The sequence below is a fragment of the Macadamia integrifolia genome, chromosome 5 (assembly GCF_013358625.1).
Source record: "Macadamia integrifolia cultivar HAES 741 chromosome 5, SCU_Mint_v3, whole genome shotgun sequence".
Taxonomy (NCBI): Eukaryota; Viridiplantae; Streptophyta; class Magnoliopsida; order Proteales; family Proteaceae; genus Macadamia; species Macadamia integrifolia.
This window is the reverse complement of record NC_056561.1, coordinates 18,836,566-18,908,654: the sequence shown is the minus strand read 5'-3', so window position 1 is coordinate 18,908,654 and position 72,089 is coordinate 18,836,566. Positions and strand designations below refer to the sequence as shown.

Below are 72,089 nucleotides of genomic sequence, written 5' to 3'. Positions count from 1 at the left end.
GTTGGGCCTGGGTTGAAGTCTCAACCCAACCCAACCCAACCCAGCCCTGCATATTAAGTACATAATAAATAATTATAAATGGATACTCATACTAAAAGGTCTACAAAAAGTCTTTCATTTTTCACAATCTATCTACATATATATGAAAACCATGGTCTTTGGCATTTATAGTGCATCAAGATCAAGCAACCAAATAACTAATAGGTACTGAGCACAACCCAATTAGAGTCCATCAAGGTTGGGTTGGGTTGGGTTGGGCTAAGCCCCATAGGGTTGGGTCTGGGCTGAAATAACCCAACCCGATCTAAGCTGGGCTCGGCTAGGCTTAGGTTGAGTTAAGAGACCTTAAGGTTGGATTGAAGTTTTAAAAAATATAGCCTAACATGGCCCATTGACACTCCTACCAGCAGTTGATCGCTATGTCAAAAAGCAAGCCCTAATAGATCAAAGTTGAGATTGGGGAATATGAATTTTCAAAGTTAAAACTCAATTATTTATCTTCCCCCAAAATGTATTAACATCCCCTCCTATTTACTATGGTTCAATTATTTCTTATAAAAACATTTTTTTTCTTTTTCAAGTCATATGTTGAAGCATTGTTGCTTTGCATTTCTTTGCATTTGTTAGGATAGTTCTATTTCTTTCCGTGGTAATGTGCATGTTGGAAATTGGTACAAAGCTAGCTAGAGGCCTACGTAGATGTTGATATGTCTACAAAATTTTCAATGCCAGCTGGATTACAAGGTGGCAACAAAAATAATGGTCCCAAACTGAAATATAGAGGGGTTATGGAGAGGTTCAATTTCTTTGGTGACAATGAATCGATGTATGCTATTAGAGAAGAAGAGCAATGAAACCATAAATATGTAGAGGGATTGTAGATGAGTGGCTTTATATCAGATTCTAAAATGTCATTATTTGATCAAATTGCAACCTTTTATATGGTACCTAAGTTTTTTTTTTTCCTCAAAGAGATAATAAATTAAGGGGAAAAAAAATTGTCTCGTTATGTGGCCCCTAAACCTAGATGGACGTGTGAAATTATGGTTTCTTTCCTCCAAATTAAAAATCTCATTTCTTACACATTCTCATTGGTCATGCAAGAGAGCAATCTCTTGCCCCCGAAATTGTTGCCATCTTCTAAGTAGAGAGAGATTGAAATTCCTTTCATCTCATTGATCTCATAAATCTCATAAATCTTAAAATACATACATTGGCTCACATGCAAGGTCCTATATGTAGCCTTTTTTTATATAAAGAGCTCCTATACATCCGCAATTACTTAAAAATAACAAGTGACAAGGCTCGGCACGAGCTGGGCGCTCAGCCTCTGTCACTCTCTCCCTCCCTCTCGTAGCCTGAAAAATACATGTATTTAACTTCCACTCCATAACTCTGCCAACTTGGCCAACGCCACCTTGGACGACCCACCCTCAGCCATAGCAGCCTTTGCAGCATCTCTCATGGCCAAGGTTCGCTCTCTAAGTGCTTTCCCTTCCTCGGATCCCATCAACTCCTTAACCCGTTTTTCAACCATGTCAGCATTCACAAACCCACCTTCCGACTCGTCCATTGACAAAGACAGCTTCATCTCCTCCACAAGAAATATCCGATTCAACCGTTGCTCTGCATAGAGGGGCCAACTCACCATAGGTACCCCAGCACAAATTGCTTCCACTACCGAGTTCCAACCAGAGTGAGTCACAAATCCACCTACCGATTCTCGACTCAATACCTCCACCTGTGGGGCCCATAGTTTTACCACAAGTCCCCTGTCCTTGGTCCGATCCAAAAACCCTTCGGGCAGTAAAGCATCCAAATCCGGTTCAGGTGGTGCTAAATTGCGCCAACTTTTGTCTTCCATAGGTGGATTACGCACCACCCACAAGAACCTTTCCCCACTCTTCTCCAATCCTATAGCGATCTCCTTCAGCTGTGCTGCAGAGAACAACCCCAAGCTCCCGAAACACAAGAACACAACGCTTCGTTTCGGTTGAGAATCAAGCCATGTCAAGCAATCTACGGTGGCAGAAGCATCACCGCCGCCCCGATCCGTAATCAATGGTCCGATGCAGTAAATCGGCGGTGTTGGACGGTTAAGGACACAGAGTCCATCCGATAGAGCCTTCAGAGCTGTGGGCTCTAATGCTTCAAAAGTGTTCACAATGATCCCTTTTGATTCCGGCATTCGCACACAGAAGTCTAAGAAACCTTCGTAGGCTTTATCGGCACGATCAAGCATGGGCTTGGGAACATCCAAGGGATGGACTGGTGGAATACCAGGGAAGTGAAGATTGCTGTCAAGGTCTTTGAAACTCTTAGTCGTGTTACTATGGATTGTTGGAATGTAGAGGAAGAAGGCGAGACAAGCGGCGCCGGAGGTAAAAAAGTAGTAAGTTGGGAGGTCAAGAGATGCACCGACGTCGAGAGCGGCGGTGCAGAAAAAGTCGATGATGAGGGCTCGAATATTGGAGGTCTGGGAGATGGTGAGGAGGACTTGGTGGACGTTGTGATTGTTGAGGGGGAGTCCCTCGAAGAGGAGAGCTTCGTGGTGAGGGGAGGAGATGGAATCGGGAGAGATTGGAACGGCGGGGAGGTTGTGGAAGTTGATGGATGGAGTTGTGGAGGAGACATGGTTGATGTAGGGTGTGGTGGAGCCTGTGTTGTATGGTCGGGGTGTATTGAGGATGGAGATGGAGAAGGATGGGTAGTCTTTGAGTATAAGCTTGCCTAGCTCCACCATGGATACCAGGTGACCGATCCCCGGAGAAGGATACAGAACAACGTTATCCTTCATCCTTCTTTTGTGTGTGTGTGTGTGCGCGCGCTTGAGAGAGAGAGAGAGAGAGAGAGAGAGAGAGAGAGAATCATGGAGGTGTTGGTGGGTAAGGTCTTATTCTTGTGGTGGTGTTGAGTAGTCACGATGGTGGAATGGAATTGAAGGTTGTTACGTCATTTTTGGGGTCCACAGTGGAAAATAGGACTGAATTCTTTTGCGGAGCGTCGGAGTGTTTGGCGCTTATCTAAGTACAGACCTTATGCGAAATCATCGTCGGTCATGAGTGCCGTGGTGCGACGAGATGAACGAGACAATATCAAGGCACGTGTCAATATCATCTCAGCCATCTAATATTCACTGCATTCAGACAATAATCACAATTAAGGTATTTCTAAATGTTAAATACGTGTTAAACGCCCACGCCACAAAAGATTTGTCCTGAACGATCATACGCTCATACCTCTCTTTCATGGGCAATTATTTATCTTTGGATGACTATAAAGACATGGGTTGAATTTTCCAGCTCTTGGTTCCACCAACTTTGTTTCTTTTGCATCGAACAAAAGGTATAACTTCAAACAATAATCTAAAGACCATTTCCGAATCCTATAATGAGGGGATGAGAGAGAGAAAGATTCCTTTCACCCACATCCATCATCTTTATTGTTAGTCTAAAGTAACTCATGGCACTGAAAGGTTGTTTAAAGCGACTTCGTATAGTAATGGGGAGACTCCAAACTTGCCTGTTATGGTCAAGATTTAAAAAATTGGTGAATAGGATCAGAGATCGGTCAAGAAATTGATCTCAATTCTTATCGTTTTGAATAGGTTATTCATATCATGATTCTTCTGAATTGATGGGTTTTCAAATTAAATTATCAATTCTAGGGTTTTTGAGACCATTTCTGATTGATTGCAATCCGATTTGAATAAGATACAAGGACCAATTCAGTCATTGATTCTTATTTTTTAAGACCCTGATCATGGCACTCTAAGGGTATTGTAATGTTGAGAATGTTCCTTCCGGATGATGTGGGGAAAAATTATAACCCTCGCTCCTAAGAATCTCTTCAGTGGAGTTGAGATCCCCTACACGTACGTTTCATGTGCCAACACATGTTCTGTTAAGTTTGTCTCGAATTCTTTACCCGTTTTGAAGATTGACCTGATCCGACATATTTTAGTGGCGACCCGAATGAGAAATTTTTTGAGATCTGTGATGGAAGTAGAGGGGTTGGGCCGATAGGCCCAAGCCTGGAGCCCATCACCAATCTCGTATGGGGGTGCGAAGGAGTAGCCCCTGCGGTATGGTTCGACCGAATCGACCGCGACCCGATGGGTCGACCCGCGATTTGGAATATATATAATGTACTGTTGATTGTTGAGAAAGTCATTGTATTTTGGGATTTTTCGAGTTAGGGTTTTAGTGCGAGTTTTTTCTCACCGCTGCTAGGGTGTAATTTCTCTTCTGCATAGTGAATCATCTTCTTCTTCGCCCGAGGATGTAGCACACCACCCTGGTGTGTGAACCTCCTTAAATCTCTGTGTCGTATGGATCTATTGTCTCTTTATTATTCGTGTTTCTTGGTGTTTAATCTTACAAACTGGTATCAGAGCTCTGGGTTACTTCGATCCATGGTTTCAACGAAATACGGTATTGATAGGTTCGATGGAAACATCAGTTTTAGTTTATGGTAGTTTCGAATGATGGTTGTTCTCACGCAGCAGGGTTTGAAGAAAACTCTATTTGGGAAGGCGAAGAAATCTACAACTATGTCCGATGATGATTGAAATGATTTGGATGATAAAGCCCTTTCAGCTATTCAGTTGTGTCTTTTGAATGATGTTCTACAGGAAGTTCTCTCAGAGAAAATGGCTGCAGAGTTATGGGTGAAGTTAGAGAACCTCTACCTCATCAAATCCCTCACTAATAGGTTGAGATTGAAAGTACTTCTATTAAATCCCACAAATCTGAGTTCAATTCTATTGTTGCTGATTTGAAAATGATAGATGTTAAAATAGATGATGAGATTTGGCCCTATTATTGTTATGTTCTCTACCTCCATCTTATAAGCATTTTAGGGATACCATGATTTATGGCAGAGAGACAATCTCTATTGAGAATGTCAAAACGAATTTGCAAAGTAAGCAGAAGATTGATGATGAGTTGACATCTACCAATAAATCTGATGGTGTTGGTTTGATAGCTAGAGGGAGAACGAATGAAAGGGGGTTCAGATGGTGATAAAAAGAAGGTTAGATCAAAATCTAAGCAGAAAAATTTAACCTGCAATTACTGTAAGAAAAAGGGACATATTAAATCTGAATGTTAAAAGCTTTTAAATAAGCAGAAGGCAGGCGGTGGTGCTCAAAATCAACAGAAAATAGATGATTCTACAGAAGCTAGTATTGCTAAAGATGAGAGTGAGTCTGACATGCTTTTGGTGACTGATGATAAAGTTAGATCACAGGATGAATGGATTCTTGACTCTGGTTGTTCCTACAATATGTGTCCCAATCGTGAATGGTTCTCCACATACAAATCAGTTCGAGGTAGAGTTGTGTTGATGAAAAATAATACTTCTTGTAAGACTATTGGAATAGGAACAATCAATATCAAGATGTATGATGGTATTGTCAGAACCTTATCTAATGCCAGGCATGTCCCTGATTTGAAGAAGAATCTCATCAGTTTAGGCACTCTCGATTCAAATGGGTGCAAATATACAGCTAAAGGTGGAGTCATGAAGATCAGCAAGGGTATTCTCTTATTGATGAAAAGAATCAAGGTTAACAGTTTGTATGTGTTGCAGGGTACTATAGTCACTGGGTCTGTTGCAGCAGCTTCATCATCTATGTCTAAATCAGATGCCACAAATTTATAGCACATGAGGTTAGGCCATATGAGTGAAAGAGAAATGGCATCATTAAGTAAAAGGGGCTTGTTGTGTGGTCAGAGTACAAGAGCAATGGAGTTCTGTGTGTATTGTGTGTTTGGGAAGCAGAAAAGAGTTAGTTTCAGTACTGCTATTCACAGGACCAAGGGAACTTTGGACTATATTTATTCAGACCTATGGGGGCCCTCCAGGGTTGCTTCAAAGGGGGTTGGTGCAATATACTTGCTTACTTTCATTGATGATTTCTCTAGGAAGGTTTGGGTCTATTTCTTGAAGCACAAAAATGAAGTATTTGTTACTTTCAAACAATAGAAGAATTTGCTTGAGAAACAGACCAAGAAACAAATTAAAAGGTTGAGAACCGATAATGGCCTAGAGTTTTGTGAATGTGACTTTAATGAGTTCTACAAAAATAAAGGTATTGCAAGACACCATACAGTTGTTAAAACACCCCAACAGAATAGAGTGACAGAGCGTATGAATAGAACCTTGTTAGAAGAGGCAAGATGTATGTTATCAAATGCAGGATTGGGTAAGGAGTTCTGGGCAGAAACAGTTAATACAACAACCTTGTTGGTGAATCGATCTTCTTGCACAGCTATTAAGTGCAAGACTCCAGAAGAAGTTTGGTCAGGTAAACCTGCAAACTACTCAAATTTAAAAGTATTTGGATGTACTACTTATGCACATGTAAATAAAATTGGAACCTAGGGCTAAGAAATGTATTTTTCTTGGGTATAGATCTGAAGTGAAAGGATACAGGTTGTGGTGTCCCGATCCAAAGTCTCCCAAATTTCTTATTAGCAGAGATATTATTTTTAATGAATCTGCTATGTTGCATCCTAGGAAAGAAGTTCCTATTCATTGTGATGAAGGTCAAGAAAAATCTAGAGAGAATGTGGAGTTTGAAATTGGTGGTTCATCTTCAAACAAAGCACAATCTACTTTAGTCCAGGTGTCTACTTTTACTGAAGGAGATGATGCTTAAGAGAATCAAGAAGAAGAACGGAACAACATTGCCAAGGATAGACCAAGGAGGAATATTAGACAACCACAAAAGTATGGGCATGCTGAATTTGTTGCTTATGCATTGTTTGTTGCAGATACAATTGAAAATAGTGAGCCTGCAACATATTCTGAAGTTGTTGCTTCAATTGATTCTATAAAATAGTTGATTGCCATGAATGAGGGATGGAATCTCTTCATAAAAATCAGACTTGGGAGCTTGTGAAGCCGAGAACAGGGAAGAAAATTATTGGTTGCAAATGGGTCTTCAAGAAGAAGGAATCTGCCCTCAGGTGTTGAAGATGCTAGGTACAAAACATGTTTGGTTGCAAAGGGCTACAGTCAGGTACAAGGAATTGATTTTAATAATGTTTTCTCACCTGTTGTTAAGCATAGTTCTATTCGTGTCCTACTTGCTTTAGTTGCTATGCATGATTTGGAGTTAGAGCAACTTGATGTGAAAACAGCATTCTTGCATGGTGAACTAGAAGAACAAATTTATATGCATCAACCTAAAGGATTTGCTATTGAAGGTAAAGAGGATCATGTATGCTTGTTAAAGAAGTCCCTATATGGTTTGAAACAGTCTCCTAGACAGTGGTATAAAAGGTTTGATTCAGTTATGGCTAGTTTTGGATACTCCATATGTCAATATGACTGTTATGTTTATTTCAGAAAGTTCTCTGATGGATCATTCATATATTTGTTGCTTTATGTTGATGATATGTTGATTGCAATAAAAGATAGGATGAGGTCAATAGGTTGAAGGAACAATTAAGTTCTGAATTTGAGATGAAAGATTTGGGGACAGCAAGGAAGATCCTTGGTATGGAGATCAAGAGGGATAGAAAAGCAGGGAAGCTGTGGCTATCTCAACAAAAGTACACTGAGAAGGTATTGAATCGTTTTAGCATGAAATATGTCAAACCTATAATTACTCCTCTTGCATCTCATTTTAGACTTTCAACTGCTCTGTCACCTAAGATAGATGAAGAGGTGGAATACATGTCACGTGTTCCATACTCTAGTGCAGTTGACTCCGTTATGTATGCTATGGTTTGCACTCGTCCTGACATTTCACAAGCTGTCAGTGTGGTGAACAGATATTTGTCATGTCCAGGTAAAGCTCATTGGGAAACAATGAAGTGGATACTTAGGTACTTGAAAGGGACCTCTGGTGTTTGTTTGGAGTTTGGGAGGAATGGTGATAGTTTAGCTGGTTATGTTGATTCAGATTATGCAGGTGATCTTGACAAGAGGAGGTCATTCATAGGCTATGTATTTATTCTTGGAGGAAGTACGGTTAGTTGGAAAGCTACTTTATAGGCTACAGTTGCATTATCTACTACTGAAGCAGAATATATGGCAGTGACTGAGGTAATTAAAGAAGCTATATGGCTTAGAGGTTTATTGGGAGAACTCAGCATAGATCATGGGGTGACTGTTGTCCATTGTGATAGCCAGAGTGCTATTCACTTGACTAAAGATCCAATGTATCATGAGAACACAAAGTACATTGATGTTCGGTATTTCATAAAAGAGATAATTGCTCAAGGTAATATTCAATTGTTGAAGATTGGTACTAAAGACAATCCAGCTAATATGTTGACTAAGCCTTTATGTGTTGGTAAGTTCGAGCATTGCTTGAACTTACTTGGTGTTTGTCGTGTTTGAGTTCAGCCCTTTGGAGGGCTATTGGAGAAGATGAAGATATTAGCTATTTGTTTATCTGTTGGAGGAGAATTCAAGCCAAGGTGGAGATTTGTTAAGTTTGTCTCGAATTCTTGATCTGTTTTGAAGATTGACCCAATCCGACATATTTTGGTGGCCACTCGAATGAAAATTTTTCTGAGATCTGTGATAGAAGCAGAGGGGTTGAGCCAATAGGCTCAAGCCCGGAGCCCATCATTGATCTCATATGGGGGTGCGGGGGTGTAGCCCCTGCGGTATTGTTCGACCAGATCGACTACGACCCGATGGGTCGACCCGCAATATGGAGTATATATAATGTACTATTACTTGTTGTGAAAGTTACAGTATTTTGGGGTTTTTTGAGCTAGGGTTTCAGGGTGAGTTTTTTCTCGCCGCTGGTAGGGTGTAATTTCTCTTCTACATAGTGAATCATCTTCTTCTTCGCCCAAGAACGTAGTACACCACCCTGGTGTGTGAACCTCGTTAAATCTCTGTGTCGTACGAATCTATTGTCTCTTTATTATTCATGTTTCTTAGTGTTTGATTTTACATGTTCCAATTATTTTCATTAATAAATATAATCATAATCATGTCGTGGACTCCATTTGTATACAAAATTAGGGAAAAAGAAGTTTTTCACAAGGTCAATATATTATTGTTCTCTGACATTTACTATCCGAATCATGTGGCCATGCGAGCTCACACTCACATAAAGGATATCATTCTCCACACCACCATTAGTATGGCATGAGAGATTCTCCTCGACATTGATGTTATGGAGAAGCTCTCCCGAAAAAAATTCAAATGAAAAAGTAAAAGGGAGAATTAACAATTGCTCCTTGACTCCACTTTTCTTTGAATAACCATAAACAATTACTTATTGTACGCCAAAGGTGTAGCTCAATTAGCAAGAAACAATTCTTCACAGTTAACGGGTCTTGAGATCAACTCTTCTCAAACCTATCTATCAAAGAGGAGGATAAAAAACATCTTCTTCCACTTTCTCCACCTAATTCTAGAATTAAAATGTACCAGCTTTTGTCCTCTGTGTTTGTGTGGGGATAAGTGTTGAAGACTTATTTTATGAAATGGACTGTCCTACACGGCCGGTTTACCACGTTGTCCCTATCGATGCAGGGACAGTCCCTTGATCTTTGTCCGTTCGAAGAACCCTTTGAGTAGCTAGGCATCCAAATCCAACTCACGCGGGGTTCCAGCTCAGCGTTAATGGAGTAAGTCAATGTAATCAACGGGGTTGGTAAGTCAATGGAAGGAATCCCTTGCCCCATATCGGTTCAAGTATCCCATATTGTGCAGAAGTGCTGCTCCTCGTTTGGGTTTCAGTCTAGAGATTATGATCAATAGCATAGAGTATCTTATTTTTATTACTAAAAAAGGAAAAAAATAAAAGCTAAATTATGCAAGAAATGAGAACTTATAATGACATCGAATTTTTTTCAAGGACTATATAAGTATTTTGGCAAATTATTTATATAGAATTTTACTATAAACTTGTAATGAAAATTGACTGCTAGAAGGGAGAGAAGGTTTGGATGCAATCATGTTTTTAGCATGGTAGGTTGAGAGAGAGAGAGAGAGAGAGAGAGAGAGAGACATTGTAGTGAAGGTTGACTCTGGGATTGGAGAGAATATTTGAATACAATCGTGTTTCTTAGCATGATACGTTTATAAAGAGAGAGAGAGAGAGAGAGAGAGAGGTGTTTTGGTTGCAAAGGATTAATGGAGACTGTAGATCTTTATTCAACAAAACAGAAAGAGAAAATGCCAACACATCCAGGGCTTTATATCTGTCATTATTCAATGTTTGGTACATTGAATCAATTAAAATAACCTAACTTCCATTGCTGAACCACATTTTAATTATCATTTGATTGTATCACTGGGTCACATTTTTCCAGCTACATGACAGATTTAGATGTGTAATGCATAACAAAAAGATTCATTTGATTTCATATCAACCAGACTGGGTCCTCTAAGTGGGTCAACATTCAAATTTGTTTGGTGCTACATCTATACATGGAAGATGAGATGATATTAAATTTTGTCAACATACCAGACTCTAGTGCCCTTCATTTACTTAACAAGTATTAGCTCAAATATTCCGTACAAAATTAGAGCTGATCAAATCATAGATTAAATATTAATTCAAAATTCAGAATTAAAGGATATTGCATTACTATGCATGAGTGCATGATTGGCTGAAAATGCAAGAGAAGATATTCATTGCAAATACATAATTGAATTCAACTCTGAAATTTGATATATGGCCAATCGAGACCATTCTTTATATGGCTAACATTTAAAATTGTCTTGACACCTTTTCACACAGTAGAAATAGGTGCCTACTAGGAGACCTTTATTTATCGTTTAGGTGAATCTTTACTCTAATTATAAAATCTTTGAATTGTATTTCCTGACTTGTTATAATCTTACTTTGAATAAGGGTTTTTAAAGACAAAGCATCCTACGGTTTTTTATGGATTAAAATAACATTATGTAACTATAGACACCTCATTTTGTCAACCTTAGAGGCTGCTCTAATGACGATGAATATCTCTCAAAGCCAAATGACTTTATATCTATGGAATTTTGAACTTTCTTATAGTTCCTAAATATGTCTACAAATTATCTTGCAAAATTATTAAAATTCCCAGAAATTATGATGGAAGTGATTATATATCTCAAATTTTTGCCGATATATTGGAATAACAAATTATTTTGTCATATCCAAACTTAATACAAAAACAATATTATTTGCCTTTCATTAGGAGGAGATTTCATTTCAATTGAGTGGGACCTACACTGGATATAGTTCATGTTGTCTAGTACTATTCCCAGCTTTCATGCCAAATAAAAATATGTGAAATATGAGAAAATGACCTTTGAATTACTCAATCCTGATATTCAATGAGCATCCAAATGTTCCAAGACCAATCTTAAATGGGCCTGACCATGTTCTATTTAAACTAACCCGATTTAGAAGTGAACTAGCTAAGGTGGCAAAATGTGACATTCATCATTCGTGGAAATGTTGCCATTGAAAAGACCCGAATCGCCAATGGAAACCTATCGATCATTATTGCTCACTGTCGAATAGGACCCTTATTATCATTGAAGGGGATAATCTGATTATTATCAATATTCTCAACAAAACCTGCTCATCCATCCCGTGGGGAGTACAAAACATAATCGTCGATTGTTAGCATCTCAATCCTCGATTTGAGCACATATCTTTCCAGTACACCCTGTGCGAAGGAAATTCTATTACAGATAATTGTGGAACTGTCTTTTTTAGATGTAATAGATAATTTTATTTTAATAAAAAACAAAGAAACAAAGAAACAAAGAAAGAATAGGACCCTTATTACGTCAAATTGAATCCATCGATCATGTCGACCCTGTCAAGTGTCAACTCCATATATCGACAGATGGAAAGTTTTGTTCAACATTGAAAAGCCTACTTATTGTTAAAGGCTGTTCTTCGACATTGACGTGGGAATTCCCTAAATTATGGACTAAAAAATTTTAGGATTTTGATGGCTATTACGAAATGGGGCTGAGGGCTTGAACCCATCTAGGTTCATTCCTTGGTCCCTAAGCCAATTACTAGTCGTGATTAAACATAATATCATCTTAATTTTGATTGGCCATTAATGTTGGGACTATTTTTTATTGTTGATAGAAAATCACTTGAGGGAGCAAGTTTAGTCCCGTAAGCCCAAATCTTTCTTTAACTTGAACATGGCTTGGGCTGAGATATCCTAACCCCAAGGAGGGTTAGAGCTAGGTCCGGGGTTAGCCTAAGTCAGGCCTTATTTCAAGCTATAGTGTAAAATTCGCAATCTTGCGCATCCACTAAATCCAACCATTCCTAGCAATTGAGATGATAAGTAAGAGCTCTCGATTTTAGACTTTGGTGGCTTGGATTGGTTGATACCTAAAACTGTGAATTCGTTCATTCTCCACCTTTGCATAACCATAGTCCATGGTATATTTAACAATAAAGAATCTCATGTGCTTTCAATGGTATAACCTTACACCCTCCTCCCCAACCCCCATTGGCCTACAACTTATAATGATCTTGCCCTTCAGCTTTCTCCCCTTTTTTTCATACAACCCATGCAACGGCACCCTCGCACTAAACCTATCCATGTTATCTCCACCACAGCCCTCTCCCTGTTGAACCCACTTCTTTACATAGAAAAATAAGCACCATGAATGGTGGGTGGCCATTACAAAAGAGTTCAACGCCCTCATCCTCAGTGGTACTTGGATTTTGGTTCCCCTCCCCATAATGATATGAATATGGTTGACTATAAGTGGGTGTACCATATCAAGAGGAAAGCATATGGCTCCTTAGAGTGCTATAAAGTGCATTTGGTCTCTAAAGATTTTCACCAGCAATAGGGTTTTGATTACACATATTCAGTCTCGTCGTTAAGCTTACAACCATTAGCACCATCCTCGCCCTTGCAGTTGTTCAGGGATGGCCCATCAAGAAATTGAACTTTCATAATACTTTCCTGGACGACTTTCTACATGAGGAGGTCTATATGTCTTTAGCCCCTGGATTACGGATATCAATCATCACAATCATGTGTGTCATTGGCATTGCTCCTTATATGGTCTCAAAACAAATTCCCCAGGCATGGTTCAATCGCCTGACCCAGTTCTTATTATAGTTTAGTTTTTGGGAATCCTAGACTTATCCCTCTCTTTTCATCTATAAAGTTGGTATGCATTTGATATATGTTCTAGTCAATGTTGATGATATATTGGTTATAATTAATAATCCGGATTAGGTCAAGACCCTTCTTCTTCACCTTGAGAATGAATTTTCTATCAAGGACATAGGCCTTCTAAGCTTCTTCCTTCCACCAACCCAAGGGTCTTCTCACATCATTGGTACATAGCTGATCTCCTTCACCGGGCTAGAATTATTGATCCTAAACTTGTTTGTATGCTTATGGCCACCACCCTAACGATATTTGCTTCAGGGGGTACACCTCTTCTCGACCTACCAAACATCACATTACCAATACATCGCTGATCTCCTTCATTGGGCTAGAATTGTTGATTGTAAACCTGCTCATACTCCTACGGCCAACACCCTAACAACAACTTCAAGGGGTGCAACTCTGCCCAATCCTACCGGGTATTGCTCCATTGCAGGGGCCCTTCAGTCTGTTATGCTTGCACGCCCTGACATCTTTTTTACGATCAACAAGGCTTGTCAGTTTATGCATGCGCCATCAGAAGATAATGGGACCACATTTTATGTTATTTAAAATACACTCAACACCATAGCCTCTCGCTTGAATTATCTGTAAATCTTACCTTGCAAGCTTATTCTGATGTTGATTTGTGAGTATCAGTGATGATCGTGAGTCTATTGGTGGGTATGCTTTTTTCCTTGTTCCTAACCTGATTTCTTGTAGTGTTCACAAAAAGAAGATCGTGGCTCAATCTTCCACTCAGTCAAAGTGTAAAACTTTGGCTAATGTTGCTTCCATGTTGATTTAGTTGGAGTCAATTTTTTAAGAGATTGATTGTTCTATTTTTCGTCCTTTCTTTGGTATGATCAAATTGGTGCCATCTATTTTTGTGAAATCCAATCTTCTATGCTCGTACCAAGCATGTGGAGATTAGCTTTCATTTTGTTTGAGATAGGGTGGTGAAAACAACATAGTGTGTAGTTTATCTTCATCACTAATAATCTCGTGGACGTTCTCACCAAACAACTATCGACATAATGGATCGAAATCATGCGTGACAAGTTGAAGCTTCACTGTATGAAACCTTCAACTTCAGGAGGTGTATTGACACGTATAAGGTTTTCCGTTCCAACTGAAACTTATTTGTGTTGATTTCATATTTAACTAGGATTCTATACCTGAGTCCTTGTATAACTCCACCTTTTCTTGTCATATTCACATGTAAATATGTAATTGTTTTCCTAAGATTGAATAACAAGAGATCTGTTATTCAATAGTTATGAAGACAAACCAATTTGAAAATGCTATAACGATTAAAGAAAAAAAATTCTTCACCCACCAATCCACCATGAAAAGTAGTTTGAAGAGATGGTTATAATTACGAATTAAGATAGTTGGAGAGGGACCAATGAGAGTTTTTTGTGTCTATATTCTACTTGGAGATCTCTCTCTCTCTCTCTCTCTCTCTCTCTCTCTCTCTCTCTCACACACACACACACACACACAAACACACACACACTGGTCCCTCTCTAGCACTCCTAAAGGATCCATATTTCATACTCCTCTTAAGTTCAAAGTTGACCGAGTGTCGAAAACACAAGAGCATGATATGACTTCACTATATTGAAATTTGGGTAATTATAGAAACAATAATTTTTTGGATTGAGTTTCTTTCACCAATCTTTGTTGTGGCCATTGATACTATCGAATTGCATTAAAGAGGCATAGTTTTAAATTCGTAAATTGGGGGGTGGAGTATAATTATGACACAAGACTCTAATCATGGGTCACGTCATTAGTGGAGGCGAAATTCTTCCCTATATAAAGGTGGGCAAAAAATTTAATCCATGACGTTTATTATATCCGGAATATAAATGATTGGTTTAGTTGTGAGATTTGACATATACAAGGGCAATTTATACCATATTCTTATTATTAAATGGTTAGATTTGTCAAACATATTCGATGATAAATGCATGTAAACATCCATGGGTGGACTAACAATAAGAACATTTACCTTAATTTTACTTATAACCACTAACTAAATAATTGATCTAGTGCTCCACATCGGTTTGTTTGCTAGTTTTTGTTGGATTATGGCTTAATTAATTATTTCGGATCGGTTAAATGGGTGAGAATCAAATTGCATAAATTGATTCGGTTCACTCTCAAGTTTAGGGATATGCTGGCCCAACCCAATGTGGTCTTGGGTTTTGAGTTTTGGGTGTAGGACAGTATTATAAATACTAAGTTTTGGGTCCCTACAACCATTATTCACTCTTTCCCACTTTATCACTGAAGTGAGAAAACCAAAGAAGTCTAAGGAGTTGTAGAAGATCCATAGCCAACAGAGAAAAACTGAAAGTGACAAACGTCGATCATCTTCAGCATATTAGGTGAAAGGTATTAACCAATCATCTGTATTTTCATACAATCATTCAAGTTTTAATTTGATACTGAGTTCTAGTCGTCTGTAAAAGAACCAATTAGGGTTAGTTATGAAACCCTAAAAAGATCTAACAATTGGTATCAGAGCCACCCATACATAGATAAAGTCGATGGATAGAATTTTTATGTTTTATTGATTGTTCAAACTATTAGGCGATTAAATTATTGAATGACTAATTTATTATTATCGATCATTATCGTTTTAGTTTGGTGTAATTTTGACTTAGTGAAAGTTTTTCTCTTATTTTTAATTAAAAAAGAAATTGATGTAAATAGTCATGCGATCTTGGTTGCAAGAATACCCACGAAAATAAAATCAAGTCTTTAAGAACATGAGAACGAGGCCCTCATGACTATGTTCAGACCACAATACCCTACCCAAGCAAAGAAATTAGCTTGGTAGCCCATTGTTCTGGTACCATTTTAGCATAGCTTGGCATGGTCGCAAGGCCATTTTGGCTCGGCTCAGTCGGTGCGAGGCTTTTCGTTTTCGTTGCCTGGCCATGGTTGGTGTTCGTTGGTCTTCACTAACGAGGAAGGTAGAGGAAACATAATTAAAAAAATCCTACAAAGTTGTTTGTAGGTCGGTGACAACTGTTCAGCTTTGAAGAAGAAGGAAATGGTCTAAGGCAACTAATGTGAGACAAGATGATAGATAATTTTGGTTGAATTTTCTCTCTTTTTATTTAAGTTAAATGGGTTGAGCCCATTTTTGTTAAATAAAAGTTTGTCTTTGGTTGTTATTACTTAACTTAGTGTTAATGGGCTTGGCCCACGTTTATTTAATTATAATGGGTTCAAGCCCATAGGCATAATTTAAAGTAGGCTGAATTAAACCAAAATAAATCGGGTTTGGCAAACCAGATCAGAACTGAACCAAGATGAATCAATTTGGATTGAGGCCACACATGATTGAACCAGTTCAAAGTCGAACCAAATTGGCCTTGTCGGGTCGACATGAAAAGCCAATCAAATGAGCCATATTTTTTTACCTGTTTGGGTTTTTCGATGGGTCGTCGGCGTTGACTGGGAAGTATTAAAAAAAAAAAAACTTGAGGCTTGTTTGGTTTTTGGTTCTTCTTTGGGTTTTTATTTAAACAACTTTAAATGTCATTTAAAGAGCCGTTTTAAGGTCAAATTGAAATCCATTTTTTATGTTGGATTCATTGTTTCGGGCCACATTTAATGATCTAATTTGTTATATGACATGTTTATTTGAAATTTTATGTTGTATTTATTTTTAATCATAGACTCAAGGGGCATTCATCAATTTTTTGAAAAATGTATATGTTAACTGTTACCATAAGATTAGAAAGGGTTTTAAATTGAGATATATTAAAATTGAATTAGGTGTAAGTTTTCGCACATTCTTAGCTGCATAGTAAATTTTCAGAGAACCATGAATGATAGGGTGGAATCCACCAAAGTGGGACATCTGGTTCTTCCATGGTTTTTCCTTAAAGTAGCAAAATTGGTGACATTTGCCCAAAGGTGATGTCACCCAAGTTAAAGAAAATGACAATAATCTAAAGATTTTTAAGTCCAAATGTAAGGGGATCTTGAAAGTTATTGCTCTTTTCACAGTAAATGTGGATTTGTAAGAGGACCAGTGCATTCTTCGTCCAAAAAGATAGGATTATAGTTTTGGTTGTGACTCTTATATGGTTATTATTGTCCTCGTAACATATTTAAATGTGTGTTTCTAAACATAATGATACACATTTTCAATGAGAAAGATATGAAAGAATTGAGTGGAACCCATCAAAGTGGTACATTCAACTCGATTATATCTTTTCCAACAGTAAATTGATATTTTCTTAACGGTTATATCATCAAGGTTGGAGGATAAATATCTACATTTTAGAAAGGAAATTAACTTAGGAGTTCTTTTACCCAAAGGTGATTGAATTCCAAAGTTAGTGTTCTTTTCTTAGTTAAAAGAAGGAAATAAGAACATCAATTAATTTCTGTCCCAAAGGATAGGGATACAGTTTTAGTTATACCTCTTATTTAAAACATATTGATGTTGTTACATGCTTTAATATTGTAGTTTATATTTTAAAATTTGGCATATATTGTGTTATTATTACTGTCCTAGCAGGATGGTCATCCTCTCATGTTATGTGTCTTCCATCCTAATTCTTACTAGTAACAACTATCAACAATGGGTGAAAGAATTAGAATTGCATTTAGGTCTTATTGACTTAGCCTTAACACTTAGGGAACATAAACCTGATCTTTTCACAAACACCAATACTACTGTTGAAAGGACCAAATTTAAGAAATGGACAAATGCAAACAGAAAGTGCATACTGGTTGTGAAAAAGGCAGTTCCTAAAATTATACGTGGGAACATAGAAATCAAAGACACTGCCAAAGAATTCTTGAATGTTATTAAAGTTAGGTTTGAACTTAACAAGAAAGTTGAGAAAATCACATTAATGATCAGACTAATGAATACAAGGTATGATGGAAATGAGAGTGTTAGGGAATACATTTTGGGTATAGCTAGTGATAGTGGTAAACTTAAAGATCTTAGAATACAGATCGATAAAAAATATGTTGTTCACATTGCACTGAATACCCTCCCAAGTCAGTATAAGGTTATCCAGACTATCTACATTGCACTGAAGGATGATTAGAGCTTAAATGAACTTATTTCCATTTACACTCAAGAGGAAGAAAAATTAAAACCAAACAAATTTGAGAGTTCAAATGCAACATTCTACAAGGGATCTTATGGTGGACCAAGTAGAAGGAACAATAAATTTTTCAACAAATGAAACTTCAAGCCATATGACAAGACTAAGGGCTCTCAAGAGTATGAGATATCTCAAAATGCCCAGGATGAAGAGAAGACAAATAACATAGAGTGTTTCTGGTGCGACAAGAAAGGACATGTTGAGAAGGACTACTTCATTTTCAAGAAATAGTTAGAAAAGAGAAAGAATTATGCGGCTGAAAAATAGGAGGATATTAAGAAAGGGTGAGGTGGACCAATCGTTAGCAATTGAAAGCGATTAGAAGTAAATGTCATTAAGTAGTTGGGACTTTTTTTTAATCCAAACATTTTATATTGAGTTGTTTGAATTGTTTGATTAGTGGGAGCTTTGTTTTTTGTTGATTACTTGTTTATGTTTTGAAACTTTAACCCACATATTTTGGGTCACAGTTTGATGAATTATGATTATGTTCTAGTATTTATATTATGCACAGTTATTCCATTTATTAATTGCTTTATAGTTGAATTTGAGAATGTTTGTCATAGTTCAAAAGGCAGTACTTATCAGAGTTCAAAGGTAATATTTGCCACAATTTATAGGTGAAAAGCTATAATTAGATATGAACCGCAGATCAAAGGCGATTTACCACAGCAAAAAGATTAATATTACCGTTAAAGACATGCATAGAATGACAACAGTGTTATTTGAGGATATGTCAATATTTTCATGTTAATATCTCATAGATTCTTGTTGAGAAATTTACTTATGTTTATAATGACAGAAAGTTGTATGACGTATATTGAGGTGTATCTTTTGTTGTTGTTTGATGAGAGTGATTTTTCAACTAAATCATAGTAAGAGCGGTTAATGTATAAGATTCTATGGTCACACCAATTTAAAAGACATCCTTATAATTAATGTAACCCAAGTGAGAGACTATTGGATTATGAGCTTAATTAATTATTCGGATTGATTAAATGGGTGATAATCAAATTACATAAACCGATTCAGTCCACTCTCAAGTTTAGGAACATGCTGGCCCAACCCATTGTAGTTTAGGATTTTGAGTGCAAGACAGTATTATAAATATTGGGATTTGGGTCCCTACAGTCATTATTCACTCTTCTCCACTTTACCACTGAAGTGAGAGAACTAAGGAGGTCTAAGGGGTTGTAGAAGATCCATAGCCAAGAGAGGAAAACTAGAGTGATCGGCATCGATCATCTTTAGCATACTAGGTGAAAGATACAAACCAATCATCTATATTTTCATACAATCATTCATGTTTTAATTTGATAGCGAGTTCTAATCATCTGTATGAGAACCCTAAAAAGATCTAACCGTTTTTTTCCAAGAGAAAAAACAAGAAGGTTATAAGAGAAGCAATATTGCTAGAGATGATGATGTGATAAAGTTTGGTGTCAAGATTCTATTGTCTACACACTTAAATAAAGGATTTATTTTTTATTATTAATTTTTGTGCTTACCCATGGAAGGGGCACATTTTATTCATTCTTCTTTTTTTTTTTAAATATTATTCATTCTCTATGCCAAAAAAAGAATGTATATACTCTTGTTATATAATATTTTCAATGTTATTCTCCCTTTGTTACAATTTCATATAACATCATACTGTATTAATTTTTGGAAAATTTACAGCGCCACCCCTTAAAGAATGCTACAATTAGAGAAACACCCCCTCTGTAATACCAAATTATACTCAGACCCCCTTATGTCTGTCACTGTTAAGTGAGGAGTTAAAATGATTGAATAAAACACATGTTTTTACCCAAATCCTCATCACCCCTACCTCCACTCACCTTCACTGTGGAGTTGAGGAAGCCTTTTAGCGCAGAGGCGAGCACAGATCGTGACAAGCTTCAACCCGTCGCACTTTCCGACATTGCGCCACCCAGTCTCTCTAAAAAAATGATTAGTGAAAACAATCCACCCAAGTAAATAAATTTGAATTTCAAGGGGAATCAACTACAAGACGCATTATAGACTTTAAGAGTATCGCGTAACAAGGGAGGTTGAAGGGAAAAAAAAAATACATAGTAGAGTGGAATAAAGGATGTGTTGAACAGTAGCAATCACATTCTTCACTGCATTAGTACGAACTCGATGTATGCCTTAAAACCTAAAATTTCAACCTCAACCCTAATAGCCTCGAAAGGAAACAACAAATCCAATAGCTTAAATAATTTTAGACTTGCCAAGATTTTGCAATTAACCTGATTCTAACGCATTAAATCCGATTTGCGAATCTTGTTAGGATAATGGACCAAATGAGATGAAAAAAAAAATTCTAAGATCAGGCACTCAAAAGAATAACAGTAGTAATGCAAGTTTTCAAATCCCTAATTAGATGATTAGTTTAGGTTTAGGGTTACGGACCTTTGGTGCTGAAGATCTTTGTGCCTTCGCTTCGCTGTTCTGCGAATCAATATCCAGAATCCCCAATAAAAAGCCTACTAGGATCGAAAACCAACTTTCCATTTAGAAAAGACCGAGTCGTGTTTGGTGCACTTACACTCCTCTCTCTTCAGCCTTGACACACCTAACCCTCCCCTTTCCTTTCCATTCAACCCATCGTCGCTCGTCTGCTCATTGTTGTTCATCGCCACTGCTCTTCACGGAGAGTGATCGCTGGTGGGGACGGGGACTTATTAGATGGGTATATGAGGTATTTCACCTTTTGCAAGGGCATTTTTGTATTTAAAAATATATATTGTAGCTAACATCAACATATAAAGCATATTCCGTAACAGCGACTGATGGCAGGGTGTATGAGTATAATTTAGTATTAAAGAGGGGATGTTTCTCTAATAGTGGCATTCTCTAGGGGGCGGCACTATAAAATACCCTTATTTTTTTTTAATGTAAATCCCTCGCAGCTAAACGTTGTTTACAAACTCAAATCGGAATAAGCTAATTTCAAACATGAATTGATAGCCACCGATTTTGATTATGCATGATTTTCATAACAAAAAATATGACTCGCCACTAATTATGCGCGATTCTCATAAGAAAAATACATCTATGGCTAATTAGAAAGAAAAGAGGCATGTCCGATTCTAGTGATAGCTGTCAATTCTGATTTCTACTAAGATATGAAAATGGAAGGCATTTCTCAAGTCTTATTAAATTGAATTGAACTTTTTTTTGGTAAATGGAGTGAACTCTAATTCTATTCAATTTATTTTCTGTATTCTTCAATTTTTTTTTACGATATACAATTTAATTTTCATGGTCATACAATATATGCAAGTGCGATAGTCATGGCATGCCTCTCTTCAGCATCAGGATCCTCTCCAGCGGCTGGGCTGCCAGAGGGCATCCAACTGTTGGGAAGACTTGGCAATGTGTTGTGATGCGTGCTTAGATCCTCCTAACTGCCGAATGCCTCTCTAGGTAGCCCTACTATTGGAGAGGATCTGAATCCCCTCTCTTCATGGGTTTGTAGAACATTGATTTTAATCGCACTTCATTAATCCTCTATTCAGTTTTTAGTGTAATAAAGTTAGTACTCCCCATGTCTCTCTAATAATTTTTTTGTAATATATTTTCCATTTAGATTCTAATTTATGATCCATTCTTTGGGGATTGGTTCTACAATCGGGCGATTCCAACTGATTCCTACCAGTTAAAATTCTATGGATTCCAATGGGTATTGAGTCCTTTTACCCAAAAAAGAAAAAAAGAAAAAAAAAAGGTATTGAATTCGAATCCCTGTGACTCAATTTCAAAGTTGATTCCACATTTTAAAACTTGCACCTACATCATTCTAAATTTCTAATGCTAACCGTGAAGATTGTCTATTTTGCACACAATTTCATTTTACTAGCCTCTCCCTTTTAGTTTTCAAACATTTCAAAAGGTAGTATTTAAACCGTGGGGGGGGGGGTCATCATGTATGGTCTTCATCATGAAATGTGAATTTTTATTTTATTTTATGTTTAGGAGAAAGTTCCCCTTGATCATGTCGTAAAGTTTAATGTATGATCTAAAGGCCGTGGATCCCACCTCCCCCTCCTTCCTCCCCGTTGAGTAGCCTTGAGGCGCATGGTGAATGGATCCCTATTCATTGTGGCCTAAGGTCTACTCAACAACAGGCCACCAAGTTTAATGTAGTTTTTTTTTTATATAGAAAAAACTGATAGAATTAATGCGCAATGGATAGAGAATATGTGACAAATATAATATTTGTTTTATGTTAAATTTTTCTTTCTTCTATAAACCAAAGCTTTTGTTTTTCATGAAATTTTATTTCATCCATAAAAGAAAGATTTTTTTGTCTTTCATGTAAAATTTTTATTTTTTTGGGTAGAAAGAATAACTAGAAATAGGGTAATGGTTATATAATATGTGATGGTTAATTTAGTTTAATATAAAAAAAATCATATTTTTAATTAAAAATGGGAAAAAGATCTTTACCATATCATGTATCCCTACACTCAAACATGGGGTGGCGAAAAAGACCACCTTACCCCCTATTTGGATGCATGTGCATTTTCCTCTCTTGTTCCTTCGTTGGTCTTGCCTTTATATGGTGGCCATGTGACCAAGGAGCGATCCCCATCCCCCTTACAAAAAAATGATGGTTCTTATCATTCTCCCATGAGAACATGATCAGATCTCTAAAATCATAGTCAAATCAAAACAAATGTTGTCAATTTATTCCGATCCAAGAGGTTTCACTAATAAGATTTTCAGCTCTTGAAAACATTATACTCCCTAGTGTCTAAATAAATTCTATTTAAATTCCATATTTACTCAAAAAAAGTTAGGTAAGTGTTTCTTATCCAGTAACAGATTAACGATCCTACACCTCAATATGTACGCCCTAGGAGGGACATGGTGATCATTTCACATCCCTGTATTAGTGGAGCTAAACATAGTGTGCTTCATCGAGTTTCTTCCCCCCTGGATCCTCTACAGGCCCGAGGTGGGCTGCCAATTTGGTGGCACAGGATGGATGAATGACACGTCGTGGTTTTTAGATCCAAGGGAAGGGAGCAATGAAGATGCATGTTTAGCTGAAGGTGAGAACAACATGGAATTGGGCTAACCCAAGGAAAAAAATTCCTCTTCCTCTTCCCTCTTCCCTCTTCCCTCTTCCCTCTTCATCTGTCTCCCACCGCCCCTGTGTATTCAATCATCTTCTCCTCTTTACAATATCTTGTTTTTATACATCATTGACTATAACTGTAGGTCTATGAAACTACAAACCTCATTCATCTGCTATGTTTGTTTGTCTTGAGAGCCCATTCTTCTGCTATGTTTATTTATCTCTGAAATAAAAGATGGTTTGCTTCACCACCTAGACTGAGAGAAGAAATTCAGATTCAAGTTTTGCAGGATTCGGAGCTACTGGATTTAAGGTTTTGAAGATTCTTGAAGATAATCAGACTGAAAGAAGAATTCAGATTTCTGTTTTATTGGATTCTTGGAGAAGAAGACCCTATTTTTTAGATTTAAGCTGGGGCTGGGCGGAAGCAGAGACGAAGAGCAAAGAGGGAAGAACGAAGAGAGAAGGAAGAGAAAGAGGGTTTTTATTTTTCTTTGGGATAGCCATGTGTTTCTCACCCAACTGAATTCCGCATCTTCATTACTCCACTCCTTTAGATTTAGATATCACCACGTGTCATTCATCCATCCCGTACCATCAAATTGATAGCACACCTCCTATCTTATGTACCTTTTTCCCCTATAAAAGGGCATTATGTTAATAAAAATGGATCATCGAATCCTTATGCGAAAATCTCCCCCTAAAATGGTATCAGAGCCTTGTGTCCCTTTCTTCTCCGGCTGAACTCCTCTTCTGGCCATCCCTCTTGTCTGAATTGAACCTGTTGTAGCTAAAGATACAGTCTAGACCACGCCCTTTTGCAAGTAATCCCTGCTTATGGTTCCTACTGGTAGAAAAAGACCCTTGAGTGTTGTGGGCTTTCAGGCGAAGGATGCCGTTTTGTGCCCTGTTTGGCTCGGGTTGCTTTGCAGTTAGGTACTATGATCAGAGGGGTTCTTGATCGGCCTCGACTAGCTGTGTCTTTACCTACTCCGGTTTCTTCAGCAAGTGGTGTTGGTTCATATCTGGATTTTTCCAAATTTACTTAACGTTAATGACTTCCCCTTCTTCTTCCTTGTTTTCTTCTCCACGACGTTCCTCTTCTTCCCGTTCTTCATCCTCTTCTTTAGATTACCTCTATGAACTATCTTATGGCCTAGATGATCAAATCATTCCTGCTACTCCTACTCCTCTTCTTAACCCTTATACCGTCTTTCCCAAAACACCTACCCAGTCCAAATGGATTGCTCTTCTTCGCCCAAAGAAGACTCCTCCCTTAAAAGAATTGGTCCAGGCCTCTCGCTTTGATCAACTCCAGGTCCCTGCTACTGATAAAGAGCAGCTTTTCACTCTTGAGATACCCTCAGATCTTATCCCTCAATGGATCCAACAAGGATATACTCATCTTCATCTAGGAGCTATCAAGTTTACTCTCTCTTTCCATAGACGAAAGGGCCTCCTAGTGGTCTCTAGGGTTGCACTGCTTGACAGTCAGTTTTTACGGTACCAACATGCTATGATTGCCACTGTTCAAACCACTTTGAACGCAGGAACAATGTTTTTAACGCTGTATCCCAACTTTAATATCCCTTTGTCTGACCATCTTCTTTCCACAACCTTAAAATTTCAGATCCATATTACTAGTGTCCCGCAAAATGCTATTACAAAGGCTGCGACTTTGCACTATCAGATGACTTATCGCTTGCAAAATCATGCATTTGATCATCTTACTGGACATTCTGAAGATGCGTTGTTCATTACCATGAACTCTAACCAAGTCCCTTGCTATACTTATGTTCCCAGACAAATTTCTGATGACGAACTCCTTCGTCTCCTTCCTTCTTCTTGGGTAACAGCATATGAACAACATGTTGCAGTTTCTCAACCTCAAGTTCCTTCTGAACCAGTTCAGTCTACCATTCCTGAGTACATTACTCATCCTTCTGGTGAGGTAGAAATCCATTTTCCTCCTCCTTGACCCTGACCTTCTCCTTTCCCAACCTCTTTTGGTATGATCCAAGAAAAAAGTCCTATCAAGTCTTTTGATTCTCAGGGTAATCCAATCTTCTACTTTCAAGATCCAGTTACTGGTCATAAATACTTTGACCTCTGTGACTGTGACGATTGTCTTCAAGATTCTGACGATGATTTTCCTCCCTCTTGTCGTTCTACTAGACGAAAGTCTACTCAGCACCAATTACAAGAACGATATGAGGCAGGTGATCCTTCTGTTGGACCCCTAAGCACTGAATAAAAATACCCTTTCTATGTCAAATATGGTACCCCCAAACCTTCTCCTAAGTCTTCCTTCTCTCCATGTAAACCTCCTCCAACACCTGATTTACCTCCTCCAGTTGTACCTCCCTGTTGTATGTATACTCCATGCTCTTCTTCTTCTTCTCCTCTTAAACCCTTTCCCGGACTTTATGATTCAGGCCCCGATGTTTATGGTATTTGCCAAGTTTAGAAAGTTAAACCCTCAGTTCACGCCACTGGACGTTCTGAACCTATTTCTCCTACTGAAGCAGCTTTGAATTGGCAAGCAGAAAATGCTACTGTCCAGAATCAGTACCTTGAGCAAATCTTGGCTCAAACACAACAAACTCATGGTACCCTGTCTCATCATGATCATCTTCTTCAGTCTCTCCGCAAAGACATTGATCAGGTCTATATTGAATTTGCTGGAATTACTTCTAGTGTTGCTGATACCACTACAGCTTTTGCCCTTATAGGCAAAAAAGAGAAGCACCTCAGGTACCTTGAAGCACAACTTTATCAAATACAACAACAACAACCTCGTGCTCCCTCTTTTGCCACATCTCATCGGCAACAACAACCACTTCCAGTGACAGTTCCAAGCTTCATCCCACAAGATACTTTTGTTATGTATGTCTCTCCGACGCCTCCTGTTGTCTCTTCTTTAATGACTTTTCCTACTGAAGAATTGAAAGAACTTCAATGATAACAACATGCTCTTCCTAAAAGAACACGAGCAGTCAGAGGACGTGCCCACAGTAGAGTACCCCCAGCATGGACATCCATTGCTGCACTTATGGATCTTAGTGACTATGAAGATGAATATGCAGATGCCCTACCAGCACAACCTCCCCCATTTACCCCTTATCCTATGCCAGTCTCATATCCTGCACCTCCACCTCTTGATCCTCACAGGCCACCTCCAGCTCCTCTATCATCTTCCCCTGTAACCCCTGTCGTTCCCACTCCTCCTAAGTCCATCCATGCCATCATTTCTCCCTCAGAAAACCCTCTATCTGAGTATCTTACAACCCTTACTATCTCAGATTCAATCCCCCTTTCTTCTTTCATGAATGAAATACCTCAACCTGCTGCACCTCATGTTTAAAAAATGGATGATGATCCTGAAATCCAGAATCCTGACACACCCAGATAACCTCCTGTCCCTCCTACATTTTTTACCCCATATCAAAACCAGGACCCAAAACAGTTTTTCACTCTGGATGATATCCCTGTTTCATAATGGGCGTCTCGCATTGTTGATTTTCATGTATGTATTAATGCTAAACTACTCCAAGAAGGAGCTTCATCTGTTACTGTCTTGTCAAAATTCGTTGCAAGACTCCAGGGAAAACTCAGGGAATGGTATTTAGCTCTTGGTCCTTACAGACAACTGCAGATTGTACAGCTTACTGAAAGCCAGTTTGTTACCACTCTCTATCAAAAGTTTCTTATCCTTGTTTCAACTAATCTCTCAAAGGCCCGAGATGAATTTCTCCAAATGAAGTGTTGTTCTCTTTTTCGGCCAGACCTTGACAGGCATTTCTAGAATGACCGACCGATTTCATAAAATTGGTGGAATTGATGATGAGAATTTAAAGCAAGTCTTTTTAAACTCTCTTCCAGAGCCCCTTGGCGCAGATACACAACAGTTTTTGAAGAACCAGAATATTCCGTTGGCCTCATGTACTATTGGTTCTCTATACAGCTATGCTCTCACCGCCCCTGATAAGCTTTGCAACATCAAAAAAGTGTGGAAAGATTTGCAAGATCGTTTTGATAAAGTTTCCTCTACTTGTGATACCTCTTATCTCAAAATAGCCGACCCCCCCCCCCCTCCCCAAAACAAGAGGGGAAAGATAAGTCATTTTATTGGAAGAGCGATACTGAGGGAGGTGCTAGCATACTCTGCGCTATCATCATTTTCCCATATTTCCATGAGGGGCACGCGAAAAGCTCGGAAGTTGTACACTCGTCGTATATTTTCCGAGCGACTGGAGTTGCTTGTTTTTTATTTTGCTTAAGATTTTGTCATTCGTTGAGAATCGAGATCTCTGCAACTACAACAATGGCTGCGGCAAATCTATCACTATCGCATTCGTCGTATTCGTCTCCGTCCTCTACTTGTTACTCATCTTCGCCTTTCCATCGATGCCTTCTCCCTCGCTCGCCGTTAACTTTCCTCTCTCGTAAATCGTTGAGGTTTGGTTTCTGCAGCGAAACTCCAAGAATCCTCACCTTTCGTTCTCAAGTGCGGAATTTGGGTCCGGGAGCTTCTTCTTCGGATTCTAACGGTGATGGATTTGGATCGAACCTGTCGATGAATCTCGGGGAAAACGATGCTTCGATTGCGTCGTCGGTTTCCGCTTCTCCTGCTTGTTCGGCCATCGATTTTCTCACTCTGTGCCATCGGCTTAAGGTATGAACGCACGGGATAGAATAAAGATTGCTTTCTACATTAGTTTGACTAGGATGCTCGAATTTCTTATATTGTGCCGCTCCTGATCTTAATTTAGTTTTGCCTATTCGCTATTCCTTCGTCGTGTGGATTTATATCGTAGTTTTACGATCGCCTGTTCTTTGCAATATGAACGAAATTGCTTTTTTAGCTTTGCGAATTTTTTGGATGATTTTTGTGCGTTGGGGAAAAAAAGGTGCTTTAATGGGAAATGTGGTTCAACCTCGCTTTGTTTTTTACTGTTGTGATGCTTGGTTGTACGGACCCTTACTTCAGAAACTGTGCAATCTTTTACTGCAGAGCATCTGGATATATGGTAGTTTTAATAGCAACTGAAAATGTGTTCCTTTGGAAGTTTAGTTGTGAATTGTGATATGGGAACACAAATGTGCTGGGCCAATTCCTTCTAGTTTCTTTCTTTCTTTCCTTTTTTTTTTTTTTTTTTTTTTGGGGTGGGGGGTAAGGGGGTTGGTGTGGTTGGGGGAGAAATTCTCAACCTTAGTCACGCATTCATTTCTTATAATCAGCATTAATTCGGTCATGTTTGGCCCTTTCAAATAAATCAACTTGGTGGCTTGTTGTTGCTGTCTGTTATGAGTATTTTTATACGTCTGGAAGATATTAGCGTTTGTTAAAGATTAATTTCAACCACCAAGTCACTATTGATTAGAAAGTATAGACATCAGATTGTGAGTTGGGATCCCACTTCCCATTCTCTTTAGCTTTGCTCAAAGCATTTGATAAAATCTAATGGAAATTGTTAGCCACTCGTTGCAGCTTATTTTATCCATTTTAGATAGTTTATATTCTTTGATTTCAGATGAATCTAAAAATTTACAATCAGATGAAGGATGTGGTTCTTTTGTCTGAGATCCTAATTTCAGCTGAATTACACAAGTTCTGTTCTATAAGTGTTCTGTTAAGACACAATCAGTTGAAAGATTCTTCAAGCTCACATTGACTACATAAATCTGAAAAAAATTTTTCCTGCCTTGTACTCCTTCACCATTTATTGATCATTAGGAACTTCAGTTATTGACCAACAAATCAGAGTTAGAGCTTTTATCTCTTAATGCTACCCAACTACATCGGCATGTGGATTTCCAGCTTTACTGGCCCCTTGGGCTCGTATTCCTTTCAGAGGACCACCATATATGGTGTGGAACTAATTTTAAATGCCTTTGCTGGGGTTTGTTAAGAATATTATTATACTCATTAGATATAAAGCATCAATAAGCTAACTTTATAAAACCATGTCATCGGGGATCATGAAGTCATAGACTCTGTCAGTAGCCTTTTTTTCCTAAGCCGCAAATGAACTGAAGAAGAAAGAATTCCTTACTTCCCCTCCCAATTACACTGTAAGATAATGATTAAAAGAGAAAACACTTGCAGAACAAGAACGCAACAATCTAGGGTGGCGTGTTAAAAGTGGATAAGCAGTGGCCCACATAGCAAAGCAAGAGTTGCGGTGGGTGAAGGTTTCAACCCATTTGAGATTGTTTCATCGGCCTTTGGTAGCCCGTACCTAAGCTGCCAAGCTTCGCAATTTTCAAATTGTTCAAATTTAACAAATTCAAATTCCAACTACAATGGAAAACGGATCAGATAACTATTTCTCAGGAGTTAGGAGTTAGGACCGCCCCGACAGCTGTCACCTAACAGGGCTGTTTGATTAGTTTGGTAGTTGCTTCTGTCTCCCATCTTCATACATGGTTCTATAGGGTCCTGTACAATACCACCCCCTACTAACATGTGTCTAAAATAAGACAGTCCCCACTATTATACTAAGACACGTGGAAGTATTTTATTATGCTCACATGATCGTGACAGCTTGGCAGAATAGTACTTTATTATGGTTACTTTAATGACTAATTGCTGCTTACATCATACTAAAGGACCCAAAAAGGGGCAAAAAAACCATCTGATGTTGGAGCATCATCAAATTGAGGGCGAGTTGTGGACATATTGAATTTAATGTCTATAGTGAATTTGATTTTTGCTATTAGATGCAGCTTTGCACCTATTGACTGTCTTCTTCTCCTAGATTTTATCATAGAACAGTCTGACCTTTTTTATTTAATTCCCTGGGATAATTTGGTCCATATAGTGTATTTGCTATTAATATAGAAATCTGATAATAGTTTATTAAAGATTCGTTTTTCTGCTTCTTTTTCAGACGACAAAAAGAAAGGGCTGGCTCAACCATGGGATAAAGGGCCCCGAGTCTATCGCTGATCACATGTACCGCATGGCATTGATGGCACTGATTATTGGAGACCTTCCTGGTGTTAACAGAGAAAGGTTCAATGGAATTTTATTCTGAAAAAAAAAAAAAAAAAAAACTAGTTCTAATATTTCTTATTCTTCTCAATTTCTTTTTTCCTTCTATTTTGTTATGTAAGTAAAAGATCATTTTTATTGTCATTTCCAAGGATTAAAGTATCGGTATCGGTCGCCTTATCTGTCGGCCAAAATTAAGATACGTATTGGAGGGTATCGTATCCGATACGCTAAGATACGCTAAAGATACACACATAAATGGATAGGAAACATTTTTTTAAACACTTTTGCATAAAGAATTAAAAAAAAAAACTATTGATAACATGTATTATGCATAAACATTAAATTGAGGGTATCACACTAAGAATTCAAGGTTTGTAGTGTCCCATAAATGTAAAATCCTTATTTCTAACTTTGATTTCCACTTTAGTTAGAGAGAAATGTGGCTGGCAACAATTTTGGAACAAAAACCCCTCAAAAAATCGTGTTTTTCTGAAAAATTATCCATCTTGGCCATTATATGACCGTAGCGCACTGTATCGGTACATATCGATATTCACCGATACGTACCGATACTCATCGATATGTACCGATCGATACATAGTGATATTCCCCGATACGTACCGAAACCTACATTTCACCTCGACTCTATATTTTCCATAGAGTTGTGTCGGTGCATATCGTATCGTATCTATGTGTATCGGTGGTGTATTGATGCATATCGGTATGTATCGTAGGATATATATCGATACGAAAGGATTTTGAAAATTCCATGTATCGTATCAGTCGACTAAATTTAAGATACGTATCAGAGGGTATCGTATCAGTATCAGAGATACTTTAAACCATGGTCATTTCCCATTGTTATCTTCACAATATTAGGGGTGATTCCAAGTTCTCTATAATAGACTAAAAGGCCATTGAAGAATATGAAGTCCTAAGTAGCAAAGTTTAAATGGATTAGAGTCTGATGGTTCTTATGTAGTGGAAAATGAAAGATGCAACTAAATTATCAAGAAGAGAAAAAGGAAAAAATTAATGGCATCGACTTTTAGTTTATGATGGATTTTAGTATATTACAATTAACTTCCAAAAACTCAGCTTACTATGGCATAAAGGCCTAGCCAAGCAATGAAGAGAGATTTTAGAGATGTTCTAATGTTTGTCAATGTGTCATTGTACAAATATGTGCTGCTATAAGTGTACTACATGATAAAAATTCTCCACTCAAATCCTGAGCATCTTAATTATTTTATTAGTGCCAGATCGCGTTTCAAAATTAGAAAATAAAAAGGTCCATAATCTGTTACGAGTCCTTCATTAGGGTCCTAGGAAGGATGGATTTGGATTGGTCTTAATCGTGGTTTAAGTACTCAATGAGATCTTGCTATTTGAAAATGGCAAGATAAGATGAGAGGCGATATATAAAATGTAAAATATCTCGGCCGAGATCTTGGTGAATATCTCAGTCTCAACTCGACTCGAGACCAAATCACATGGGTTATATACATTACTTTTGACCCCAACTCGACCCAACTTGACCCAACTCAATGTAACTCGACATATCTTGCCTTGTTGTGAAGAAAAAGTGAGCTTTTGGTGGTTTTTCTTGCCAAAATTTTCCTCTGCAATGTAGATTAACAACTTCAACACTTGGAGATTGGAGATTATCACTTCATCATCAACCTTTGGAGATCCTTTTCTTCTCAAGAACAGTTGTAGGTAAAAATAACTTATCAAACCATTTTTTTTCATAGAAACGTGGTCAATTGTTGTTTTTATTTTTTATTGTGGAATAGCTTAAGGTGAAGGGTCCGAAGAAAATAGGGTACGAAGTCAAAGTACCATTTTGGTTTGACTTTTTAAAAAACTGATGTTTTCACTGTGTTTAGAAGGCCTAAAATAGGGTAAATGGTAAGTTTTAGGGGCTACAGAGACCATATGGCCATCGAGACCAATCACTGAGTCGACCGGGAAAAAAGACAAGACATCAGCGAGATATCGATGAGATCTCGCCAGATCTATCTTTTTTGGTTCAGTGAGACTAGAGGCGAGATTGAGATCTTAAACCTTGGTCCTAATTAAAAAATGAGATAAAATAAAAAGGACCAATATGAGCTCATTTGAATATGACAAGTGTCCAAAATGGTAACTTTTCTTCTATGAATGGTAATGGCATTGTGCAGTTTTGAAAAAAGTCTATGACTTGTACTCTCCTCTGGAACTGGAAACACGGCTAGCTTCATGGTTTTTCTGTTGATGGTAATTGTTGGAATAGTAATTTGTAAGGGTACATATGGAATAGTGGCTTATGGGAGAATATGTTTTTAAGGGAGAGCATTTTTGGTAAATCAGTTTAATTACATTAATAACACTCTGGAGAAGGAATTGATTTGATTGACTTATCTATTCTCCCATTTCTTCTTCTCTCTCAATACCTGCAACCTGCTATTAATTGAACTAGCAAGGACTGGAGTGTTGAACTTGGTATCAGAGCTCCTTGCTGGTTTTAGAGTTTACCAGGAGTATCAATCTCCTTGCAATTCCTCCTCCCCCCCCCCCCCCCAAACAAAAGAACTCTATAGCTAAAAAGGGTTCCAAAGGTAGTAGAAATGTGTTAAGGATCCTACCTGAAATCCAGGAACTTCAACCCATAGGCAATAGGTGGAGTTTGTAGCTGCAGGGTTCAAATGGATGGGAGATTTGGGCAAACAACACCACCACCTCCAGGTTTGGAAGCAGCTCTCCTTCTCTCCGTGATGTGAGCCCTATCAGAGATGAAACCAAGACAATTTATGTTTCCTATTGGTCCTCTATTAAGTGCCTGAAACTTATTGCTAGAGGTAGGGTTTCTGCTGAGGTCAACAAGAAGCCAGATACCTAGAAAAACAGGGTAGCACAAGTGCTGAGAAGAACAATTCTTCTTCTTCTGTCTGAACCTTTTCCAGCTCGGAGGTTGGACAGCTACGGTCGTCCAAGTGTCGTTTATCAACTGTGTATGGGCCTGCTTTGATGGGGGGTCACAGTTTCTATCTACAACTCAGAATCGTGAAAGGGTTGTTTTATCTCTCTGGAAAGGTCTATGACCCAGTGTGAGCTCTCTTTTTTTGGCTTATATTGTTCTTTTGCTTGTGGAATATTGTAGTAGAAGTTGGTAAAGTATCTCAGGGGTGACTGGTGGCTTGGGATCAAGGATTAAAGTATCGGTAATGGTTGTCGTATCAGTCGGCCAAAATTAAGATACGTATCGGAGGATATTGTATCGTATCGGAGATACGTTAAGAGATACTAAAGATATGCATATAAATGAATAGGAAACACTTTTTTATACACTTTTGCATAACAAATTTGTTAAAAAAAGCTATTGATAACATATATTATGCATAAACACTAAATTGAGGGTATTACACTAAGAATTCAAGGTTTGTAGTTGTCCCATAAATGTAAAATTCTTGTTTCCAATCTTTGGATAAAAAACCCCTCAAAAAGTCATGGTTTTTCTGAAAAATGACCCAACTTGGCCATTATATGACTGTAGTGCACTGTATCGGTATGTATAGTATCGTATCGGTATGTATTGATTGATACATACCGATACATACCGAAACATACATTTCACTCAATTTTATTTTTTCCATAGAGTATCGGTACGTATCGGTGGTGTATCGGTGCATATTGGTATATATTGTAGGATACGTATCGATATGAAAGGGTTTTAAAAATTCAATGTATCATATCGGTGTGTATTGTATCGGTAAGGGCCGATATGGATATACGTATCCGTATCGGCTAATACGGTACGATACGCACCGATACTTAAAACCCTGCTCGGGATGCATGCTTAGTTGGATTTTCCTTCTATTTGGGATGTTTCTGGGTAACTGAAATCAGTACTTTTATAATTGGGAAGGAGTGTCTAGGTTGAGTGTGTGCTTCACATTTGGTTTGGGTATCCAACCAACTTTCCAAGCGTGAATTGTGAATCTGTTAGAAGTTAGTGGACTAGTGGAGTCCTCTATTGGAGGTTGAATCGTACACGGTCAAAAGTTTGAGAAATACAGTCCTAAATTTCCTTGGCCATTTCCTTACACATCAAACATCGGCCTATTTCTGGCCTCATGGAAAAAATTAACCATGTTATCACAATGGAGTCCTCCATCTCCCACTTTGGATAAGCTAAGTCACTAGGACTAGAAGGTTCAATCGCGCCATTGATGTATGATGAATCCTAGCTTCTCTCTACTTCTCATCGATAGTCTCACAAAGTGATCATCAATATGAAACAAGTGGAGATGTCCATTTCTGAATATTATAACGAGATGATATTTTTTTGGGACGAGTATGATCACTAGAGAGACATCTAGGTGATTAACCTGGAGGATGAGGTATTTGGATACCTGTAAAGTGCAGAGACATGAAGGCTGCCACAGAGATGACCTTCCTGGCTGAAAGATCATAGCTTCCTTTTCACAAAAAAACTGACATGCTGGAGGCCGAGGTATAAATTGGGTTGATAGAGATAAAATTAAATGTGAACATTATGGAAACCTTGGCATACCAAGGAGATATGTTGGGACCTCAATATTCGACCATCCTAACATCCGTTTGGTGGAACAAGAGGTGGCAGGATAGGGGGGGCCTGAGGTCATACAGTGTTACAGTTAGTGATTCCTGCAGAACAGCTCTGGACACCGGTTTCCTTACTCCGAAAGACAGTGAAGCCTTTCGCAAAGTTATGGTTGAGCTAGGTGGTTTGTTTCCTACTACTTCCTCCTCATTTGTGTTATCTGGTCCCTCATCCGCTGCCCTTCATGCCACTTTTGCAACCTCTTCCTCGTGGATTATTGACTCAGGTGCTACCCGATCACATGACTAGTATGTCTTATTGTTTTTTTTCCTACTCTATCGGTTCGAGTAGAGATAAGGTTAGAATTTCCCGTGGGTCTCTTTCCTCCATCTTTAGTAACGGTACTATGCATGTCACATCTACCATTCCTCCTGATTCTATCCTTCATGTTCTGAATTTTTCTACTAACCTTCTCGCTATTTGTCACCTTACAAAGTCCTTGAACTATAAGTATTACATTCTTTCCTTCACATTGCTTGTTTCAAGATTTGGTGACCAAGAGGGTTATTGGCAATGGATGCAAAGAGAAGGTCTTTATCTGGTTGACTCTACATTAGACAGTCTTCAGGGAGCGAAGGATGTACAATTTGCTTTTTGTTGATGATATTGTTTTGGTGGATGAGACAAAAGTAGGGATTAACACCAAGTTGGAGTTATGGAGATCAACCTTAGAATAAAAAAGTTTTAAGATAAGTAGAATAAAGACAGAGTATATGTTAATGAAGTAGTATATGATTATGGTAATGAGGTGGTGAAAATTGATGAGACAGAGGTTCCACAAAGTTATTATTTTAGGTATGGGGCTCAGTCAGAAATACATAAGGTGATATAGAGGATGAAGTTTCACAAAGAATTAAAATAGGATGGATGAAGTGGAGAGGTGCGTTCAAAGTGTTGTGTGATCGACGTATTCCTTTAAAACTTAAAAGAAGGTTTTATAGGACAATTATATGGCCGGCTATAATGTATGGTGCGGAATGTTGGGTAGTTGAAAAGCATCATGTAGATGAAATTTGTGCAGCGGAGATGGGTGAGTGGTAAACTAAGAAGGATAAAATAAAGGATGATCATATTGGAGCTTAATTTGGAGTAGCTTCGATACATGATCGAGAAAGCTGTCTAAAGTGGCATGACCATGTTCAACGGTGGCCTTTGGATGCTCTTGTACAGAGGAGTGATTTGATTCATATTGATGGATCTAAAAGTGCTAGGGGTAGACCTAAAATGACCTTAGGTGAAGTGGTGAGGAAAGGCATGCATTACTTAAGCCTTGTATCAAGTATGACGTCGAATAGAGCTGATTGGAGGGCAATGATCTATGTAGCCGACCCCATTTAGTTGGGATAAGGTTAAGTTGTTTTCTATTTCATGCTATTTCTAGTAAGTTTTTATGAGTCCTTTTAGTTTGTGAAATGTTGTAGAACACTATCCTTCTTGTGGTAATAGAGCTGCTACTCCATTCCATATTGTCCACTTTGATGTTTGGGGACCTTCTCTCACTATTCTTTATTTGGATATACCTATTTTGTTACATTTGTTGATGACTATTCTCGTACTACCTAGGTTTGTTTCTTAAAACCAATTATCGATGTTTCGGTTCTGAGGTCAAGGATCGATGTTTCATTGGCAACCTAGGTTTATTTCTTAAAACCAAGAATTGATGTTTTATTTGAAACCTAAGATTTCTTAAAACCAAGGATCGATGTTTCGGTTTATTTCACCACCTGCTTGAAATCAATTAGGAGTTTATTTACATAGTTGTCAAGGCGTCGCCTAGGCGACGACTAGGTGTCCAGGCGGTTTGCCTGGGGCCTAGGTGATAGCCGCCTTGTGATAGGAAATGATCAAGAAGAGGTGAAGAGACTTAAAACTTACTTGGCCCAACAATTTTTGATCAAAGACCTTGGGACACTAAAGTATTTTTTGGGATTGAAATGGCTAGATACAAGAAAGGAATTCACATCTATTAGAAGAAATATATACTAGATTTGTTAAAGGAGACAGGAATGTTGGGTAGTAAACCCATTGACTCTCCAATTGACCAAAATCACAAGTTAGGGGAAGTCAAGGGCCTTCCCCTAGTTGATGCAGGAAGGTAGCAAAGGCTTCTTGTGAAATTGATTTATTTCTATCTCACACGTCCTTACATTGCAATGTAGTCGGTGTGGTTAGCCAGTTTATACATGCTCCCAAAACAAGACATATGGAATTATCTTTGTGTATCTGAAGTACAATCCTGGGAAGGTGGTGTTGTTCACCAAACATAGCCACTTGAGGATTGAGGCCTACACTGGTGTAGATTGGTCTGGGTTTGTGATTGATAGAAGATCTACATTAGGATACTGCAGATTTGTCGCTAGGAACTTGGTCACTTGGAGAAGTAAGAAGCAGTCTGTGCCTCAGTGTGGCAAGATCAAGTGCTGAATCTGACTTTAGGGCCATGGAATATGGAGTTTGTGAGCTCCTGTGGCTAAATCGATTAGTGCAAGAGCTGAGATTTAAGTTTGATAGGTTTATGAGACTATGATAACAAAGTTACAAAGCTGCTATAAGTACAACTCATAATTTAGTACATCACGACCTTGCAAAACTCATTGAAGTTGATTGTCACTTCATAAAGGTTGTAAAGGCTGGGGGATCAACTAGCTGATGTTCTGATAAATAAGACCAGTTTTTAACCATTTCATAATCTTCTAGGCAAGTTGGGCATGCAGGACATCTATTCCCCAGCTTTGAGGGGGAGTGTTGGAATAAAGGATGTGTGCAAGGGTACATATGAAATTGTATTTATTAGTGGCTTATGGGAGAATATGTTTGTAAGCGAGTGCATATTTGGAATATCATTTTATTTACATTGATAACATTATGGAGTAGGAATCGGTTTGATTCACTTCTCTATCCTCCCATAACTTCTCTTTCACTATATGACTTGCAAGTTTTAACTTGCTATTAAATGAACCAGCAAGGACTGGAATATTGAACTGTAATATGATGTATTTTCTACTGGTCAGGTTTATAGTCAATCTAAAGAACTTGAGTGGCTTTCATCCAAATCATTTAGATCGTAAAAAAAATCTGCGCAAACTGAGTGCTTAAACAGTGAAGCCCAAAAAGGAAAAGGGGAGCGTGGGTAGGGAAGAGTATATTAAATGATTTAATTGGATCATATTCTGGGCCTAATGTATCCCAAAAAGAAGGGGGGGGGGATAGGGAAGAGTATATTAAGTGATTTAATTGGATCATATTCTGGCCCTAATGTGTCCCGAACCCTAAACAAGTGAGAATACATCTAAAGAATCAGTTCCAGAAAAAGAAACGAAAAAATGGGAACTGGATCAATTCAGAGTGACAGTGGATGTTCCTTGCAATGTTTAGTCCTTTTGATCTTCTTTAAAAAGGTTCTTTTTTCATTTTTTTAATATTTATTGAACAGGGAAGAAAAGGGAGGAAGAAAAAGTCGGAGGGACTGAAAGTTGTTTCACATATCTATCTTTTTGTGCAGTTGAAAATGTTTGTACTTCTTGTGCTGTCAAGTTCTTGATGAAAATGTATAACTTGAATTGGCCAACAGGCAATGCTGGGTTATATAAGAGCTTGGCAAACTGGTTTCTATTTCAAAAGTCCTCTTTTCTAATATTTTCTCAATCCATAATGCATGTGTTTTACACAATCAATTCTTTCATTGCTTTCATTGCTTTCATTGCTGTAATAAATGTGCCATTTTCTTTGTTTCCACTTTAAACTTAACTCAAAAGAAAAGAAAATCTAGCTAATTATTTCAATTATAAGTTTTCTTTGTCCGTGAGGATATTTGTGTTCAGTTCTATATTCCGTTGCAACTTACTTTGGATATTCAATATTTTTCTCTCCAAAGGATTTTATTTTTTTCTGGTCTGAATGGAACAGGTGTATCAAAATTGCAATTGTGCATGATATTGCAGAAGGTACCCTAAGCTAGTAGAATTGTTTTGCTTTTTTGATTCGTACTTTTCTATGTAGTCATGGCTTTCGGTTGATGTTCAAATATTTTCCTTTATAGTTTCCCAACAATGTTTTTTGGATGGATTTCCATCGATTCTGATCACCAAAACTTACATAAATTGGTCTGCATGAATAATAGTTTTTTTTGGGATTCATTCCACTTATTTTTTAGTTCCTTGCTCATGGATTTTTTTTTTTTGGGGGGGGGGGGGGGGGGGTGGGTGGAAAGGAGGAGGTGGGATATGTATATCTGCAATTTAGAAATGAAGAACTCCTACGGGTTTAGACCTGCATGTTAACTTTCTAATGCCAGACAAGATTGAAAATGATGATGAATTAAGCATATTGTCGGATGTTGAGAAGCCTGGAAGCCTATTGACAGAAATCAACTTCATTGTGATGTGTTCTATGGTAGGAAAAATAAGATTTTAAGAACACAATACACCACATGAGAGAAGCACAGTAATTCAAGCTTAAGAAACAAAAAGAACAGAACACAGGAAGTTAAGAAATCTCAGAATTTAACTGCCGACTGGGGATTAAATTAAAGTTGAATAAACTTCTTCAATCCCTTCAAATATCAAGCTGATCCAATGGTTGGATCTGCTAGATACTCTACTAAAACCAGGTTAGTAACTTCTAAGACCAGTGATATCTCACAATCCGTGTAATGTAGAACTAGGATTGGCAAGGTCAACCCAATCCCTAACTGCAGGATGCTTAATCAAAGAACAAGCAATGACCAAGGAAAAACAACAATACAAAACAGATCAGAACTAAGGTAGAAAACCGAGTCTGTAACTGTCTATGATTACAGAAATCTTGGGTTTCTGTGAACAGAACTAGGAACAGGGGATAGGGCCTTAACAGGGACTGTAGGAGGCCTAAATTGAGTTGTTAATATGATCCAACACCAAAAGGAACCAACAGAATTCAAGGCAGGTCTATTGATTTCAAATCTGGGCAGGATAGGTCACAGATTTTGAAGAACTCTCAATTGGCTGGTCAGAATTGGACCAGACTTGGGTTGTCTCATACAAGTATGGGGGAAGGTTCGACCTTGATTTCAGCCAAAGCTAATGACTGAAAGTGGTTCAGGGAAGAAAGAACCAATTAGGAAACTAATGGAAGAACTGGGCAGAACTGAAAGAAAAACTGAATCTAATGCCTGTAATAGATTGAGTAGAGCAGTAGCACCTTGAGTAGTTGAGAGGAGAAGAAGATGAACTAAGAGAAGAGGGCCTCTCAAGCTTCCCACCGTAGAGAGTCAACTGGATCAAACACCAGTTTCATCAGCCTTGATCAAACACAACACAAATCTCCATGGAGAAGGCAGCAGCAGCTACAACAATTATTTTCTTCAAATTATTCAGCTATGGGAGCCTCCTTGCTTTGTATTAATAGTGATAATGGAGGAGGGAATACAGCCTAGCAATTGGCAGGTTCCAAAATAGGAAACCCCACAATCGATTGCATATTACATTAGTTTCTAAAACTGAAAATAGAAACAATGGAAAAGGAAACTAACAACTAATAACTTAACTCCTAAGGAATAACAGAGACTAACAACTTAAATTGAACCCAACTAAAAAGGAAACTAATGTAAAAGGAAACAACTAGTTAATCCCGTAGGGAACCTTAATACCCCCAATTTAGACCCATAAAAGTGGCCCATTTTGCTCAAAACCATGTGGACCGAAGGCCCAACACATACTGCACAACCCTAGACTTATTCTTAATAAAACAAGCCCAATTTGGTGAAGAATCTGCATCACCATGGTTCAGATGACCCTCAAATTCTATTCAAAGGTAGGGAGCAAGATTTTAGGTTTCGGTTTCAAGCATGGTTTTGACTAGGCTCGATACCTAACTATTTCATGTACAGCAAAATTTCGGTCAAAACCTTCGAGGTTTAAGTGGATGTTTTCAAGGCCCAAATGGCCAAATTAGGTTCCAAAACTTCTATGAAACCCTATTTTAGGCACTCTAAACATAGTGAAACCCTTAGTTTGTAAATATACAAACCCAAAATGGTAGTCAATTTTATGTAAGTTGGTAGTTTAAGCTGTACATTGCTGTATACAGCCTCTAATATGATCTATTTCACACAAAATTTAGTACTAGAACACACATAATTCAATTAAAACAGCTAAAATATGCAGTAAGAATGAATAAGCATAAATTATAAGCCGTGTCATTATTATCAAATGTTGTACATGGTTCATGACAAAGAGAGAGATATGGGGTTGAAGAATACACATGATGCAGTATCAGTTCTTTGGGCTGAGCTGAACTTGTTTGAGAACCCGGACAAGGAACCAGCTCCAAGATTGGGATTTTTTCAGTAGGAAATTTTGGATTTATTTTATTTGGAAAGGTATGATGATTGGGATTTTTTCAGTAGGAAATCTAGGATTTATTTTATTTGGGAAAGGTATGTAATCTTTTATCTTGAGGTAGCTATTAGACAAGCAGAGAAATTTCCAATTTGAGTTTTATTTTATTTTTGGATGAATAACCAATTTGAGTTTTATTGAGTTTCTATTTTCATAGTCAAAGTCTTAGGAAGTTATTACGAGTCTTTATGTCTTGGCTTTTATAAAAAGATGCATAACCGATTGAAATAGTAGAATTAAAGAATAAATTAAGATTGGTTTGTGCGCTGTGTGCCTGCGTGGCTTGGCAGTGGCTGTGTGTGCGATTCTCTTTCTCCCCCCTTCCTTTCTTCTTCTTCTTCTGTGCGATTTCTCCCTTCTCCCAGAGAGATTCCTTTTTTTTATTCTTCTGCATTCTTTTCTTCTTTATTTTCTTCCCCTATTATGTTCAATGATACTGGCAGTATGCACTTTGGATTCGAACTCGTTGAGGTTCTGTCCGTTGGGACTGAAACTTTGTGGGTTAGATTATCTCTGAAGGGCAATCTAAACCCTAGGTCCCCATTCCCTGGTTCCTTCTAACCAGTGAGCAATAAACCTGCAACCAGATTCAGATCTGAGTTCTTCCGCTAGATCATAGTTGTCAAGGCATCACCAAGGTGATGGCTTGGCGTCCAGGTGACGATCGCCTTATTGCACTGCCTTGTGTTTTGGTACTTATTTATGCCAAATATCATTTAAGATATTATTCATATTTGTTATTTTATTTATTTAAGATATTATTCATATTTGTTATTTTATTTATTTACGATATTATTCATAAATAAGAAAATACCCCATATTTGAATATAATAAAAATAGTTTAAAAATCAAATTTCGAAAGGATAAAAAGCCAACCCCCAGTCCAAGAACAAAAATTGGATTACGGTTATACGGACGATTTTCAACTTTAAAATGCTGGGGTTTTTCTCAATAATGAAAATTTTATAAATCTTATCATGTTAAAACATTATTAAAAACTAAAAGTTCGGTAAAATAATCTTTTGTTTTGATATCCATAAAATTATTTTCATTCAAGCGATTTTAATAGTATTCACGCACTTTAAAATAAGTTTGACCGGAACATAATTTTGTCATTACAACTCAGATTTAGGTAATCTTAGACTTGTTAAAAAGCTAGTTTTATGTTATACCTGATACGAAAAGTCTTATATAAAAATCAAATCATTTGACCAGTCAAACTTATTATTGAACAATAGCATTTCTGTAAATATCGATTTTTTATGATTCGATGTGGCTTAATGTTGATTTTTAATGACTTGTGGCTTTATGTTGATTTTTTTTTTTATCCAACCCCCAGTCCAAGAACAAAAATTGGATTACAGTTATATGGACAATTTTCAACTTTAAAATGCTGGGGTTTTTCTCAATAATGAAAATTTTATAAATCATATCATGTTAAAACATTGTTAAAAACTAAAAGTCCGGTAAAATAATCTTTTGTTTTGATATCCATAAAATTATTTTCATTCAGGCAATTTTAATAGTATTCACGCACTTTAAAATACGTTTGACCGGAACATAATTTTGTCATTACAACTCAAATTTAAGTAATCTTAGACTTGTTAAAAAGCTAGTTTTATGTTATACCTAATACGAAAAGTCTTATATAAAAATTAAATCATTTGACCAGTCAAACTTATTATTGAACAATAGCATTTCTGTAAATATCGATTTTTTATGATTCGATGTGGCTTAATGTTGATTTTTAATGACTTGTGGCTTCATGTTGATTTTTTATGATACAAGGTACATGTAGCTTACTAAATAATATTAGAAAATAAGAAAAATAAAAAATAACACTTGGTTGCCTTGTTCGCCTTAAGGCAGGCGCCTTCTCGCCTGCGCTTAGACAGTCCTCTAATACCTTGGCACCGTGACAACTGTGCGCCAGATACAATTTCACAAATCCCTGTTAATCCTTTCACTGATCTTCAGGGTAGTGTTCAGTAGAGGTTAAGAGGGCTGGTGGTTAGGATTACTTGCCCGAAATTTTGGCTTGACTGGATCTCTAGCGAATAAGTTCTTCCTCCTGCAAGAGAAACCCTCCTCCGCTAGTTTTCTTGGTCGAGTTCCAGATGTTGTTCCTTTCCCTTCTACATTATTTAACCCCTTATTTCCATTAGTGCCCTCCACTTTATCTTGATATTACTTTTAAGTCTTATTTCCTGGTTCTTCCAAGACTACCTATCCCCCATCATACGTGTTTTCCCAATTACCTTTTTCTTTGTGTCTTTGAACTTGACTAAATTACACCACTGCAATTACTTACATTATTTGGATTCCTCTTGCCAATTAACATTTACTTAAGTGCTGGGCAGCAATCAAGATTTACAATTTTGCCACTAACTTGCTAGTTTGAGTTGATACTAGATTGGGTGGGCCCATGAGCGAATGGAATAGGGTTTTCCAAACCTAGGTCTCACATCAACACAAATCACCTCTCTGGCCCATCCTAGATCCTAGCACAACGTCGAGTTCCGGGCAGAAAAGGAACTTTCATTACTTTAGAGGCGAACAATGCAAGGTACTAATAACAAGTACCATTTAACCACAAGCATGCGTTTGATAGAAAACAAAGAAGGAATTTCATAACTTTAAACACTAAATTTTACAATTTACCATTTATGATATCACACTTTCTTGTGTGGGCACATGTATCAAATTTTATCAGAACATAGATTGTTAATCTCTTAGTTCCATGTAAATGATGGAAAATTGTATGTGAGTCATTTTGCAACATTACTAGGGAATTTTCTTTCTTTTCCCCTTTTCGGCACATATTCTTTGTTTTCTTTCTTTTCTATTTTGGCACATCTTCCCCTTTTTGCCACATGATCTCTTTTGACAGAATGTAGAATGTTTCTTTCTTTCCTTTTTTATTCAATTATGTCATGGCAATCAGGTGAAATTCTCTTTTGTTTCCCATGGGACAACTCAATGCATGTTGTGCTAGTTGGAACTAGTGCAAGGATTGATTCAAGAGAGGAGAGGAGATGGTAAGAGGTGAGAAGAGAAGGAAAGAAGATGACAAGAAGAGAAGAGGAAAAAAGAGAAGCAAGTCTGCGACCAAATGTGGGACGGAAATGATTCCTCTCTCCTACTTGATTTACTAACATGATGTTAGGAAATGCATACACCTCGCTAGGGGGTAAAAAAAAAAAAAAAAATACAATATAAGACAACGAGATGATAAACTAGTGCTTAATGTACCCTTACTATATAAATAACCCTCAAGCTGGAGAATAAATGTCACACATTCCCAAATTGCATAGAAGGGTACTGAACTGGTGACTGGTGAGGGATGGGCCCTTTGGTGAAGATGTCGGGCAATTGATCACATATCTTCACAAAAGGAGTACAAATCTAGCCAGAGTCTCTTTTTCTTGATGAAATGTTGATCTAACTCAATGTGCTTTATCCTGTTATGTTGCAGAGGGTTGTGGGCTAGGGGTGTCAACGGTCCGGGTTGGTGCGGTTTCGGTCCGGTTCCACCGGTTTCGGTGTGAGTTTGGAAGTGACCGAAACCGACCCATTAAGGATTTATCGGTTTCGGTCCGGTGTCGGCTTCGGTGTGGTTTGGGTTCGGGTTGGTACCGGTTTGGATTTATTAGGTTCATTTCGGTTTGGATCGGTTTTTTAAACCGGTATGGAGCCATTAGGAAACAACCAAATGATGAATTGTTGAACTTCGGTTTCTTAAATCGATTTGTAACCTGGTTGGTTTTGGTTTTTGGTCTAGTTTGGATTCGATTTTCCATACAAATGTATACAAAACTATTCAAATTTTGATTTTTTTAATGAATTTTGGAGTGTTTCGGTTTCTTACCGGTTTGGTTTCGGTTTCGGTCCGGGTTTTGAGCCGGTTTCGGTTTGGTTTCGGGTTCATCCGGTTTTTGGTGCGGTTCGGTTTGGTTTTGGGGTTACAATACTCGAAACCGAACCGAACCAATAAGGCTTCGGTTCGGTTCGGTCCGGGTTGTTATCGGTTCGGTCCGGCCGGTTTTACCGGTTCGGTTTAGGAATTGACACCCCTATTGTGGGCTATACTTATAACAACCTTGTTATCACAATAAAGCCCTATAGATACCTCAGTATCAAATCCCAATCCTTGAACCAGCTATCTCAACTATAGGATTTCACATACTCCATGAGCATAGACCTGAACTCTGACTCTGCATTGGATTGGGTCACAATATGTTGTTTTTTGCTTCTCCATGTGAGTAGGTTACCACCCACAAATGTATAATATTTTGATGTAGATGATCTGTTGGAAACTAAACCAGCCCAATCCACATTAGTGTAGTCGTCTATCCTCAGATGGTTGTGCTTGACATATACTAGTCCTTTCCCTAGAGTGGACTTCAAGTACTTTAGGATGTGATACACAACATCCAAGTGCCCACTCTTGGGGGCATGCATAAACTAACAGTTGAAATAAGAGAATAAGAGAATGATTCGTCTTGTCTAATATGACAGGGGCCACCTTTATTTATATGAGAGATTAGGGTTACAACTAGTATAGGGGTGAGTTACAAGTCTAGATACATCGAACCTAGACACTTTAACACTAACTCACCACCCCAATTAGATAGGTGGTATAAATCAGCTTCCCCACTAGCCTTGAGTATTTCTCTGCATCAATAAGAGAAGGGTCACAATCTTCTCCAAGCTTGTGATTTTGCTAAATAGGAGAGTTCTTTGGTTTGCAACCCAACATATTTGTTTCTTTCAACAAGTCCAACACTAACTTCCTTTGATATTTATTTATATATATGCATATTTTTTTCTTTCTTAGATCTTGATACTTCAATCCCCAAGAAATACTTCAAGGGTCCCAGATCTTTAATCTCAAACTGTTGGGCTAAGTAGGACTTCAGCCTAGCTATCTCAACCCTGCCGTCTCTAGTCACCACAATGTCATCAACATAGATAATAAGGGTTGTGATGGTACCATTACCTTATCGGATAAATAAGGTGTGGTCAGCTTAACTCTGGGGATACTGATTCTTCAGAATAGCCTGTTTAAACCTCTCAAACCAGGTCTTCAAGGACTGTTTAATATCGTATAGTGCTTTTTTGAGGAAACACTTTCCCTTTAGCTAAAAGGAACTTGAAGTTAGGTGGAGTTTGTATGTACACTTCCTCTTCTAAGTAATCATGGAGGAAAGCATTCTTCACATTCAATTGATATAGTATCTAGTCTTTGTTTGCCATCAATGATAAGAACAATCTTATCGAATTGTATTTAGCCATAGGAGCAAATGTCTCTTGATAGTCAATCCAATACACCTGACATCTTTTGGCTTCTAGCCTAGCTTTGTATTTCTCAACAACACCATCTGATCGGTACTTGATTGTGTAGACCGATCTACATCCAATTGGAACTCTCTCCTGGTAAGATCAACTAAGTTCCATCATTTTTTCGGACATAGCTTGCTTCTTCTTTTGGTCAGACACGACCTCAATGAAATTCTTGGGAATGGGAATGGGAATGGGAATGGAGGGGAGTGCAACAGAAAAAGCGACACCTGTAGGAGAAATAGTATCATAAGAAACAAACTGGACTATATGATTAGTACAAACTATCCTTCCCTTTCGAATAGCAATGGGAATGATCTAACCTGACCGAGGAGGGTGGATCCTAGGATGTGGATCCAAAGAGGTCTCTTGGTAGGTTTTCTTTCCCTTCTTCTATAAACAAGTAAATTATTCTCATTACTTGTTCCCCCTGAATGACTAAGAGCAACAATAACATTCACCTCCTTATGTTTCCCCCCATCAAGAAAAAAAAGGAGGAATAGGCAAAGGTGGAAGAAAGGGGATGACATCAATAACTTATTCATTTCCATTATTCTCCCCTTGAAGAGGGTGTTGAACTGCTGATGAAGAGTTAAGAAAGGCACAAATTCAAAGAAGGTGACGCCTTTAGAGAGAAGTCACCTTTAGGAAGAGGAATGGTGGCACGTATAGCCTCTGGTGGAGGGAAAATACCCAAGAAAAATGCATTTGAGGGCCTTAGGGTTAAGTTTAATTCGAGCAGATTTATTAACATGAACATAGCAAACAGATCCAAACACCTTTTTTGGGTGGGTGGGTGGGTGGGGGGGGGGGGGAGAGGAAGAAAAAGTAGAGAGGCCTAAGGGGATAAAATGCCCATAGTATATTTGGAACCAAGAAATTTAGTGGGCATACAGGTGATTAAGAAAGCAGCAGTAGGAAAGGCATCAAGCCAAAGTCTTAGGGACATGCATGCCAAATAACAGACTCCTAGTGACTTCCAATGAATAAAAAAATTTCCTCCCGGGGACCCCATTTGGTTGGGGTGTGTCAGTATATTGTTTGTAAAATGTGTTGTAGACATTTGCTTCATCCTCAAGATTGGACAACTGGAGATCCTGATTATGATCATACTCCTCCCAAAGCCCAATTCCATACTTAGAGATAATTTTGTCTGCCTGATTCATTGTGATAACCTTTTAAAGGAGTTGATAGACCTTAGCTGAGTCACCCACTCGCCAAAAGTCTTGGAGACACTATTCCATGTATCTTTGTCCATCTCTTTTCTCATAAACCTCCTACTAATCTGAGGTTTATAGTAAAAATCAACCAAGCCATGTTGGTTGAGTTCTCAGTCACCCATTTTTAATATGTGGGATCACTAGCATGAGGAGCCTTAATGGTACTAGTAATGCATCCTAACTTGCCCCGACTATGCAGGGATAACTTCACTAAATGTGATCAATCCAATTAGTTGATATTGTCCAATTTCACAATGGATATCTGAGTGTTGGGATTGTCGAATGCAACTAGGCTGGGGTTGATTCCACTTGAACCGCCAGCTGAAGCTTCTATAGGTCCTTTGACCTCTGATATGATGTATCTTAGAAGGTCGGTTCAATATTTTCATCCCATGATAACGTATAGGTCTCAAATGATGTAACTCACCATCCAACAACAACCAAACGCACAGCACAAAGCATTGCGAGCAAAAAATAGGGCAAAAAAGGAATCTGGCGGTGGACCTGGCAGATTGGTGGAGGATGACTTGTGGTTCAACAGCTCACCTCTTTAGTAACCAAGAAAATGGGGGGTTGAAAGCCAACCCTAAGGTGTCCCTAGCAAGCCCAACCCGTTCTCAAATACTGCTTGATGAAAGAGAAACCAGAACTTGAAGGGAAGACTGGTGGTAGCACCGTCGGGGCTTTTTTCTTCTTCAAATGGACTTCACAACTTCTAATCTCCTTCCATTAGGCCTTCTCGTTGACGAGAGAACTTCATTGGATCTTTTTAGTGTGTTTACTTGCATGTTATAGCCTCTATTGGAACCCTCTACTTTTCTAGGGTCCCAAAGAGAGGTACAAAGGATGTGAAAGCTTGGTCAATGCTCAAATCACACTATGATACCAAGTTGGAAGTAGTGCAAGGATCGATTCAAGAAAGGAAAGGAGAAGGTAAGAGATGAGAAGAGAAGGAAGTGTACAAACAAATGTGGGAGTGAAATGATTCCACTCCCCTGTTTGATTTACTAATGTGATGTTACAAATTACATACCCCCCCCCCCCCCCCCACCCCTAGGGATGTGAAAAAGTAAAATACAATATAATACAACAAGATAATAAACTAGTGCCCAAAGTACCCTTATTACATTAACTCTAACAGTGCTACAAAAAGAAGCATGCCATTATTTCTTTTGTCCAACATTCTGCCCCATAAACAATGGGTAGTCGTGTGGGAGTCTAATAAGATGCCCCTCTTCTGTGTGCTTCGTAAAAGTTACTAATGATACAGTTTGTTGCCTCTTCCTTTTTCTATCTCATCAGCCTCATGGTGTTTCTATTTACTGGGAAGAAAACAATAAGTGAAGGAAAACAACATTTTCATGAACAAAAAGTAGATACACGTAATCTCTTATAAAACCACATACTGTAAATTTTCATGTCCATGGATGGAGGAAGATGTACTAAGTTAACCATCTTTTCGTAAAAAAATGTTTGCCCATGGCATGCGTCAGTTTTTCCCAATTTTGCTTGACCTAACTCCCACTAGAGCTAGCAACTGAATAACAGGAAAAGGAAATGAATGTTTTGCACTTTATGAGAAAAGAAGTGTGTATGACAATTGATTGAAATACACCTTGTCAAGTTTTTTCTGCTAAATATGATTGATGCATTGCATGCTTTAGTTTTTCCCTTAATGTTATGGGAAAATTCTAAAACAGAAAACCAGCTGAAGTGAAAACGTTCATGATTGATTATGAAAAAGGTTTAGAGACGAAATGATGGTATGGCACATGCCTTTCAAAAGTCTTCAACTCTATCAGTAGTTACTCCTGCTGAGAAACCATTGGAATCAAAAAGCTGTAGAGGAAGAGAGAGGGTAAGGTAATAGGATTCTTTGAAGGCCTAGCTCAACTGGGGATATAGATTTAAGCAAGGGGATTTATTGGGAGAGGGTGCCTATTGTTAGGAAATATGTGGCGAAACATATCTCTAAAGTAGTTTTATCTGTTAAAATTGTTTCCCACCGTATTTTTTCACAGAGAAATAAGCACAGTTAAATTTGTTAGTTTTAGTGATCCAAGTTTGAAGTGAACCTTTGATCTTGATAGCTATAGTTGGAGATATCACGCCCTCAGATGGTGTGCCTAAAAAAGAAAAGAGCAGGCGTGAGCAAGCAGCATTAGATGAAATGTGTGAAGTCCTTGGTGGAGGATTGAGAGGTATTGATTGGTTCTTATATTTTGCATTTGTTTTTAATATTTATATTTTGTTTTTGTGGCAACTTAGTTGATGTAATTGAACTATGTGCAGCTGAGGAGATTAAAGAACTTTGGGCAGAATACGAGAATAATGCATCTTTAGAAGCCAACCTCGTTAAAGATTTTGATAAGGTAATTTTTTTGCACTCTGAGATTACAAATTTAGATAACCAATTGTTGATTATTTGAGGTATAGTCTTATTTTAGGGAAATGCTGGATCTGAGTACTTCAGACTTACTGCAGCATATTATGTAGACCTATGGCTCTTAATGGAGGAGCGTGATCATGGTTCTGGGTTTGGGTGATTTTTCTTGTCCAAAAGCAAGCCCATGGCCCAAGGAAGTTTCAAATCTGGAAACCAGGAATTGTGGGGCCCATTGGAGATATTTACGTAGCTTGCAGCTCTGTTTTCCAGATTCTCTAAAACCAAGATTTGTGGGACCCATTTGAAGAGGTTTAAAGCTTTCTTACAGTTTCAAAATTCCAGGAAATATAAAATCTTATCTCCAAGATGCTTGTGGTTACAGGTTTTCTAAATTTTAAGAACCGTATCCTCAGTCCAAGTTGTACGAATTTATTTCCCTATTTATTTATGGTAATAGTGGACTGATTTGGGACACACTCCAAATCAGTCAATGTTAGGAGTTGTTCTTTTTCTGCTTTTTTTTTTTTTCTAGAGTTTGGTTGATTAGGAACACTTCCAAAAGCAGCCTAAGCCTGGGGGAAGTAACTGTCTTTTCCTTATTAATTTAGTTAGTTCGGGATACTGCTACATGAGCCCATTGATTGATAGTTTTAGAGTTGGTTTTATTTTCTGTTTTCTTCTATTTTACACTAGCCCCCCACGATTTTGAATGAATGGATTAAGAATTAGTTAGATTTTAAAGTGATGTAGAGGATGCCAAAAAATAATATTTTATTATGATTGGGATTTAACCTAAGAGAGGGAGCGAATTGTAGATATAATTTGGGCCATCATCTTATCCTTTTATTCAGAATAATGAAATTTTTGCCTGTAATGGCCCTTGCTCCTCAAGAGGGAGCGAGTTGTAGATGGCTGCTGCTCCTGGTGGTAAAACAACTTATATAGCAGCTCTTATGAAGAACACTGGAATAATTTATGCAACTGAGATGAAGGAGCCTAGACTCAAGTCACTCACCAGCACCGTATGGTGCAACAAACACCATAGTTTGTAATTACGATGGGAAGAGGTTAGTTTCCACTTTTATAACTTTTGTGCACTTGGTGGAGTACTTACCGGTTATATAGTTTTGAGAAAATTTTCTACTTTGTTAATGTTAAACTTGTGTGTTGTGTATCTAATTTTCAATGTGGAGTTGTGTGTTGATTACAGAGTTTTCAATGCGGAATTGTGTGTCTTTCGTGCTTAGTGGGGTTGTCAAGAATTTGTTATTTCATTCCTCCTTTCATAAAAGTAGGTTGGGTGATGGATTTTCTTGGTGATGGACGTAACGTATGTAGGGCGCTTTGGCTTGATCGATTTATATGTTACGTTAGGTAGACAACCAATACCTTATTATAGTCTGTCGTTATAAGCCTTTGGCTGATTTGTAGTGGTGCGTTAGGTTGACAACCGGCACTTATTAAAATTAGCTATAACACGTCAATCTTTTTGCATGGATCCTTACGCTTGTCCTTACTTGGAATCTCAATGTAACCGACCCCAGTAAGTTAGGATAAGGTTTTGGATGTTTTTGTTGTTGGGATTGAGCTCTCACCACTCGATTCCAGGCAGAGTATCTAGGCGGTTCCTATCCATGAGCTGCGTACCACTGCAAATATTGTAGCCGCTCCTCTGAATGCACCACATATGAGTCCCATAACATGTTTTGGGCCCAATTGTTTTGGAAGTATGACTGCCCATCTATAAGACTCATCATCAACATCTCGTAGGTATCCCAACTAGGGAAAGACTAACTCAAACTGATAGGATGTGGAGGTGGTACTCATAGTAGTGATGGATACCAAAGATGCTATTAACAAAAGATGACCACCACCTGAACTACTCTCCTATCCAAACGAAGTAGAAGATCTACCATACTGTCCATATCCACCACTATATCCAAATGAACCGGTGCTGTTGAAGGATGGTCCACCGGTATATACACCATACGGTGGATATCCATAATGCAGTGCAGCTGATCAGACACTCTCAAAGCCACTATCACCATGATGTACTGGACTAGGCTCGAGTTAATGAATTCTAGTGCACGCAAATGCCCAGATCTTCTACGTTATCCCAAACTCATGGCTTCCATTGTGCCAAACAAACTGGATATATTCATGCTTTGGCCCATACCAGCTGCCTCATCTTCAGGTTCGAACCTACAACGTAATCCTCGAGTATAGCCTCTCTGTTGCCATGAACCGTGATGTTCATCTTGCGTGGCATGGGTGAACTGAGTCTTCCCTATGAATCTGATTGGCAGGTGTTGTGGCACTGGGTCCTGATGCATCCTATCCTCTTGCAAGGCAGCTAATCTATCACTATCATCAGCACCACCACCACCAGCACCACCAGCACCATCATCATCATCATCTTGGCCTTGGGTCTGGTCAAGGGTCTGAATGGAAGACGATGAAGGCAACTGATGCTCTTCTTAATTTCCAGCACCAGGGTGGAACTTAAATCGGCGGGGGGTGTCTTTAGGTGACCTCTGCCCCTCTTCCTACATATATTCATCGACATCAACATCCATTTGTGAAGCAATATGACTGTTAGGATGACCACGAGGCTCATCTAAAAGTGGTTCACCTCGATCTCTAACCTGGCCATAAAGGGGATCTTCATCATTGTCATCCATTTAGAAGGTATCAGAAAAAGCTCGATTGGGCTAGTGTCATTCTCCATGCCAAGGCGTATGTGTTATTCTTTTAATCTCATTTTATAATGCACATACACCAGGTCTGACAGCTGCTCAACACCCAATCAGTTTTGTCTCTTGGATTGTATGAGGTTGAAAGCACTCCAATTGCTCTCGCATCCAATGGTGGAACATGTCTGGGATAGCATTTTAATTGTTACTTTGGACAAGTTGGGTGTCTCTTCCATATTGCACCCACCATTCAGTTGCATAAACCATAAAAGACTGCTAGGTGATGCCGTGATTGTGTATATCTAAATGTGAATGAAAAGAATAAGGTCATTGGTCAACCGCCAATAGTGCCTTCTCGACCCGCAACAATAGTTGCCGAACCAAAACTCCTACTACCATCCATGAAGGCTTTCATCTGTATTCATGCAATTGTTTGGTACCAATGTTAGAAACTTAGCATTAGTATCCTAAATTAATAATTACATCATTTATTAACCACCACACTCACCTCTGTGTTGATAATATTTTGTGTCGTTGGATTTGTCCAAAGCTTCTCTACCATCACGTGAATTGCATCTATGAGATCAGTTTTCAATGCAAGCCTATGCTTGCATTGGTACTTGGGGTATAGATAGAGTATGCTAAAGAAGTGAAAATAAATAATACAAAACAATGAGTAAGCAAAAGTATGTCAAAATTTATAAGTTCAAGTAAGGTGAATAAAGTAAAACTAACCAGCCTATGTAGAAGATGCATGAGGTGCAGTCATTGATTATGGCAAGGAACTTCTTGTTATCCTTTCTGCACACCGCCTCCACCTCCATCTTCATCATTTCTATCGCTGCCCATATGATTGGTAAGGTGTTTTTCTTCTGTGAGTTGACCAACCTCAAGACATTGACGATTGGGTCTAATATCCTCACCACCTTCTTGAGGTCATCCTAAAATTTTCACTAGCAATAGTTTCCTGAGCCATTTTTCCTCCCTGAAAATTAAACTCCTCCCAATCAAACCATTCCTTGAAGCGAAAATGGACCTAAGCCTAGACTTCTTCGTCTTAAAGCTCTTTCACGCCATATATTTTGTTGTGAATCTCGTCAACCCTGGCCTTACCAAGTCACCACCACATTTGTTCCTCAATAAATGTAGAGCAAATCCATGGTTGTATACATAGGTAGTCACCTACCTTACTTTGTCAACAACACTTCATACAAGCTTCAAATTCCCTAGCTTTCTTGAAATTGCTCCCATTATCAGTGCAACCTGAACCACATTCTGTACTACAACATCCTTAACCACCTCTTTCAACAGCTTGTAAATGTATTTTACATTCTTCTTTCTCACTAGATGCATCAACTGACTTGAGGAAGACAATCCTTCCATCACAATTTATCATGAAATTGATGATGGACAGTTTAGTGGGTCCAGTCCATCCGTCACACATCACAGTCACTCCATAGTTTTTCCATATGGGCTTTAGTTCCTCAATGTAATCCACCAACTCTTGTTTCTACTTGGGAAAATAAACATTGACATCTTATATGCATTGGCCCCTTCACATTTGGCACAACCCTACCAATCTCATCCAACATGTTTTGATAATATGATCCTGTGGTGACATTGGCTGGGATTCTATGATAGAAAGGCCACTTGGACAAAGCTATTCCCAGTGCCTCCTTTACACTGGTCCACACCAGTTTGAGATTTAATTATCTTGAGTTCGGCTTTAGAAATAGCGTAGGATCAGCCTGAAGGAGCTCAACATTACAGTTACGAGCTAGTGGTGGTGGTGGGTGTTGGATGGGATAATGACTTGTATCTAATATGACACTAGCCCTCTTTATTTATAACAATCGAGAGAAGGTTCTAGAGAATTGCGAAGACCATTAAACCCCTTATAGTCCGTTTGGTAACTTACACTTTCCTTAAAACCCATAAAACCCATTATTGCAACACTCCCCCTCAAGTTGGTGCATAGATATCACATATACACAACTTGCATATAATGTGATGAAACATCTTACTACTAAGACCTTTAGTAAATACATCAGGCAGTTCACTACTGGGAACAAAAGGCATAGTGATAAGGCCCATATTCAGCTTTTCTTTGATGAAGTGTTGATCGATCTCCACATGGTTGGTTCGATCATGCTGGATAGGGTTGTGTGCAATGATAATGGTAGATTTGCTATCACAAAAGAGCTTCATAGGAAGGGTAGCAGGAACAACCAAATCAGTGAGAAGACCATGAAGCCATAAGAGCTCACAAATGCCATGTGCCATAGCACAAAACTTTGCTTAGGCATTTGAACAGGTAACCACGGCTTACTTCTTGCTTTGCCATGTAACAAGGTTACCACTAACAAAGGTGCAATAACCAGTATTAGACCTACGGTCATTAGGGGAACTTGGCCAATCAGAATCTATGAAGGCCTCCACCCTAAGGTGATCATGAGGAGAAAAAATGGTGCCATGTCCTGGAGCAGATTTCAAGTACCGGAGAATACGCAACACAACTTCCATGTGAGTCGAGTAGGGACATGTATGTACTGACTAACTAGGCTAACGGAAAATGCTATGTCAGGGCGTGTATGAGGGAAACCACCTCACTAATCTCTAATATCTCCACTTATCCATGGGATCACCTTCTTTGCTACTCAGGTGACCATTAAACTTCAATAGAATTGTCTGTAGGCTTACACCCCAATATGCCTGTCTCAGAGAGAAGATTAAGCACATACTTCTGTTGGGACAAGTAGATCCCACGAGAAGAGGAAGTAACGAAGTTGTCGTAGATCTTTGATTTTAAATAGTCAAATTCCTCACTCAAGTATCTCTTGAGGCGAGAGATTTCTGCCAGATCATCACTAATAACAATAATATCATCTACATAGACTATTAAGATAGCAATCTTCCCGCCAGATCTCTTGATGAACAGAGTGTGGTCTGCATTGCTTTGAGAGTAACCTGTAGCAACCATAGCCTTATGAAAATGTTCGAACCAAGCACGAGGAGATTGCTTCAGCCCATACAGAGCACGCTTCAGCTTGCATACCTTCCTTTGGGTTTTGGAGCAAGTGAACTCAGGAAGAATGTCCATATACACTTCCTCAAGTTCCCCATGAAGGAAGGCATTCTTCACATCTAACTGCTAGAGAAGTTGGCGGCACAAGCCAAGATAACACGAATTGTGTTCATCTTAGCAACTGGAGCAAAAGTCTCCTGGTAGTCAATCCCATAAGTTTTGTGAAGCTTTTGGCAACAAGTCTGGCCTTGTACCAATCCACTGTACCATCAACCTTCTGTTTTACTGCGAAGACCCACTTGTACTCAACTGTCTTCTATTTTGAGGGAAGACACCAAATCCTATGTGTCATTCTTCTTCAGAGCCAGCATTTCTTCAACAATAGCTGCTTGCCATTGTGAGTCTGTACTCCCTTCCTGCCAGGTATAAGGAATGGACACAAAGAAAGAGAAGACACAAAACTATAGTAGGAAAGAGAAAGTGAGTCATAAGAAATAGTTTTAGTAATAAGATATAAAGTAGAAGACCTAATGCCTTTACGAACAGCAAGAGGCAACTCAAGAGACTGATCAATAGAAGGAGAAAGAGAATTACCTAGGTCCAAGGGGACAAGATCAGGCTCGAGAGGAGACAACTCGCATAGTAGGGTAGATGCTGGATGTGTAGTGGTCTGAGTCTGCTCTCTGCGACCATTCACATGTATCTTCGGCTAAGGCGAAGTAGGAGTGTCACTCTCCCCCTGAAACGAGATACTAGTAGGAATAGCAATTTCAAGAGACGGCGACACATCTTCCACAATGGAAGGAGACCCCCTGAAGAGGTGTCATAGTGTAGTATGACGCAAATTTATGAAAAACAACATCCCATTGTCACAAACCGACGCCGAGTAGGAGGATGAAAACATCGATAACCTTTTTTAGTAGGAGCATACCCCAGAAAAATGCATCGGAGACCACGAAGATCAAACTTTCCATGACGATGATGATCGCGAGCATAGCAAACACTACCGAATACCTTATGAGGAATAGGAAAAGTAGCGGGACATTGGAGAAGATCTAGAGAGGAGCGGAATGCATGGACTTGAGAAGGCATTCGGTTGATTTAAAAGGCAGTAGTGAGAATTACGTCGCTCCAGTACTGGGGAGGAACATGCATCTCAAACATAAAAGAGCTGCCTCACAAAGGTGGCGATTCTTCCGCTCAACAACCCCATTTTGAGCCGGAGTATCCACACTAGTCTGATGAATCATCCCATGATCGGAAAGGTAAGCTTGAAAGGACCCTTCAAAGTATTCACAACAATTATCGCTTCGAAGGATCTTAATGGTAGCACCGAACTGAGTCTGAACTATGCGATGGAATTGCTGAAGGCAACAAAAGGTCTCGCCCTTGGTCGCATCAGATAAACCCTAGTAGTCTGAGAATGTCAATCAATCAAAGAGAGAAACCACCGATAATCATTGACAGACGTAGCGGGATGGACCCCAAATATCAAAATGTATCAATGAAAAGGAGTGACATTTTCATTTTCTGATATAGAATAAGTGATTTGAGTTTGTTTGGTTAAAACACATGCTTCACAAAAAAGCTGACTCGAATTACAATTTTTAAAGAAAGGAAAACTCTAGCTGAAGTTCACAAAAGGGGGATGTCCCAACTGACGATGCCACTGCAGTAACTCAGAGATGGGAGGTGACGTAGAAGATGTTTGAAGAGCTTGACCAGAGACCAATGCCGAGTCATCATGAAGCAGATATAGACCACTATGTACCCTACCAGAGCCAATCATTGCCCTTATCACCAGATCCTGAAAAACACAATGAGACGGGAAAAATGTGACTTTGCAATTAAGACTGGAAGTAAGACTACTAATGGACAGAAGGTTAGTGGGAAAATAAGGAACATGCAATACAGTAGAAAGGGATAAAGAAGGGGTACAGCTAACAAACCCCTTTCCCAGAATAGTGGAATAAGTCTCATTAGCCAATTTGACCTTACCATTACCAAGACAAGTAGTGTACTATGAAAAAAGAGGCAAGCAACCTGTCATATCATCAGAAGCCCCCAGAATCTATAATCTAAGGGGTAAAAGGGACAGACATAGTATGGCCACAAAAGGAGATACCTGACCCAGAAGGGGTGGAATGAGCAGAGTTTGCAGTGGCTGGTGCAGAAGTCTGGACGTGTCAAGAGGCACCAGAGGGCAGTAAGCTCATCAGATGATAGTGTGGCTATTGGAGTACTAAGAGCAGAGTCAGAGTCAGGGCTCTCAGTATGGTTGGCCTGCCCAAAAGTACCGGCACGACCATTCCCTCGCATTTTTTTAGATGTATCAATAGGACGGCCATGAAGCTTCCAATAATGCTCTTTTGTGTGACGCTCCTTCCCACAGTAATCGTACTTCACTGGAGCCCTGGTAGAGGAGTCATCAAACTGTGGGGCTGCACTAAGGGACTAAGTGCCAGAGGCAAGTGCAGATCTCTCAATAGGGGTGGTGGCTTATTGTGGAAGCATAGTGGTATGTCGACTGTCCTCAAGTTGGATCATAGCATATGCTTGATCTAAGGTAGGAAAGGGGGTACGACTCAAAACCTGGGACTGCAGCTGGTCAAACTCCACATTCAGACCTATCAAAAAGTCATAGACCCTGATCTTATCCTCTCGCTTATGAAAATTGGTGACATCTTCAGGGGTGGAAGGAGTATACTCCTTATAGAAATCCAACTCAGTCCGTGTCCGTAACTCATAGTAGTACTATGAAAGAATGAGCCCTCTTTGCCTCAGATCACGAACCTTCTGGTGAAGCTTAAAGACCTAAGCATCATTCCTTTCTTGGGAATTGATATCGTGGACAGACTTCCAGATCTTTGCAGCGGAGTCAAGGAGAAGGTGAAAGCTGTGGTGACGTGGAGTTGACAAGGAAGGCCATAACCAGAGAGTTGGCGTATTCCCACTTGTCAATCTTAGGACCGGTAGTCTGACGCTTCGTGGTTCCAGTGATGTACCCATAATAGCCACGTGACTTGATGGAGATGCAGACCGAGCGTAACCACAGAAGGTAGTTTGTTCCATCAAGCTTGATAGCACAAGGAAAGGTAGGAAGAGTCGTGGTGTCTCCGCCAGTAGAAGCCGATGAGCTGGTACACATGGTTGCTACTCAAGCGGGCTGTGCAAATAGAAGAGACACTAGCCGGAGATAGAGAAAACACCAAAATAATCAGAAAAGCTACAAAACCCAAAAAATCGATAAAGGGTTAGACCCTGAGAAAAAGATTTTGGGGATAGCTCTAGAACAGAGAAGTCAAACGAAAAAGTGGTTGGTACATATCACTATAAGGATAAGGGGCACTAATAGCAACAAACATCAATACGATCAGAGCATCGAGCGAGGAAAAAGTATCCCGGCAATGGAAAAAACGATTTTAGGGAGAAAACTCTGAAAAAGTGATGAAAAAAAAGTTTTGGGTCTCTCAGATCAATGTAGAAGAGTCTGAGAGCCAAGGGGTAGGATGGATGAAGGCTAGAAACCCTCTTGGTGGTTTAAGAAGCTCCCACCATGGGAGAGAAGTAGATGAAGAGAGATAGAGGGAGGCGCAAATGAAGGAGGCGCTGGGAGAGAGAAATGAGAAAGAGGCAAAGAGGTGGAGAAGAGGGAGAGCCCTTAGGGTTTCAGATCCTATGGCTCTGATACCATGTTGAACGGGGTAATGACTTGTATCTAATATGACACTAGCCCTCTTTATTTATAATAATGGAGAGAAGATTCTAGAGAATTACAAAGACCATTAAACCCCTTAGGGTCCATTTGGTAACTGACACTTTCCCTAAAGGCTAAAACCATAAAACCCATTATCATAACAGTGGGGGTGGGGCTTGGTCCCTCACACTCTGGGACCTTCTCAATGGAACCTCATACTCTCTATGTCTCAACCTCCTCCTCCTCCTCTGTGGCTCAAGGTCTTCTTCAGCTTGTCTAGATGAACCAACTCCCTAGCCCTCTGGAACACGTCTTTCCTCATCAATAGTAACAGGGCTCTTCTCACTACCTTTGCCCTCCTCATTTGTTCATCCTCTTGTGTTATTTCTACATCATCCAAGTCCGACTCATCACTGCCATACTCTTACTCCCCCAACTCTAGCTATGTCTCTAGAAAAGCTTCATCAAATTCTTCTCTAACTGCCCTCTTTTCCTTCTCTCTTAGATGCTCTATCATATTCCTCTTTATCTCATTAGAAATGTTAGGACAGCCCAATACATTTCTGTCCCCACCAACAGGATGCCACTTTAGTCTAGTGCGCCCCCCCCCCCCCCCCCCCCCACCCACCCACCCAATTTTTTTGTGACAATAATCATATTCTGATTTCCTCTTAATGTCTCCCATGAAGCCATTCAGTGTCCCCCACCTTTGTCAGCCATTATGGAATCCTAATAACCTTGGTGCCAACAATGTTCCAACAAAAAAGAGTGATTATTGACATACACACATCAATTGTGGCTCATAAAAATAATTAAAGGTTATTATAAATTCCCCACTGAGCATTATATTTTTTTCCTATTTAAAAATGTTTTTTAAAATTAAATTAGTAATAATTATTTAATTAATAAAAAAAAATTAGTTCAAAAACATCATATTATTAATCACTTTTCATTGTAAATGAATTTCTAACAAAGTCAATAATTTTCTTGATTTTTCAAACCATAACAGAATATTTTTCATAATTATTATTTTTTTAAATAATTTCAGAAAATATTTAATTAATTTTTGGAAAAAAAGGACACCATCATGCCGTAGATCGGCCAATGGTGTTCAACACATATGAAATTGAACCCCTAACATCAAATTTCAACTCTCCTTTTTTCAAATATATGTTGTAGGAAAGTATATTTTATAAAACAGAATTAAAAAATAATTTAACGTGCAAAAAAAAAAAAGTTCTAACTCCATGATTGAATAGATCAGGTCATTCTAAATAACATATAAATATTTGACATCATTCTATTATATTTACAAGTATATTATTAAAAAATGATTTTTGGGGAAAATGGGATTTATCTTTTTGCTCCAATAACCCTTCCTTAAATTAGATGTGCTTTGGTTGTGTAGGATCCAAGTGTAGAATGAAGGTTTGATGGAGAAATCCCCAAATCTTGGCTGATTTCCAAGGTTTTCCACTCCTCACAGTCGAAATCGGGGAGACAAGGTCAAAATTTTGTTGAAATGACTTGTTTCCTGCTTGAAAATCCCTTTTATAAGGGATGGTTGGACCAAACTGGTTGAACCAATCGGTTTGGTCGAAAAGTCCTGATATTTGTCAATATGGCTCAAAACTGGGATTTCGTCTCGGTCTCCTGCGAAATGGTCGAAATTTCGACCATTTCAATCAAAATATTGAACCATGTGCAAGGGAACTTGCAAATGGTTAAAGCAATTGGTGAAGAAATCGCCTACAATGTAAAGAATTTTAAAACCAATGGCTGATCACATCCAATTGTATGGGCTCTTCGTTTGATAAATTGATCTCAGTCGTTGAGCAATGGGTAGAAGAGCAAGAAGAGATGCTGCTGATGGTGGATGGCCAAGTGGCTTCACCTATGGAGGAGTGTAGATTTGTTGTTGTTGTTGTGTGTTGAATTTGTGCCTTCATATTTTAACTTCAACAATGAATTCTGTGTTGCTGATTCGGTGCCGTTGGATCGTGGTCTAATCGTTGACTCTATTAGATCGATGAAAATGGATGTTGACCCTGCATTGAATATCATTCTGTCATACAAAACTTTAGGGTCAGTTTTTTCTAACTAGGTGAGAATAATGAAGAAGCATGGTCACGGTTCTGGTTTTAGGTCAGTTTTCTGGTTCATAACCAAGCCCATGGCCCAGCCCAAACCAACCTCGGGTTTGAGCTTCCCCAACCTGAACCCAACCCAATCAGAACTATTGAAGCCCTTTGTGGGGCTCAAGCTCGAACTCGGGCCGGATTTCCTTTTTCTAATGGGAAGAGAAAACCATATCATGACTTTACATTCATTCATCTTTTTTATTCATTATTTAACTCTTCTTGTTTGCTTTTGTAAAAGTAAGTCATATGATTGATAACTGTCTAATTGTTGTATAACTAATATAATTGAATATGCTGTAGTATTTCTAAGATCTATTGTAATAATCTATACGATGTTTTGCATTATTGCATCTATGTATGTGTGTCATATCATTGATATATTTACATAAAGGGCTTGGAATTTTTTATGGGTCTTTTGTTTGGCTCGAGCCTGGGCTCGGGCTTGGGCTCAGGCTCAGATGGGTTTTAGGTTACCAAGGCATCAACCCAGGCTCAACCGAACTCGGGTTTTAATTTTTCAGCCCAGCCCAAGCCCAAGCCCAGGCCAAACAGACACAAGCCCAACCTTGTGTTTTGTTCGGGTTGGGCTCAGGTGGGTGTGGGTAAACCTGCCCAAGTGCCCTCTAGCAGTGTCCTTCAATCTGAGGCAGAAAAAAATTTCTTGTGGAAATGTTGCTCAATACTGGCATGCCTTTTCTTCCCCTCCCCCCCCCCCCCTTCTCCTTTTTGGCTGTGTTGTCCAGCAAAAACCACAAAATGAAAGATTTTTAACATATTGTAGTCCTAGTGATTTAATGACTTTGTTGACTTGCCAGATGAATTTTATTAGGTCCTACAATTTTGGTATTAGTTTAGTGAGGTTTCTGTGGCATTGATGGTAATATTGCCTGATGATAAGAGTTCATCTGGTGTGTGTCAAACTAGGTTCTGCCACTTACAACTTGGGTACCTTTGCAATAGATCCTTTAGCAGTCTTGTGCTGTTTCCCTTAATCAGTTAATCCAATCTATGCTCACTGCTGGAAATGAAATTGATGGTATGGATCATTTTATTTTATTTGTTTTATTATTATTATTATTAATTTTTTTTTATGTATGGACACCCATTGCCCAGCAGATAGATTTGATTTGTAGTTTTATAGCGTTTTCTATTGTTTGGTGTCTTCCTTGTAAATAAGGTACAAGTTTGTATTGAGTGATGTCCAGCAGAAGCTTTCTAACAATTGCTCATTCTCAACCAGGTTGAAATGATTCTGCAAGCACTCGAATACGAAATGGGTAAGCTTTTGGTTCTTAAAACAATTTCATGTCCTTATGCTTCAAGACTAAGAGTTATGCTAGAACTGGGGACCAGAGGATTATATTGACTATAACATTTGACTGCTCTAGATAAAATTGTATGTGTTAGTTACCTTTATATGCTTCAGTGGTATGATGCTGTTGTTCAATGTGTATTGGTAATTGTCTGAAGACTACATTCCATGGATGTCTGAAGTTGTATCTATTGATTTTTTTCATCATATATTTTCAAATTTTGGTTTGTACTATTTATGCCATCTGTTTGGCATTCCTGTAGTAAGTTTACTACTGTACCATTAAAGTAATTCTCTGTTTGGCATACCTGTAAGACAAGAGTGGCGCTATTTTCCGTGGCCATAAGTGGAGGATAGGTGTACAAGTAGTTATCTGTTTGGCATACCTATCGTAAGTGTATGTTATTTTTTCATCCCTAATGGTAGTTTTTCCATGTGGCAGAGCATGGGAAGGTCCTTGATGAATTTTTTCTCTCTACAGCAGGTACCTCAACTTTCATTAAGTACATTTAGTGGTCTGTACTGGTTCAGCTATCATTTTTTTCCCCCACCCCTCATTCCAGCACCTGAAGTTGTATTGTCTGTTATTGCCTTGTAGGGAAGTTCCAAACAGAGGTAGGAAAGAAATGGGCAGCTGAGATCACAAGAAGAAGAAATTCGAGGTTGGGCAATAGGTGAACTGATCTTATGTTCCAAGCCATTCATCTTTTCTCAATCAGATGAAGACCACCTATCTTGTGTGGATTTATAACTGACCCAGCTTAAGTGTCTGCCATTTTTTTAGCGGACTTTATTACAACTGCATGAGGGTTGAGTATTTATAGAAAAATATGTATAACCCTCTCAAAAACAGAAAAACCTGACCCTTAACCTTAGGAGAGTCCAACCTGTTGATCCCATGGTTGGCCCATGCTCTCAATATATGACATGTTACAATAAAACTTTGAACTGAAGGAAAATGTTATTTTGGATACTATGGGCAAACCTTGAAGCCATTAGATTTATATCTTTACAAGCCGTGCTGGGTGTATTCTGGGTAAATCAACTCTGCTTGTAACCCAAGCCTGTAAATCTGAGCTTAAACGTAAGCCTTATATTTATAGCATAGTATTATATACAGAAATTCTTATTCCTACATTGTGAGATGAATCTTGGATTGTTATTGTTACTAGTGTTATGCAGGTTATATAAGTTCTAATGTGACAGGTACTAGGGTTTTTCAGATTCATTGCCATGAACAGAATTATCAGCCCGGCAAAACCATGTGGGCAGTTGTTCTACCAAACTGAGCTGAAAATGAGAAATCCCATGCCTGAGTTTGGGGTTGGAATTAACTAATGGGCGACTTTGTGAATGAGAGCCCAAGGCTTCCAAGTGGAAAACTTGAGTGAGCTTTAACATTTGTGAAGAGTAACATGGTTTATACCCTCTTACCTTCTAAGATATACAAACTGAATGCTTCATACATAATAATATACTTAGGCTGTGTTTGTTTGCAGGGGAATATGAAGTGGGGTCGTTGAAAGTGCCACCTATGGGTAGTGGGGTTAAACAACAGGAAAGAAGAAGGATGGTAAAACAAGGGAGATAATTGTAAATCCTGCCCCCTTTTAGTTTGGTTATTGTAGGATTTAGGGGAGAGATGCAAGGATCGAGTCGCATTTGACTTGATGATTCGGCGATCTAAATGGAGGTGGAGGATTTGAGGAATGGAGGAAGGAGGCAGCAGGGGTGAACAAGTCAGGGCGATATGGAAGACTCATCCGGTAGACCCTTCTTTCTTCTGCCTCTCATCTTTGGTTTTGCATTTCTAATTCTGCCAAACCCAACTACCCCACTACTGTTACTTCTTTATCTCCGGGCACATGCATTGGCAACTGATATCGTTGGCCAGGACTGACTGTGAGGCAGCCAGAGTAAATGGTGTTGTTACTTCGGTAACCCTTGATTTACAAGTAAGAGAGAAGCAAAAGTGACGGTTATTTACTTCACCTCATCTTCTCTTCAGTCCCATCAAAATAGGTGTCTGTGAGGGCTGGGGTGGGATAAATAAATGTAGGCCAGCAGGAAATATTGACTCATATATGCTTGTCTATCCAATTTTCCACCTTAGGCAATCAAACACTTGTATTTTTCGTATTCTATGGAAAAACCGTACGAGTCTATCACCTTACTATTCCCACCCTACTAAAATCTAGCCATGCAATGGGGCCTTAGTAGAAGTTCAAGGAGAATGGAAGGCGATTCATATATCTCTGGCAAAGAAGGAAGTTGAATTACTCCCAATGCTTACTGTCCCAAATGCTCAAACAGGGTTGGTGTATAGCTTGGGGAACTGCATTTTTTTTTTCACGTGCGCAGAAAGTTCTCTGTTCGTTTTTTTTTTGGTAAGTTCTCTGTTCGTTTAGTTAGCAATGAAGTGAGTCAGAAGTGAAATAAATCAATAAGATTTCACTTTGGCTCAATTTGTTTCAAGATTGTAACTGTACCAGTGTTAGTCGGTTGGGCCTAATTTGGCTTCTCCACTTTAGAATCTTGCACCTTGAATGGCTCCTTGAAGTAATCAGTCCTTATATGTTAGGCATGGTCTCAGTTTTATACAGTCGATCCGGTACTAGTCTTTAATCTGGCAAAATGGACTTTAGGTGAGGTTTAAACTGGTAAATGACAAATCAGGCTCTAAACAGACTATTTTCGAGCCTTAAACATGCAATTGCCAAGCTTAGATAACGGATTTTAACCATGGCGGGGCTATTAATCGATTGGTCTCGATCGGACACCCTTTGGGTAGCATAGTTGCACTGTAAACGACCTATTAATAAATGTGCTGAGCCATTTTGAGCTTTTAAGTTGGTCTCATGGACCTGCCGGGCTGGGCTTTTGATTTATATCCCTAAGTTGTAAGGCTATAGCCTCTATGCTGCCTGTACAGCTAAATCATTCATTTTTCTTCCACCAAAAGCTAAATCATCCTTGTAAAATGTTTAAAGATATATCAGTGTTTGTGTAAGGCATATCTTATGTGCTTTGGGTGGGAGTTGAGATTTTCTGGTTGGGTTGTTTGACTTTGACCGTCTGACCGTTCAAGCTCCACCACCCACCGTTCCTCCCTCTTGTTATGTAGTATATTGGGAGGGCTAGGGCCCCAAGTCCAGACGGTGTTTCCTTAATTGCTTTTTGGATACATTGAATTTGAGTAGGAGTGTCAATTTGGAACTGGAATTAGGAAACGGACTGGAATCGTTCCATTCATTAGTATGCCATTCTTTCCCTCTGCTTTGATGAAGAAGTTAAAAGAGGATAGATGATTTGATTTTTTTTTTTTTCAAGGGAAAAAGAACCCCGAAAGGCAATGCGGCCCTTGCACCTAAACACTGGGTAGCGAAATGATTGCCTCACTGCCCATGGAAGGGGGAAATCTCACTTTTGTTGATGCTTTTGTTTTGTTCAAATTGATCTTGTGCTAGCATAGTGGTCACGTTGCCTTTCAGAAATCTTATCCTTGCTTTTTTCAGAGGGAAGTGTTTTTTGTGGGGTAATTCAAATCTTTTAATGGGAATTTAGAATTTCAGTTAATCACTTTAAAGTGTAAAGACTAGTAAGCTTATTTACATTTGGACCATATTATGGGAGGGTCCCACTAATTCTCTATTCCAAGGTTTTGTCTTGCTCTCCATCTTTATAAAAAAAAAAAACAATACCCATTACTTACAATTAATTGACAATTCATATAGAGAGAGAGGAGCAAACAAGACTGACAATTGGTCAGGCCTCATCTGGTTTCCCCATTTTAAGATATTGCGTCTTGACTGGTCTGTGTAAGTAATTGATCCCCATATGCTATACATGATCGCATTTTTAAACGGCCAGTCAGGTACTAGGCTTTAATCGGGCTACCAATAATTAGGCTAAGTGAAACTTAGTTGAGTTTCAAACGGGCGAACGACACATATATCTCTAAAAGGGTTATAATCAGAATCTAAATAAGCTATAGTCGGGCTTTAAGCTAAGTAAATTACAGGCTTTGAACAAGCTTTAAGCAGGCTATAAACGAGCTTTAAACATGTCGAGTTATTAATCGATCAGTCTAACCAGACATTTGTCAGGCTGGGCTTGTTATTGACACCCCTAAGTTGTGAGGCTATATAGCCTCTACAGTGCCTGTACAATTAATCATCTATTTTTCTTTCATGAAAAACTAGATCATCCTTGTACATGTTTAAAGATATGCTAGTGTTTATGTAAGGCTTTTATTATTCTTTATCATTTGCCCCCACAAGCGATTCCCATATCCATAGTCTTATGTGCTTCGGGTGGGAGTTGAGACTTTCTCGTTGGTCTGTTTTGACTTTGACCGACTGACCGTTCCAGCTCCACCATGCGCCGTTCCTCCCTCTTGTTACGTAGTATATGGGAGAGCTAGGGCCCCAAGTCCAGACTCCAGACCGTGTTTCTTACTTTATCACCTTAATAGCGTTTTGGTTACATTGAATTTGAGCAGGAGTGTCAATTTGGAACTAGAATTTGTAAACGGATCTCTTGTTACCATGACATTTTTTTTTTCTCTCGGCTTTGATGAACAAGTTAAGAGGATAGGCGATTTGATTTCTTTTGTTAAGAGAAAAAGAACCTGAAAAGCAACATGGCCTTTGCACCTAGATATAAGAGGTGCAAAATGATTGCCCCGTCCCTATGAAAGGGGGAAATCCTAACCATGTCGATGCTTTTGCCTTGCCTTTCAGGGAACCTGTCCTTGCTTTTTAAGGGGGAATTGTTTTTTGTGGGGGAGTATAGCTCCTGAATGTGCATGAGGCCAATGGTAACTCATGAGGAAGCATCAACAAAGGGATCATTTTGTAACGTTAGTCTATGTATAGGCTAGTACCAGTCATTGTATGGGGGTTGGATTAGCGGTTGGGTATTAATCAAAAAACTAGATTAAATAAAGACTAGTTCATGAGTGATCTCCTAATGAGAATTTAGAGCTTCAATTTATAGCCTTCAAGTACGAATGTTACGACCTGATGGTCAAGCAGTCAAAACAACCTCTCGACATTCTCAAGGTAAGGTTGTTTAGTTCTTGCCCCCCTCCCCCCAACCTTGCACATGCAGAAGCCTTGTGCACTAGGTACACTCTTTTTTATTTTTTATGGGAGAATCCTACTTTTACTCTATTTTAGGGGTGGTTCTTGCTCGCCATCTGTATAAAATAAACAACACTCATTAGTTGTAACTAATCGACAATTTGCATAGAGAGGGGAGCAAACAAGAGTGGCAAATAGAGAAAACTTTGAAAAAAAAATTTGACCAAAAGGGAAAAATTAAAGCTTGTGGAATTCTTCTTTAATACAATATGGATCTAGGTATATGTTAATTAGATTCATTATTATATTGTTATATGTGTTCACTGATCCACATTTACCATTTGATGAGGGGTGTAAAGAATATGACTTCCAATTAGTTGATCAGACAGTGGCCCAAGTGGAATCAATCATGACCCAACCCGATCTCCCTAATACCATTTTTTCCCGTGGCTTTGATGAATAAGGTTAGAGGATAGACGCTTTGATTTTTTTTTTTTTTTTTTTTTTTTTTTATATATATATATATATATAGGGATTTCAAATGAAACCTCAGTTGATGAAGTACAGGATTTGTCCAAGCTTTATAAAGAATATGACATCCGATTAGTCGATCAGATAGTGGCCCAAAATAGGTGAATCAATTAGTACCATACCGGCATCACTCATGCCATTTTTTCCCTCGGAAGGACTTGGAAATTTTCAATTAGTGATTCAAATGATTGATTTGTTCAAGCTTTGTAAAGAATATGACCCCTTCTCTCTCTCTCTCTCTCTCTCTCTCTCTCTCTCAATGAACCTTGCTACACACCATACCTTCACCAATTGCGTTGGATAGTTATCGTTGCTGTTTTCAAGTTTTAAAGCTGCAACCAATAGCTTACAATAGCATAACTTAATTGTTGCATCAAGGCTCACCCACTTCTCATTCATATATATATATATATATATATATATATTTATATATATATAAAAGGTGGAAGATTACTGCTAGGTCGCATGGCCCTTGTGTCATAGCCCTTGCACCAACACAAGGGCAAATGGAAGCATGAACGGGGGCATCAACAGGGGTAGATTTTTTGTATTTCTCTATGTTGAGGCACAGGCTACATTCCACCAAGCAACATTTTTATTCCTATATATATATATATATACATATAACAACAACTCAGCCTTATCTCAACTAAGGGCTACCGTCCAATTGATACACGAAATTGATGAAGTTGCTTTGACTATTGAACCATGCCTGTTTGTTGGATTGAATTGGATGATCAGGCCGAGGGAAGGAGCAACGGATGAGCTTTAGCTGATCTACGACCATTGTTGCTCATTAGCATGCACTGATTTACAACCAGCCTGATCTACGACCACCCTCACTCTCCTTTCCCTAATATGAACCTTAAGTCATCAAAGCCTTTCTGACTCGGCCTGGCCTGGTTGCCCTATGCTACTGGCACTTCAAAAGGCGAAACTCTTATCGTAGTTTGGCGATCTAAGGGGCGGACACTTATTATTATCTATAGGCAAAGAAACGAAGAGGCTAGCAAAGCTATGCATGGATCCTTGCCCTCCAATTAACTCTATTCGACGTCATATTTGATACAGGGCCTAAGCTATGTATGTTTTTCCACCACTTCTCCTAAGGTCATTTTAGGTTTGCCCCTAACTCTTTAAGTTTCTTCAATCTGAATCAAATCAATTTTTTACTTTGAGCATCCAAAGGCTACCACTGAACATGGTCATGTCATCCCAAAAGAATTTCTCATAGTTTATCATGTATCGGAGCTACTCCTAATTCAGCTATAATATGATCATTTCTTATTCTATCCTCTCTAGTTTTACTATTCACTTATCTTAACTTCCTCATCTCAATTACACTGAGTTTATAATACTTCTTAATTGTCCAACATTCTGCACTAGTGGTTACGTGGTCACTATGCCAACGGCCAAGCCAATGGGAAGGCACACATGGGCATCCACACAGGGTACAAAGCAGTCTTTCCATATGGCCTTATGAGAGGGCGTGAGGTGTATATATATATATATATATATATCGAAAATGATATATACGCAACACCTTCTATTCATGCCATCTCTACATTCTCTTCTACCCAAAAAATCTCTATAGATCTCTACATTCTATCTCCTCTCATAACTAATACCTGTGGACCCCAATTCTATACTTGCTTTTTTGTTGGTAACTGATGAACACAATAATATGTGAAATCTTAGGGATATAAATATACATTTTGCCCCACTTTGGATAGTACTACTTTTATTTTTGTTTTTTTATTTTTTTGTTTTTTTTGTTTCCAAATCTACAAGAGAAAATGTTTAAAGTGAATCAAGAACTGGTCCAAGCTTGAACTAACTTATCCAAACATAGGACCCACTCATTGGTACCACATCCTCTCTCCTACAAAATCCTGAAGATTATTCTCTCTCCTTGCCACCTCACAAGATCTTGAAGATGCTATGCAGAGATTTCTTTCTGATTTAGTCAAGATTGCAAGATATTGGTTAATATTGCAGGGAATGAATAGAATTTGTTAATTTTGGAAACAGATTCTCTCTTTTCTCACACAATATCTCAAAGAATGAGGATTTTTACTAAGATTTAATTTAATTTAATTTAATTTAATTTAATTTAATTTTCTTTCTTTTCTTAAAGAAGACTTGCAAAAGGAAGGAGGCAAGACCAAAGTCCTATAAAAGCCCCTTTCTCCCTCCTCTTAGAATGAATATTCCCCTTAGTTTATTTTCCAGTTTATGCTTAGTTCACTTCTCTCTCTCCCTCCCTCCCTCTCTTTAGTTTTAGTTCTTCTTTATTTTTGCTTTAATTACTTTTGTAATAGCTTCTTATTTCAATTAATGCAAGTATTCTTTTATTTTTATTCAGCCTTTTGTGTTTATGATTTATGCAATTGAGTTGTAATTTTTAAAGTTATAGTTCTAGGCTTAGATCTAGGTGACAAGATCACGAACCGTGGGGCATCTTTTTTTTTTAAGTTCAAAAATTTTTTTTTTCAAGATTTGTTTTTTCTAGGCCTAGAAATTTTAGATTTGATTCATTCTAGATCTAGTTTTTAGGGTTGGCAGTATCTCAAATCACCCAAGCTTTCAAGTTCAAGAATTGATTCAGGTAGGTAGGCTTCTTCAATAGTCTTTTCTCCCGTATCTCATTATCTCTTCTGACTACCATTTCTTTCTTAATTTAGGATTTTAATTTCAGTCATTACATTATTGTTTTTCCTTTCTCCCAAGGTTCGTAGCTAGTGTATATGTTGGTTTTGCCCCTCCTAGCCATAGAACCATCATTTTATTATTTTTATTTTAATTGTCTCCCTTTCCCTAAAGCCAAATAGAGTAATCCTTATAAGAGTGACTCTTGATCAAGTAGGGAAACTTATATTATGATGCATCCCTCGGGCTAAGTAGAGAAACCTACTTGTGAGTCTCTCTCTAGCTTTATCCTTTTTCTTTTACTTTATTTTTATTTCACATATTTTTTTCCTTCATTGCTTTTTAATTGCGTGGGTTGTTTATTTTTAGTTATTTATTTATTTAATTTTAATTGCATGGTTTGCATGTTTAAATTCTTAGATGACGAATGGTTAAGACGTTATTTTAGATACATATGTTTAGGACGGCAGTTAGAATTAGAACACAACCATTAATCGGTTCACTTTTTCATTATTAAAAGAAGCCAAAAATAAAGTGGCTGCTCTCCCTGTGTTTGACCAGTAACTACACTAATTCGTACGCTTTCGGTTACATTTTAAATTCTACCAGTAACGACCCCAAATGTATTCTTCAGCACCCATCGAAAGATATTTCCCCAT

General features: G+C 38.5%; 2 protein-coding genes across 6 annotated transcripts; one reads left to right on the top strand and one right to left on the bottom strand.

The window, feature by feature from the left end:
- Nucleotides 1-1,145: 1,145 nt before the first annotated feature.
- Nucleotides 1,146-2,855, bottom strand: LOC122078254 (UDP-glycosyltransferase 88A1). Its single transcript, XM_042644160.1, has one exon. The coding sequence runs from the start codon at nucleotides 2,795-2,797 to the stop codon at nucleotides 1,376-1,378; it is 1,422 nt and encodes a 473-aa protein (XP_042500094.1). The 5' UTR covers nucleotides 2,798-2,855; the 3' UTR covers nucleotides 1,146-1,375.
- A 24,631-nt stretch (nucleotides 2,856-27,486) lies between these two features.
- On the top strand, nucleotides 27,487-64,301 carry LOC122079245 (5'-deoxynucleotidase hdd1). Of its 5 annotated transcripts, none has more exons than XR_006140375.1 (8): nucleotides 27,487-28,026; nucleotides 30,245-30,369; nucleotides 38,882-38,919; nucleotides 50,003-50,113; nucleotides 50,205-50,284; nucleotides 51,191-51,365; nucleotides 63,095-63,131; nucleotides 63,609-63,650. XR_006140375.1 is itself a non-coding variant. In XM_042645533.1 (8 exons), the coding sequence occupies exons 1-8, from the start codon at nucleotides 27,676-27,678 to the stop codon at nucleotides 63,842-63,844; spliced, it is 858 nt and encodes a 285-aa protein (XP_042501467.1). In that variant the 5' UTR covers nucleotides 27,488-27,675; the 3' UTR covers nucleotides 63,845-64,301. The 5 variants fall into 5 exon arrangements, 4 of the variants coding, with proteins under 4 accessions (XP_042501469.1, XP_042501467.1, XP_042501468.1 ...); XM_042645533.1 differs by lacking the exon at nucleotides 51,191-51,365 and adding an exon at nucleotides 63,765-64,301 and having other exon boundaries at nucleotides 27,488-28,026; nucleotides 50,009-50,113; XM_042645534.1 differs by lacking the exon at nucleotides 51,191-51,365 and adding an exon at nucleotides 63,765-64,301 and having other exon boundaries at nucleotides 27,488-28,026; nucleotides 63,648-63,650.
- Nucleotides 64,302-72,089: the final 7,788 nt, after the last annotated feature.

Bases quoted from the DNA above. Each gene is read 5' to 3' on its own strand.
- LOC122079245 (XM_042645532.1), top strand. From the start codon at position 27,676: ATGGCTGCGGCAAATCTATCACTATCGCATTCGTCGTATTCGTCTCCG. The intron at 28,027-30,244 runs GTATGAACGCAC...CTTCTTTTTCAG, and splicing joins CTCTGTGCCATCGGCTTAAG to ACGACAAAAAGAAAGGGCTG. The intron at 38,920-50,002 runs GTACCCTAAGCT...TGATCTTGATAG, and splicing joins TGTGCATGATATTGCAGAAG to CTATAGTTGGAGATATCACG.
- LOC122078254 (XM_042644160.1), bottom strand. From the start codon at position 2,797: ATGAAGGATAACGTTGTTCTGTATCCTTCTCCGGGGATCGGTCACCTG.